We start from the raw sequence: 60,792 nt of genomic DNA on the forward strand, positions 1-60,792 counted from the left end.
GTTCACCTTATAAACACAATTTTAGAGATGTCCTGAACTACAACTCCCAGCATACTAGACTAGAGACCAGCATAGGGTCGGGTACCCACAGAATACCCCTAAAGCACATCAGGTTCCAGGAAGAAGGTCCCCGATTCCCTGTTCGTGCAGGCATTCTGCAGGTACCCAGCTAAAGTGTAACTGTGAACTCCCTCCCATCCCCAACAATTAATAATTTTTTCCCCTTAAGGTGGCCATACACATTTTTCTCTCTCTAACGACCAATTTCAATGAAATCTGACAAATCAGTCAAATTAATGTAAGATTGGTGGGCACCAAACAATTGCACACCTAGCATTTTTCATCTGACATTGGTCAGAAAATCGATCGGGCAGGTTTGAAAATTTTCGTTGTTAGCAATGAAATTTGCCTATTGTCCAGTTGTTTGCAGGACCAAGCAGGTAGTTTTCCTAGCTTCAACTAGATAATAATATTGTTTTCGTTAATGGACAAATCTTACTTTTAAATAATCATTTCAGGATAAGTTTGGTCCTACAATAATTACAAGATGACCAGCTTTACATGGTAGATCTGCAGCTTGAGTGACATCACTTCTGGTTTTGTGGGTCCCCAGGTTTGAATGAAAGTTAACCCCTCCCCGGTAGGGTCAGGTTGTGTGTAAAAGGCATAGCAGAATGGTTGGTGTGGGTCGGAGGACAGACTTGGGCATGGGCCTGCCAGACCAGAACAGAACTCATTTGCCCTACACCCTCAGCATCACAAAGATAGGCCAAAGGGATAGAAATAAAAGCACAAAGAGTATATTATGGTCACTCAGTATATGCCCAACCTGCAGCCCTCCAGCAGTTGGTAGACTGCACCTCCGTGCACCTCTATGAGAGCTGTAGCTCAAAATCACCTGGAGGTTGCAAGTTGAAAATTCCTTATTTTTGTAACTTCCTCCAGCACTGTCATGGGTTCTGGATTAGATTAAACTGTAAATGTGTCCCCAGTACTGTTCTTCAGCAGTGGACAGTTCCAGCACCACAGCGTTGGCCGTAAACGCGGAACCAAGTGCATAGTAGTATAGTTTCCGACCGGAACGCTGCACACAAACTAAGCGCTGGTGTTGCCTGGCAACAGTGAGATCTAGTACGGGCGGCCTTGGGCGGGAATATAGCAGGCACTGCGGGAGGGTGTCAGTCAGTGACAGCAGTGCGCAGCCTGGTTGCTCCTCGTACATGTCGAGGGGACAGACAGAAGGCTCCCAGGCAATGGCTTCCTCTCAGGCGGCGGGGCCTGGGCCAAGCCCGGATGCCATAGTGTCAGTCAGCGGCACGGTACAAAAGTATGTAGCCAAGAAGAAGAAGGTGCTGAACCCGGAGGAGGCCGAGCTGTACGAGCTGACACAAGCGGCGGGGATTGTTATAGACCAGGAGGTGTTTAAGTAAGTGCTACAGGGTAGGCCTCACTGCCTTTACCTGCGGATGTTTGTTCATTTATTCGCATATTCCTCCCCCCAATACACACTCAGCGAGCGGGCAATGTTTACAAATAGCTACTGATATTGGGCAAACTTGCTTTATCATTGTTATTGTATAGGCCGGGGTGTTGTCAGACCCCATATGGCCAAGGCTGGCTAAGTACCACAGTTCTTTCTATGGCACCTTAAAGCAGCCACAGTCCGACTGGCAGGTACGCAGATACACAAGAAGGCAGCAGTTTCAATGATTTACCACTGTGGAGGACCATTTGGGTTAAGTAGATTTATATTGTTAGGGTTTCCCTATAGCCAGCTTGAATCTGGGAACTGAGCTATGCCTGAATTCCATGTCGATACTGTAGTCCTTTCACTAAAGGTGCCCATACACTGTAAGATCCGCTCGCTTGGCGATGTCGCCAAGCAAGCGGATCTTCACCCGATATCCCCACCTACGGGTGGGCGATATCGGGTAGCAAGTAGCTGGAAAAAAGGAGAAAAGGCACAGGTTACATAGCAGATAACAGATAAGTTCTGTAGAATACAATAGTGTTTTATCTGTTATCTGCTATGTGCCTGTGCCTTTTCTCCTTTGAATGGCTGCCTCCATGGCTACATAGCAGCTTATTTATATAAATTATAGTAGACTTTCTGAAGTAAACACACAACTTTTACCAGTGCAGGGCAGCAGCACATTATATTTTAGTTACTTTTATACACTTTCATTTTTTGGTGTTACTGTTCCTTTAAGGCAGGAGAGCCTGTTCGGAGAATACTCCCAGCTATCTCCCCTGGTTGGAGCAAAGAAGCTGCTTTTGCTAGCTAAGATTGACTAAAAGCACTTTCTGGGAAAGTGAGATAAAGAACTAACCTGCTCTTACTATTCCTTGGGATGGGGTCCCTGCTCCCCGATCTCACTAGAGATGATGGCTTTCTCTAGGGCAGAACACTTCTGGGCCATGTGGATCCCAGGCTGCCTGGAGACTCCCCACACTGATGAACTGCTGAAGGCCAAGAAGGAAGATCCACCCCTAACCAAACACTATTAAAGTGTGTCAGGAAGTGGTAATAACCTGTGGGCCAATAAAGTGCAATATGTAAATAGGAAAAATAGATACATGGGCTTTTGCCCAGTAACAATGGAAATACGGAACTTAGGGTTTAAAGCTATAGGGATTGTTAACCTTTTAGGTCCCTACAGTGCACCATTTTTCAACATGAGCTCACAATTTTATTTTTGTGCTTGTTGCCTTTGCTTAGAAATATATATATATATATTTTTTGATGTTTTAAGATCAAGATAATAAGAACTAAAGCTGCTTACACTTTTCAACTTCTCTAACTTCCTGATTCTGCCAAGTCAGTGTCTGAGGATTAGTAGGTAATACAACAACTAACCAGGCTGAACATAAACCCCTTTTTTTAAAAGAATGAACTGCTTAATATCTAACTGACTAACAAAGGTTGCCTCTTATGGAAGGGGATTCTTGTGTAAATATACAAAGTGCATTATCTCCACTTAAACAAATTAACCGATTTACAGGTTGAGAGAAGGAGGGACCATTCAGGAAGAATAAAAAATTTTCATGAGAGCTTTACAATAACAAAAAAATGAGGAAAATATGAATTTGTTAAACAAGCAGAATACATTTTCAACATGTCCTCTTTAGTGCTACTCGACCTTAGGGGAGTTTATAGTTTGGTTTCAGGTAAAGAAATGTTAAGTAGCCCATTAAGTACTATGTGTCAGCAGATAAAGGTTACTAACTAAAGTGTTTATTAATCATGAATACAATGAGATATAAATATGCTGCTGAATGTAATTTATTTCATCAACAGAATTCTTGTGGATTTATTAAAGATGAACGTAGCCCCTCTGGCAGTATTCCAGATGCTGAAGTCAATGTGTGCTGGACATAGGATAGCCGATACAGTTTCTGCTGACAGCAGCTCTATATCATTAGCACCAGGTCATTCTGATGTTCGAGGTAAGAAATCCATTTCTCCCTATTTCAGAGTTGAAATATTTTATTCCTAAATAATTGTGACTATATATATGCTCATGTCTGGTTTCAACCATAAGTGGTAATATTTGTTATCTCAGCTGTTAACTCTTTATGCATCCTGCTGTTCTCTGTCAGTTGCATAGACATTTTGAGGTTTTTGTTTAGTAAAATACAAACATTAGCTTTCTGAACACATTCCAATTACTGGGTTAACAAACAATATAACAGCATGCATTCGGATTACAGTCCAGCTCTTAGAATTCAAAATTGTGCCACATCAGAATATTGCTTTAATTTAAAGGGTTATAGTAGCTGGGCTTGGATGTCAGTCATGTGAGTGCTGCTTATGTCACCACCACCCCAGCCACTTCTTTTTCCTAAAAATTATAGATAAAATTGTAGATTTGTAATGAGCCGTACATTTGTATCTGTAGACAATACATACCCCATGATAATCAGGAAAGTATAAAGAAAACTTTAGTGCCTTGCCGAGAAAGATGTTCTAAATATATGCTTTTAAGAAGCAGTTTATCAACAGCTGTGTATCCTTGGAGGCAGGCATTCAAGTTGCAGTTGGGCTTTTATGGCCCAGTTTTACTTAGCAGTTAACAGGCACATTTTGTAAACACAGTAGTATTTTAGCACGTTAGTATTATAGTACAGTAGTTAATCAGGGAAATAAATGGTTAAGATGTCGTTCATGGCACTCTACATAACTATACAATTAAAACCTTTCTCATAAAATAGAACATTTGTTTCCAAATGATGGGTTATTTGGAGGTGTAGGATGAACAGATACAGACCTTAAATATAAAAAAAATATATATATCTTTATTGCATTACTGGTCCTTAAACTAGGAATGCTACCCTGTACCTTTTTATGACCACTAGATGGTGTTAATTATATATGTATACACTTTAAAAGAGTATAGGGAAAATGTCTGAGAGAATATACAACCTGACAGGCACTAATTTACTAAAAGAAGGCATATTCTGCGTATTTTATAAGTTATAATTCAGAAAAATTATGTTTACAGATATACAGATATATATTGATTGTATATTGAAGTTAGAGCTTCCACGTTAATTTTTTTAAATCTGGGTAATTAATCTTTGTAATTACTGTATTCAAATTACTAATAACACTGTGATTGTGTTAGAGAAATATTGTGTTCCATAAGATTATGGCACAAATAGTTTCTTCAGTGTTTACAGTATTTGATAATGTTGCATGTGGCTCTTGTCCTGTATTTTAAAATATACTTTTAAAGAGGTAGTATCCCAGAACAATTTGTAGCACTAGACCATTCTGCATTTTTTATTTACTAAAAGGTTTTTCCATTTAGAATGACATGCAGAACTGACAAACAGGTCAGAATGAGTTGATGAGTCACAGAACTGTTTTTTAAAACTTCATCACCAAAGAAAAACTTTTAAGAAAGTCACATATCATTTGTATTTGAGAATACAATTGTATTCTCTATGTTTACAGGATAAGAGATGATACTTCCCCTTGAAGTAGACTAAAGCTGAATAAAGATGGCACTATTTTCTTAGTCTAAGGGAATAGGCATGAAAATTGGACCTCCCCCCCACTTGTTCAGTATGGATTTGGGGATTAGACCAGGGATCCCCAACTTTTTTTTTTTTTTACTCGTGAGCCACACTCATATGTAAAAAGCCTTTGGGAGCCACACAAGCATGAACAAAGTTCTTTGGGGATGCCAAATAAGGGCTGCGATTGGATATTTAGTAGCCCAATGTGTACTGCTGGCCTGCAGGAGGTTCTGCTTGGAGTACAACTGTGTCTCTGTGCTTCCAAAACTTGCCTCCGAGCCAGAAATTTAAAAATGGGCACCTACTTTGAGGCCACTGGGAGCAACATCAAAGGGGATCACTGGATTAGACTGTGCATGTGTGGCGGCTAGCATAGCAGCTCTGTACCCAACAGTTGGTTCTGCAGTTAAGTAGATGCTTGTTTGGCTGATCTTTACCCAATTGGGTATCTGTATTGTGGGCTAAACTGGTTCATTTTTGGACCCTTGGGACAGTTATCAAGGCATCCTGTAAGCCAGTGTTCCACAACCAGTGGCTCGTGAGCAACATCTTGCTCCTCAACCCCTTGGATGTTGCTCCCAGTGGCCTCCTTGAATTTCTGGTAAGGACTCAAGTTTTGGTTGCATAAAAAACAATGCTAACAATGCTAAACAGAGCCTCCTGTAGGCTGCCAGTCCAAATAGGGGCTATTAAGTAGCCAATTATAGCTCTTATTTGCACCCCCAGGAAGCTTTTTTCATGCTTGTGTTGCTCCCCAACAACTTTTTCCATTGAAATGTGGCTCATGGGTATCCCTGCTGTAAGCTAAGGAAATGCAAACTGCATACATGGACTAATACAGTTCTCTGGGGAAGCATTTTTAGAACAGTGCAATAAGTAAATTAATTAGACTTTTAAGTCAGTGGCCTGCTGATTTGGTGAACAGTGATTAAATTGGCATCTAAATCTAATAAAATGGAGCCATCTTTAGATTCCTTTTCATGCCTCTTTGTGTTGACTTGCTGTTTAATTGTTTTTATGTTTTGTTCCCATCATAAACAGCAATGTACTTTATTTCTGATGTCTGTCTCTTTAACATAGAACAACCATTTCTCTCAGTCAAGAACAGTAAAATTCCTGCACCACTATCCTTTTCCTCTTCTACCTTCCGATCACCAAGGCTAAAGGGCTCTAAGATTGTGGTCTACAGTCCAGGCGATACTTGCTCACCTATATCTCAAGGTCCCCCTGGTTCCTTCCAGCTTTCTTGCTGCCTGTTCTACCCATTTGCAGGTTGCATTTATCAGTTTATAGTCTGGGTAACACAGTCTCCAATTACACTAGGAATCTTTTTAATTAAGATTTTTGGACCCGCTAACTAAAACATCACTTAACATTGATGTTTAAAAAATAATTAATTATATAATAATTCTTATTATCATTCTTTTTTAATTAAATTACTATAAAGGACTGGGCTGTTCTCTGGTTTAGTTCTTCCAGTGTTTAGGCATTCGGAAACCTTGAGTGTAAATCTGGGTTATCATGGTTCCTGGTGTGATATGACTGTTATAGCTTGGGTGTAGATTGTTCTAATATTCATTTGCAGTGCATATACATTCCTAAATCTACAATTATTTAGTGTGTTCTACAAATGGACTCTTTGTGCTCCATGTTATTATATAGCACATTGTTGCATGCCTTAATGAATAGGAGTCATTATTTATCTTATACTCTGATTTTGGTAACATTTGAAAATCCCTTTTTGATTTGGTTCTGCTTCTAGTTTAGGTTAGTGTCAAAAAGTGTTTGGCTGTTTGCAAACTGATATATAATGGTACTGGTTGGCATGTGGGCCCATATTTGTTAGACAATAGACATCTGTACATCTTAAATTGATCATTGAGTATAAGATAAGTTGCTGTTATTGTTTTAAGCACCTTGTAGGACTTTTGTCAACTGTCGCTCTGGGTTCAGAGAAGTTGCTTGCCTAGGTAAGGTTAGTTAGAGAGCCTTTATCCCTGATACAAGCCATTCCTCACATCTACTGCAATTAGAAGTTATTTGTATACTGGATCTTAGAGGTGTGTTCCTATGTCCTACCACCAGTGGGGCCCAAAGCAATTTGACTGGAAATTAGATTTTATTTTTTTATTTTACAAAGAATAAGCATCGTTCACATCAATACATGGCCCACTGGAGCTCACAATCTATGGTCCCTATCAAAGGCACCTAGTAAGGCCCAGTTTGATCAGAATACAGTTAATACGTCTGTGTATGTATGTGTTCTTTTTTTTTATACAGCATGGGAGGAGGAAAAGTGTGCCCAGACTGGAAGTAGATACACTGAAAACCAAAAATCCTGTGTTTTCACTTATCTTTGAAGGGTCTGCCCTGCAAAAATAATGTTAGAGCCTATATGAAGACTAAAAACTTTCATGGCTGCAAATCTGTACTCTTAAACTAGAGACTGGGACCCAGAAAGGGGACGCTCTGTAAAACCCCAACCCTTTAGGCTGATTTCCCATGGGGAGATTAGTTGCCTGTGGTTAAATCTACTGCGGGTGACTAATCTCCCTGAAATGCCTTTCCACCACCATTAAAGTCAATCACCAGTGGAAAGGCAAACATGTCGCTTTGTTTTCCAGTGCAAAGTTTCCTCCTTCAGACAACTTTGCGTTACTTCGGAAAACAAAGTGACGCGTATGCCTTTCCACCGGCGATTCACTTTTTTGTGGTGGAAAGGCACTTCAGGTAGATTATTCACATGTGGTAGCTGACATTAACCACGGGCAACTAATCTCCCTATGGGACATGAGCCTAAGGGCAAGACCCCACGCAGCGACCGCGGGCAAGTAACCGCTCCAAAAAGGGTTTCCACTGGCAACTGTAGAAGTCGCCGGTGGAAAGCCCTTCACCTCGCTTCAGTTTCTGAAGTTGTGCGAAGTTTCCTCCTGCAGTCAACTTTGTCTTTCAGGAATTTAATAATTGTTTCATAAGTGCGCGTCACCTGAGAGTGATTGGAAATCCTTCTGTAGAAAGAGGTGGGTCAAATCTGTTTAACCCTTGGGCTGATGACTGGATTATAATGCAATACTATGCAGACTTTACAGGCTGATGCAGTGCATTGTACATTTTTGGACAATGAGGCTTCCAGAGGAGCACACTGAGTTTGCATAAAGAATGTATATACACCTTTGTGTTGTAACCATTGTGTTTTGTGTGTGAGCACAAAGGAAGAATTCTGGGCGTCGCTAACAGATCTGTGCAAGGTGATTTGGCTTTGCTCTGATTTTTGGCTAGCTAAATTGTACCAGAGTTATTCATTTCCCATTCCTTTCTTCAGCTGCATCATCTTGCACTGGAATTCCAGATTGCCATGGGAGATAACTATGTTTTGCCATGTTGTATTAAACCACAAATGAAGCATGATTGCTAATAGTCATTACATGTTTGTGTGCTTCCCTCTGGGTGGTGGAATAATGCTTGTAGAGCTGAAAGGAGGGGGGAAGAGCATTGTTGGTTTGCTTTGAGCTTCAGCTGGGATATATTCTGGAGCTGGCTGACTAGTTACACTGCAAATGCTCATTTCACATTGCTAATGTTCTCCACTCCTCTTTACATTAAGCTTTTCCCATTCATATTGCCTACATCCTTAAAGGCTCAGAATGATGGCCATGTTATTACCTATTGCTCAGTTAAAAATTATCATCCATGCTTTCTGTAATCCAAGCGCATATATTATTACAAGAGAACAGTTAAAGCACCGTGGAACCATGCCGATGGAAACCCCTTATTCCAAAGGGGGAATGAACATAGCTTGGCATTTCAAAGGGGACATCCACACAAAAAAATTAAGATTACATATTTTTATTTATAAATGAAAGTGTTATTCTAAGCAGTTCTCCACTATGAATAAAACATTTATTAGTAATGTTAAAGTTATTTCTAAATGTAATTACAGTTTGAATCAATGTCTCTCATGATTTCCCTCACAGCTCACGGTTTTGCAATAGACTAGGGGCAAGCACACCAACATTTCAGTAGGGAATTATATCCTTCCACTAAATTCTTTAATAGTAAGTTATATAGTACAAACAGTGTATGACACTGAAATTGCCCTGTGCTTGCCTCTATTTTGCTGCTTGTGAACTTTTGCAAAGTGGGATAGTCTGTGAGCAGCTTATAGCTCCCTACAGTAACTGCAGCAAAGTTACATGTTGGTGAGTAACATGAGTTTCCACTAAAATTAGTGCTTCTGTATCTGAAGTCAGCTCTCCTCCAGGTCCCAAAATGCGTTGCATGTTCTCTGATTAACAGACCTAAGGCTGGAGGAGAGCTGGCTTCTTATACATTGTTTCTGTAGTCTGGTAAACTGAGAAAAAAGTACAATGACATTTACCAAAAACATACATATATTTATATGTGTATATAATGAAATATTTAATTAAATTCCCCTTTACTATGCAGAAATTAATGCTCTGGGCTCAAAATAAGCTATGCTGTCTTACACCCAATTAATATATGTAAAGTAAATATAAAATATATTTCTTCTTGTCAAATAAGAGGCCTTATTGGTAAACCCTGCACAGGGGTAATTTTATCTTCACAAAACCTCTTTTTAAATAGCACACCATATAGTAGTATACTCATAGTACAACCCCCCCCCCCCCTCTCTTACTGAGCTGCTATATAAACATAAGTGGGGAGTGGAAACTAATTTGTTTATAAAATGTCAGTAAAAAAATATAGAAAGCAACTGAAGTGATTATTTGTGGTGTATTCTTTGAAAACAAATCATTTTGGAAAGGTGAACTGCCTCCAAAAAACTGAGCCAAAAATATTAATTACAGGAACATTAGCAATTGCTATTTTATCTCTTTAATTCTGTATGCTGCCATTAATTCAGTGTATTTGACTGCAGGAAGAAACAAACCGAATCCAACAACCAGTACAACTCAAGGTCCAGGAGAACGAAGCAGCAGAGAAGGCTCCAGCCAGAGAATCCCACGCCAGCCCAGTGGCAGCCGAATGCAGAAGAGCAGCAGCTCCGGGAAAAGCAGTGGAGGAAGCAGCACATAGTACATTCTGCTCGTTTCTGCTGCAGCACGGTATTAGTCCGTGCAGGACTCTGAGCCTCTGTTTCAGTTATTAGCTAATGTTCTAAACTAAGCAGATTGGTTTTTACTATGTACCATAGGTTCGAAAAATGGCTCAAGTGTTCTGCTGGACGGACAGCTAGCATATGCTTTCAGACAACTACTGGTGGGAGAAACTGATGCCTAGAGATTTGATCCAGGGTGTGTGCATCTCCCGTGAGCTCAAGATTTTTGTTATGCTTCTTTACAGTGCAATTATTTGGTGATCTCCAAATCATATTTATTACTCTGACCATACTCTTTGTTATCCAAGGCAAGGCCCATTCCTGATGCTAAAGCAACAGATTTTTGTCTAATTTGGCTCTGGGGCAACATGTTGCTCACCAAGCCCTTGGATTTTGCTCTCAGTGTCCCCAATGCAGGTTGTTATTTCGAATTCCTGACTTGGTGGCAAGTTTTGGTTGAATAAAAAGCTGATAGTGTACATAGAGGCTACCTAATAGCCAACCTTTGCCCTTATTTTTATTTCACAACTGATGGTGGCCAAAACCTGCTCCCATTTACTTGAATAAAAACCATGTGGCAGCACTGCTAATGGAACTTTTCCATCCAAAAAAGTTCTACTAAAGTACAGTATGACAAATATTGCTTTTATAAAGTCAAGTATGCAAAGAAGAAATCATTTTCTGACATTTCATACTAAGATTCTACCTTACTGTTTAAGGAAAATATGTTTATATTCTGCCTTGCAAAGATGTAAAGGCTCTAACAGGCATCCATTAATGTAACAAATACCCTCACATACAGGTACTTCAGATTTAAGTTGCAGAACAGCAATCTTACTCTCTGGACATTTTTAGTCTGTACAGGGCATTAACAGAACCATGAATGCATGGCTTCACTAGCTTATTTCTTAGTGCTTACATATTAAATTCAATCTTTGTGCAGAACTCAGTGTTTGCATCATTTTGTAGTATGAATTACATTTAGTGCAAAAGCGTTATTTTACAAAACAGGATTATAGGAAGTTTTAATGGTTCCAAAACTGTAGGGTAACAGCACACAGCTATTCTGATTGCTCTAGTCCTCTTTCATGGCAGACTGCCATCAAGTGGGTTTGCACTCAGCAATGAGAGAGTCCAATCAAATTGCTGTGACTTTTCTTTAGAGGAAAATAAAGATCATAAAGAGCTTGTGTTCTCTACTAAGGTTGTGTGATTATGTACATGCAAACGTATCTGATATTTCAAAGCCTTACTGTATATTTGGAAACAATAGGATTGATGTATATTGGTTCTGAAAAGAATATTTATTGATAATGTTGTTCTAATCTGATGAGTGATCATTACCACCTAGTTCTATAAGATAATAATAATGGAAAGGTGATGACTTCTTATTTTTGTTGCTTTGCTCTGCAGATAATTTCTGTTTTGAGTTTTCAAAACTGGTTATATTTTTGTTAAGCTGACTATAATACTACATTGCATAAATTGTGAATAATTAAAATTACTTTAACTACTGTTAAATCAATTTGTGCCAGCAGCATTTTTTTAAATAGTCACTTTCTTTGTCATTTGTGTTCTACACATCATTTAACTTAAACAATGTAATATTTCTATTTGTACAATACAGGTATGTGATCCCTTATGCAGAAACCCATTATCCAGAAAGCTCTGAATTATGAGAAGGCCATCTCAGACAGAGTTTTATTTTAAGCAAATAATTTACATTTTTCCAAAATGTATTTTCTCTGTAATAATAAAACAGAACCTTGTACAGGTATAGGACCCAGAATCCTCGGGACCAAGGGTATTCCGGATAAGGGGTCTTTCCATAATTTGGATCTCCATACCTTAAGTCTATTAAAAAATCAATAAAACATTATTTAAACCCAATAGGATTATTTTGTATCCAATGAGGATTATTTATATTTTAGTTGGGATCAATTACAAGGTACTGTTTTATTATTATAGAGAAAAAGGAAATCAGTTTTAAAATTCTCAATTATTTGATTATAATGGAGTCTATGGGAGACAGGCTTTCCGTAATTCGGCGCTTTCTGGATAATGGGTTTCCGGATAAGGGATCCCATACCTGTACTTGATGTTAACTAAGCTACATAAATCCATATTGATGGCAGAATAATTCTATTGGGTTGATTTCCTTTTTTTTTTAAACAGATTTAAGGTATGGTGATCCAAATTACAGAATGATCTGGAAAACCCCAGGTCCCGAGCATTCTGCATAACAGATTTCTACACCTGTACCATTCTTGCTAGATCTAGACAACTAGATCTAACAGTCTCTGCTTTAAACAATACACTCAACATGCTGTTTTACCTGCTCTAACTGTCTGTTTCCAACCTGAGGCACTACTCGTACACAGCAACAGGCATAATCTGAGGATGTGTGCCGCCCTGAGGTGGCCTTTACGATGCCGCCCTTCTTGTCTCCCCCCCCCCCCCCCCGACTTAACCCTTCAGCATTGGGGGGCAGCATAGTTAGTACTATAGTGATTTCTGCATCAGAAAAGACGAAATGTAAAAAAAAATTAAAATCATAATTTCGAATTACCAGGAGCAGCTTTTTGCTGTCCACGGTAGCCCACTGGGCACTGCAACTGAGATTCTTAACTTGTCTCGTGGTATCAGTGTCCCTGCACAGCATGGTTGAGTAATGTGCAGCATGAATAAATTGTATATATTGTTTCACTCAAAAAGGTATGACTAAGCAATCAGTACAGTTTGGATACATGTTTCTGACAGTTCTCCTTCAAATGCATTTCCAATCCAATATTGATTTTTCCATAACAAAAGAAATGTCATTCTAAGCAAGTTCCAATATACATTTATAACAGAATTTTAATGGTTTTAAAATTATTTGTGAATGTAATTGTCACTATAAGCAATATATATTTATCACTGTCTTGATATCTGGCTGAAAAAATATAGAAGTCCATTCTCTTCTTAGATCTGTTACTGAACTGCTTCAGATACTTTGTTTCAGACAGATACTGCTTTCAAGTGAAAATGTAATTATTTCCTTTGGCATTACGCAAAAATGTTTGATCTTTTATTATATAACATGACTTACAGTATGTACATGATGGTTTTACATATTTACAACATGAACTATAAACAGTTCAAGAATAAAAAAAATAGAATAAGTCTAGCTCTGTGAGAGAGTCAGGAATCAATGTATTACCTAAACATATGGCAGATTGTAGAAGTCACAGTGCTGGTGCTGATGTTTTTGGTTTACAGGTTATTTGCCTGACACTATGCACTCTGCTGGCAGAGAATTCACCAGACAATGAAGGGTTAAAACGAAGAGTAAAGCGCAAGCATTTATAACTCTTGTCTCTTTGTTATTCAATGCTGTGCCGGGATTGCAAACTGTTTCAGAGTTTGGTTATTTCTAATGTTATCCCCTCGCCACCAATTGCTTTGGTACAGTCCCACCCAGTACTGTGCAAGAAGCTTAACAAGAGGGGCATTATACCACGTGGTTGCTGGAGGAGCTCAGTAAAGGGCCTAATTTACACACAGATTCTAAATATGAGTGACACCAATCATATAGCTCAATGATTAAGGGTTGTTGCTACTAAAAGAAGCTAGTATGGGTCCCAGTAACTTCTGTTTATTCCACTGGCCCTTTCAAATGTGAAAGGCTTTTATAGAAAACAGCAGGACATAACTCACATAGTGACATTGCAGGGCCAAAGGAGAAAACAGCACCGCTAAAGTTTCAAACATCATTAATGTGTATTAATGATTCTCTCCCATAACTCAGTATGTACTGTTCTGTATGATCTGTTTATTTAATGGGAAACAAATCCTATAGTTTTGTCTCTGGCTGCTCCTCGTTGGCATCCATGTTGTACTTGTGCAGATCATTTTCGATTATGTATATGGAGCTGTCTCGGTTGGCTTTTTGGTTTCTCAAGTATATCACCAGCTGGTACAAAAGTGAACCTTAAATGAAAAGAAAAATGAATATATGAGCAATTAGAGGCCAGTCTTCCATGCATTTCTGCTGAAGCCAGGTCTTTGCAAGAATAGAGCAGTAGTACAGAAACCGATCATATGGTTAACTATTATGCAAGTCTGTATAAATGGTTATGGGCTTACTTCCTAGGGCAGGTATAGGGGTTATCTCGCACAAATAAGCATCTCTCCAAATCTCACCCAAACTTCAGACTGGGCCCCTCCTGCTACTTTTTCAGGCTCCACAGTTTGGGAAGCGCTGCCCCTAACAGTTCATATAAGAGAGGTCTAAATAGTTCTGTTGGGCCCTGTGCAACTCCCCCCCAAGTGAACAGGCACAATGGAAATCCACAGGGCCAGAAAATAAAAGTAAAATCTTCTTTATTAATACTGAATTAAAAAAAAAAAAAAACAACAAAAAAAACATCTCCAATGGCCATACACGTTTCTTGCCCTAGGGCACTTAGTCATGGGCTCAACTTTAATAAAGAAGATTTTTACTTTTATTCTCTTGCCCTGTGGATTTCCATTTTGCCTGGTTGTCACAAATAAGTTGTTCTCGATTACTGCTGCTTAGAACCATTTGGGACTTTCATCCAACACAGCATTATATAGCTGATTTAGAATTGCTACTTACTTAGTATAATAGCCAGAAACAGAGCTCCTATGGCTATAGCTAAAACCTCTGCGTCCGTCAGGCGAGTGGCTTGGATGCAGGCCGTCATGCTGACTTCCACGGCACGACTTGTAGTGGCAGATGTTAATGGTCGTTCTGGCTGCTGTTTGGCAGAAGGGAAATTTTGTGAAGAACTTTGTGATCTGTTGAGAAGTTCAGCCTCACTGAGCAGCTCTTTGCTTGTATTGAGTTCTGCAGTGGAATTCCCTGCTCCTTGCGTCTCCTTAGTATTCCATGTAGTATTTATGTTTGCAGCTGAGAATATATCTGGGCTTGGAGTGAACATTGATTGAGCGGCACCTGTACTAAGGGCAGAAATGGGAGAAGTCTCTGGGGCACCAGCATCAGAAGATGAATTCAGAAGTATTGTAGCTTCTGTAGGCCTGGTATCCAAGTCCCCACCCTTTGTAAGGGTGCTGTTCTTATTGGATTCCGTTGATGTTGCTGACTGGGCAACTGTTTGGCCAGAAAGTAATAAAAATATTTCTGCAGTTGCCGAGCTGACTGGTAGAAACCAAACTCCGAAGGTGCTTAGCACGGCTGCAAATACAAGAACAAAGACAACAAGACTCCATGAGACTGAAGCACACCGGGAAGCCCCATAAAATCACCTACGCTGAAAAGTGAGGATTTACTGCCTGCAGTATCTACACACACAGGACTGGCCACGTTCCATTTATATGGGACCCAAAGGAGATACCATACTCTCTGACAAACCTCTAACCAACAGTATTCTATTATTTACATCACAGTAAGTGACTTAGCAAGAAATCCTATCAAAATGGCATTTACATATTAGGAAATATAATAGTAAGATGCTCATACATCAGCTGATATAACCTAGCATGTATGTGTGCCCTTGGTTTGTGTGTGAGCACCGTATTTTATAAGAGATAGATGGAGGGACTTTTCTACTTCAAATGGCAGTGTTTCAGTATGTGATTATCCAGTGGCATGTGCTACTATTATTAATATATTTATAGGGCCCTGCAATCATCAGCAATATAGTTTCCCTTTATGTATATTCTTCAGTGGCAACTGCAACATTTATTTTGGTATGTCTTTGCATGAAATAGAAATCTGCCTGCTACCCTAACATTTCCCTACTGCATGGTACATGTTGCTGGTTTTATATTACAGGTATGGGATCTATTATCCATAAACATATTGTTCATAAAGCTCCAAATTACACAAAGGCCATCTCACATAGACTCCATTGTAATCAAATAATTTACATTTTTACAAATTATTTCCTTTAATAATAAAACAGTCTCTTGTACTTGATTCAGCTAAGATATAATCAATCCTTATCCTTGGAGGCAAAACAATTCTATTTGGTTTAATTAATGTTTAAATGTAGACTTAAGGTATGGAGATATAAATTACAGAAAGACCCTTTATCTGGAAAAACCCAGGTCCCAAGCAGTCTAGATTACAGGTCCCATACCTTTAGTTCTATGCCATTACCAGTTGTGACTGGCAACCACCCTAAGACAGCAGGCCAATCAGCTAATGCTTTAAGGCAAAGCCTCCTACTGGTGTTTTATAAGGAGCTCAGTAGATTCATAGTGATGGCCATTAGTTTGCCATTAGACATGAAAGCCCAAGTACTACCCCTGGCCATATCACAAAAGAAACATTTGAATGTTACAGAGAGAGTGGAACCTGCTACAGCGACACACAGTTGTCATCCTATCAGCAACTTTCCCCAACATATAGAGGAATAATCCAGTCACATCTTTTCCCTTGTTCATAATTCTATTTCTCTATGTACAGGTTCACATGGTGCCCTTAGGGTTTCTTTTACAAAAGAGATCTAACTATATAAAAACATAATTATGTGCCATGTACATTTGAATTGTAAGATAGAAGATTCAGAGAGATTGTCCCAAGGTGCCCCTAATGATGTGGGGACCCAGAAGTATCAGCAGTCAGCACAAATCCCTTAATAACGTTCCCTTTATAACAAATCTACTTACCATATGAAAAGCTGGGGCAGGGATGGGGTCCCACCACTTTCAGCAACGCACTTTGCTTTTCATCTTGGACTTTATCTGCCACAGTGTGTTATTCCTTCACTAATTAACTAATTAACTCTGCTCTGTGACTGTGTAATCACTAGCTTTGCCTTTTCTGCATGTTTCAGCCCCAACCCCACCCCATGAAAAAAATAAAGATACAGGGAAAAAACAGTTCTGCTTAGTTCAGCCATATCTACCTGCTGTCTAATTACAATTGGTCTAATGCGTGAAAAGGAGCTTTAGAAATTACACAATTTTTTTTCTTTCCACCTTTGTCACCTGAGGGACCTTCCCATAGGTAAAAAAATGTGCCTGAATATACATTTTCTTGCAGGGAACTCAAATGTTTTTACCCACTGTGATTTTTATTCTCTGCCACAGAGAATTTTTTAGGGACTTTTTTTTTTTTTTTTTTTGCCAGTGGGAAGCGTGATTTTCTGTACCACCAAAGGGCCCTTTGTGCCAAATGTTTTTTATGTTACCGAGACACAGATTTGAGCGCACCTAAATGTATCAGTTAATAGCTTCCATTATATTCTACATGGTTTAGTTTCAGGGTTGCATTTCATTGTATTCGTGTTTCATTGCTGCAAAGCCTGCGTGTTCTTGCGCTTGTGTGTGAATCGATGTAGATTCCTGGAACTGGCATAAGGATAATGAAAAGCCTCAGGCTCACATATTAGGGATTCCACCTGCACTGTTATCATAATATCAGTTCTCCTTTCATATCCTGTCCTTTATCCAAAGGGTTTTGGAATTTTTATTTAGTTGCTTAGTTACATAATTTTCCACTTACTGCTTTCATCTTAAACTCGCAACAGAATTGAACTCTACACACTGTCACTGTCACTAGTGGGACATATATAGGCTACTCCTATTGAACTGTGTATACAGCTAATTCTGTAACCCACCCCATAGTTAAAGACTTCTATTAATGTGCTAATAGTCAGTTTATTGGGGGTAAGTGGAGTTTGCCCTAAGTTTAAACCCTTTAGGGTTGCCACTACTGTCGGCTAAGAAAGCTGGGCAGGGGTGACGTCATGGGGGCTGGGAGGAGGCAGGTTGTGACATCATGGGCAGCCCTTCCGAAAACCGGGCTGTTCGGGTCAAAACCGGACAGGTGGCAACCCTACCTATGCTCCTTCCTGCCCCTGCTGTGTGCTGTCATTGCTTGATATGGGAGCTACATGAATTTTGCACAAGTTACGTAAACTATGTAAATGTAAAGGCCCAATAACTAGTCAATATTAGTTCACAAAAATATTAATTAAAAAAAAAAAATATGTGCTAATAAGTCAGTCTTTAAATAGGGGGGGGTGGCATTGTAGTTTATAAGTAAGTTGCATAAGTTTCTTTAAAAGTAACATACATTTTTGCATAAGTTACATAAATTGTGTAAGCTTAGGGGCCCAATGATCTTGGGGCCCAAAAAACAGTCATTCCCCTGCTGAAAAGTTAATGTACGAGACACTCATATATTTCAGTAAATAGCTCCCAATATAAATAGCTGACATTACTCTATAATAAGCAGTTCATATAAATAGTTAATAAAATAATATGTTAATAAGTCAGCGTCCCTGTGTATGTATTTATATATATATATATATATATATATATATATATATACATACATACATACATATATAACAAATTTGTGCAGTGTATCCTAAACATTATGCTGGCTGGGTTATCAGAATCATTGGGCCAAAGACCAGGTGTTAGAGTGTTGGATATAGTCCAGTCCAGTAATTCACATAGATGGTCAAATAACTAACTGACTGTTAGCAAATCAAATGATCTCTCTGGGCTAGAATGTGCAGATGGCTTCCTGAAGTGCTCATTGATGCAGTAATGGCCAGGAAGTGGTCAAAGTTCCACACCATAATGCTCTGTCTATGGTCTTTAGGCTTACAGCATTATGATTGGATCCTTTTTATCCTTTACCTACAAGGAAATCACAGAGTATGGCTTACAGGGCACCACGTTATTACTTTTACACAATAATCACACTTATAAGGAACATGTGACAGTGTATATCCATATCCACCTTACTGTCAGTCATAATAGCAGTCACCAGCCGCCTTACTGTCAGTCATAATAGCAGCCAGCAGCCACCTTACTGTCAGTCATAATAGCAGCCAGCAGCCACCTTACTGTCAGTCATAATAGCAGCCAGCAGCCACAGGACCAATCTCAGAATTCCAAAATCAATGCTTTCCACCAATTTCAATGTAATCCTGGGAGATCTGAGCAAGGGAGTTGACACATGCAAAGATTCAAGATCAATACATAAATCAGAAAACTAACTGATATTTCTGAATTAAGTTCAGTGAAATTCCTTGAACTTGTTGAAATTGAGTAAAATACCACCAGCCAATGGCATTCATTACCCCCCCCCCCCCCCCAAGGGAAGTATCACTTAGTGTTTGCACAGTTTAGGCACAAAACACAGCTCACACCCCCAGCACTGCACCATATGGGGGGAGGGACAATATTGTACTTGCCCCAAATGTCCTTTAAAGGGACAGTATCCCCCCAATTTCAGCATAAGTTTAGTAATTAGGGATTGTGCTGAACATACTTTGCCCATTGTCTAAATGCATGAAAAACTGATGAAGTTTGTTTTGCAACAGGTAGCTGGAAACAATTTCAACTGAGATGGACCCTTTAGGGCAGTGACAGATGGGCATTTTGTAGTCTGTGATTAGTCTCAGCTACAGTGGGTGACAAGAGGTCCGTAACATGCAAAACATACGCAGTGCGGCTACTTTCTGAAGTAGCGGATTTTCTTTGTAAAGAAACTTTGCCATTTTCGTGCTGTTTCCCATTAGCAATTGAGAGGAAACAAAGGACATTTTGTCACCCTCTGTAGCTGAGATTAATCAACAAAACATCCCCTCTGTCAATGTATGTATGTATAACTTTATTATACAGCTCTACAACGGTACGCAGCACTGTACAATATACACAATTACACAACGGGAGGGCATAATAAATACAATATATAAGTATAAATACACAGGGAATAAGTGCCATGTGGTATGAGACACAGTAGGAAAGAGGCCCCTGCCCCTTAGAGTTTATAATCTGAGTGGTCAGGTAACATACTGGGTTTTTGCAGGAACAGTACTGCTTGATAGGTATCTTAGGGGGTAATTATACCAAGTCTAGTAACCCATAGCAACCGTTAAGCAGGTAGCATTTATTCATCATCTGAAAGCCAGTATCTAACTGCTTGCTATGGGTTACTAGACCTGGTGAAAACATTGCATCTCTAATCATATCACTGTTACAGGATGCAGGTCCTTCCCATGGGCTGTAATGATTTTAGAGCACCCTGTTTGGTCAGTCTCTTTCAGTACATTCCAGACTGATTTCTATGACACTGGGTAGTGTATGTAACAGAACTGTGTGGAGGGGGCTGGGGGGCCTGTACGGGTGCAGCATGGGAGCCCAGCATTGAGCCTCCTTCAGCTCATCAGAGCCCACAGATATTTTTAGCATATCAGCAGCTTTCATAGCAATTCATAAAGTTCCATTATACAGTATAATCTTCCTATCGTAGTAGATTCTGGCATAGTCTACAGTATCTTTCAATGCAGGCAATGAGCCAACAAAGGAATTTCTTAGTGTTGCACATCTACCTGCCCATATTATATCTACACCTGCCCCTATTGGCCTCTTGTAATTAGATCATAACACTAAAGAAGGGTATAGGAGATGGTAAGGAAGACAAGGCCATAAAGTCCAAGGAACTGGACCATCACATCATAGCTAGGTAAAACAAAGCAAGACAAAATAGTGTAGTTTTATAATTTCCAGATTTTCAGTTTTGTGTGGCTCAAGTATGAATGATGGAGCAGAAATGCCACCTTGCTACTTATGGGCTAAGTATAGAGCTTTTGTATTTAAGCATTGCTTTATGAACTAATGCCTGAAATATTCATTTTTAGTTTCATAGGTTATAAAGAAGCTTAAATAAAGAAGTATGAACAAATAATATAGAAGGATCATCTTACATGTTTTTTGTTTCCATACGTTTGAGCTGTGTATGCAGAGGGCTTGACAATACAGAATCACATAGAAAGCTCATTTGGGATAAGGGAAAGTCCATGTTACACAGCTATGTTGGCTTATGTGGGTGTGGGAACTGCTGCACATGCTATACACAGTGGGCTCCTGCACTTACTGCACCCTTTCCCAGCTTGTGTATATAGCAGAGTGAACAACCATTAAAACCTCAACTGAAATGGCCTTCAGGTAAGCCACCCCCCTCCCCCAGCAGCCACTGTTTTGGGCTCCCCTCAACTTATCCTTATTGGCCACTCACAGCATTTCTCAGCTTATCCTTATTGGCCACTCACAGCATTCCTCAACTTATCCTTATTGGCCACTCACAGCATTCCTCAACGTATCCTTATTGGCCACTCACAGCATTCCTCAACTTATCCTTATTGGCCACTCACAGCATTCCTCAACTTATCCTTATTGGCCACTTACAGCATTCCTCAACTTATCCTTATTGGCCACTCGCAGCATTTCTCAACTTATCCTTATTGGCCACTCGCAGCATTCCTAAACTTATCCTTATTGGCCACTCACATCATTCCTCAACTTATCCTTATTGGCCACTCACAGCATTCCTCAACTTATTCTTATTGACCACAATGATCAAGCGCTTTTAAAGGTCCTCCAACATTGTAATGTTAATGCTGAATCGTCAGATAGGGGTAAAGAATTCCTTTGTTTCTACCTGCATATCTGACAATTAAGCTCTTAACCATGATCATCCAATGGTCTTGGATACAGAAACCCTATCAGGGGCTGACTGCCTCACAAACAATGACCAAAGAAATCCTTTGGGCCATGGCACATGGGGTGTATCCTTTGCCAGCAGAGAAGCACCTAAAGTTGGCCTTGCAGCCTATCATTTACTTGAATTCCCTATAAGGACAAAGAAAGGTTAATTTACAGGATGATAAGTTGTTAGAAACTCCTGGTGATTCCTATTGCTTACCTGTCAGTTCTGTCTGGCAGTTCTTTTCTTAAAAAATTGCCCTCCAAGCAGTGCCCCCAGGCTGGAGCATTTCTTGAATAAGAGCACCAATCTAGTGTAACAAGTAAGCAACTATAATCACTGGGGGCTGCCCAACAGCTTGGGAACTCCCCCCCCCCCAGGGATTTAACTTTTCCTTCTCCTTTGGGTGGCCCCTAAAGCTGATTTTAGTTCATGCCCTGGATGTGAGAGAGTGTGTAATATATATATTATATTACACATGGGGCTAGAGTAGCTGCTGGCTCGGCCCCTGCTGGCACAATCACTAGCTTATTGGCTGTTTATGGGGGTAAACCAATGGCTAAACTCTATCTAACCAAAAACTGCTCAAGCATGGTTTTGCCATTAGTCATCTGTGTTACCAGTAACTCCCACACTTTTTGTGGCAGGACATAGCTATGGGGGATACTGTGAGACCCCCGTGAGGGACAGCAGGACTGCCTTTAAAAATATTTTTATCTTCACAGAAAGTTCAAAGTATATGTGCTACAGGTATGGGATCCCTTATCCAGAAACCTATTATCCAGAAAGCTCCGAATTACGGAAAGCCTGTCTCCCATAGAGTCCATTTTAATCAAATAATTCAGAATTTTAAAACTGATTTCCTTTTTCTCTGTAATAATAAAACAGTACCTTGTACTTGATCCCAACTAAGATATAATTAATCCTTATTGGATGCAAAACAATCCTGTTGGGTTTAATGGTATTTTTATTTTTTAGTAGACTTAAGGTATGGAGATCCAAATTACGGAAAGACCCCTTATCCGGAATACCCTTGGTCCCGAGCATTCTGGATAACAGGTCCTATACCTGTAGCAACAAAGTCCGGAAAATCTAAAGCCAAAACCTCAGTCAGCCTTGTGACTTCAGGCAAGTCACTAGATTTCAAGCGGCACAAATGAGAGTGTAAGCTCTGCAGCCCACAGCTCAGCATTTCTGGGTACAGTGCTGCATAACTTTAGCAGCACAACAGAGCTAAATACACTGAGCAGTGCCCAATTAACAAACTATTTATGACAGAATGTCCCTTTTTCTGCATATTTGGAGAGAGAATATTAAAGGCAGCATCACTTCTAACATTGAAACATGGTTTGTGCTTGCAGTTTGCCCCTAAAAATGAAATCAAATAAAGGCACAACAGTGCAGTTAGCTGTATGTAGCGATGGCAAACTGACCTGCTAAGAGCAGAATTCCCAAGCCACGTTTGCTTGCCATGTTCACATTGGGTTTGGTGCCAGTGGCAGAGTCTCTGGACGGATGGGAGTCCCGTTGGCTTGTGCTGTGCTCAGATGAAAGTATGAGGAGCAGTGCTGGAATGAATGGATCTCATGGCTGGCTCCTCCCCCAATGGAGGCCGAGCTTTTGTCTTCCTCACAAGGGAATGTGCTCTCCTAGTTGGGGGTAGAGCAACGGTTTGTGTCAGATCCCCAGCTGGGTGTAAATAAACACTAAGATAATACAGACTCCTCTACCAAATGATTGGAGACATGACTTGCCCCCACATAACAGATGGCCAGGCCTGAGGCTACAAAAGAATTACCATGACTTGTAGCACTTAAAAGGAACTTAATACTGAATAACTATGGACTTTGAAAAGTATTTGTTTTTTATATATTATTCTAAATGGTTACCGCTCACCTGCTGGAGGGTAACTTTATTCAGACATTCAGCAGTAAAGCTTAGAAGATACAATACCAATGTTTTATTATAAGTTTTACTTTGCATTTCTATTGATCTGCTGTAACAGTAAATAGCACGGCAACTCCCACTCACATCTGTAAAGAAAATAAGTTTCCTATACAGAATTAGCCATGTACATCGTTTTGCTGAGCATTTATTTAAAACCAAGCAAATGTAATAATGCGCCTGATGGAGGTGCCCCGCCCTTAGACCATTGATCTAAGATATATGTGTGGCATTGGCCTGGGTAAGTCCAGATCTGAATGAGACATTGATCAAGTGGGAGCAATGATTTGTAAATAAAGGCTGAGCCAGGGAAGCAGTGTATGGGCACCTTGAGTGGCAGTGCCAGGTTCAATCCATACTGTGCATAGGAGACTAACATGCAGTGTATCCCAAGTGAGCCCTCACTTACCAAAAGAAGGGGTGCTCTGTTGCACTTCCTGGATGGAGCCCCTAGTCTTTAACATAATTTTGCTGTAGAGCTTACAATCTTCTAGCTATGTCACTGAATTGTGCCTTTCACCCCCCCTTGGTCTCTGTATAGGATCATGCTGGGGGGGGCACTTCCTGCCCATTGGCTAGCCAGTGTCTCAGCTAACATTCACTCATGTCTCCAGGTTGGATAGGGTTAAAGGTGGCCCTGCACAACATCTTCAGCCGCTATATTGGGACTTTGAAAACAAGCCAGTAGCCTTTCTGGTCATATGTAGCTATAGTGCAATTTTTGCACCACTGACAGAAACAGCAAATATGGCATGGAAGGAACATAATCTTTATGTTTTAAATGTAAATGCTCCTCACTACATTTCTTCACTGGTCTCCCTGTACGTTCCTGGTTGTCTCCTCCGCTCCTCTCAGAGCCTCCGTCTCTTTACACCATCCACACCCACTGCGCTCTCTCGTCTTACACCTTTCTATCTCGCTGCTCCTTACCTCTGGAACTCTATCCTTCAATCCCTCCGTAGGGAAAACTCACCCACTCTCTTTAAGAAAAAACTCAGCTGTTACCTTCTGGAGCTCTAACATTATTTTGCCCAGTCCTGCACTTAAGGGCAAATGCCCATACCTGATGCACTCTTACCTTCCAGTTTGTGCCTGTATGTTACCCAACCACTCAGATTGTAAGCTCTATGGGCAGGGACCTCCTTCCTACTGTGTCTCATACCACATGACCCATATTCCCTGTGCATTTATATATATTTATTGTATTTATTTATTATAACACTTGTCCTCCCTGTGTGTAATTGTGTATTCTTTAAGACTGTACAGCGCTGCGTACCCTTGTGGCGCTTTATAAATAAAGTTATACATACATACATACATACAAAGGCTAAACTGGAAGAGAGAAGCACTTTATACTGGCCATAGGCTTTGGATAGAGATTAATAGGGTGTGCTGGGTAAGTAAAGGCTCGCTGGTGGGCTCTTCTATACGCCCTTATAAAGCCTTGCCTAAAATACATGCTCAGAGCAGCTGGGGCAGGGGTGTCACCAGTGCAATAGATATGGTACATTCTGGGTGCTACAAGGGAACTAGGTGCTGTTGCTTGTCTCACACAAGTGCAATCCATTAGGCACAGCATTCAGCTCCATGCCTACTGATAGCTTGTACTGAGGCCATAAAGCCACACTGCCCAGTTATAGGCTATAGTGGCCCTTAAATCAATCCCAGTACATGTGGCACTCATACAATATGCTTGTTTCTTTAGCTTATTGAAATGTAATGAATTCAGGGCTGGGGGCAATTCAGTGTGGCTATTGCCCCCTTTCAGATGGAGAGAAATGTGTTTCCTTCCAGTTCATTATCATTAATTGAACTGCTTCTTGCACTTGTAAAGTCCTCTGGCCCCCTTGGTGCTGGAAATGCAGCTCCATTCACATACAAAGTAGCTGCTGCCAAACAGATTTGCAGTTCATGATGGGGAGCTGCAGTCTCAGCCAGACACTATTGGGCGAGCTCATTCTGCTGCTCGGATTGGGCAAGTTCTTTCTCCAGCTCTGATTGGGCAAGCTAATTCTCCAGTTCTGATTGGGCAAGCTCCTTCTCCAGCTCTGATTGGGCAAGCTAATTCTCCAGCTCTGATTGGGCAAGCTAATTCTCCAGTTCTGATTGGGCAAGCTCATTCTCCAGCTCTGATTGGGCAAGCTCATTCTCCAGTTCTGATTGGGCAAGCTCTTTCTCCAGCTCTGACTGGGCAGCACAGAGAAAACATATCTGTAATGTGTGACAGAAGGTTATTGCAGTGGAGGTGAGCTCAAAGCCCATTCATATATGAAGGGATTCCTCAGGCAGTCAAAAATAACTAATAACATCGTTTTGCAGTGGCAAACTACCATTTATTATGGTAACTCCCAGCTACCTTTGTAATGTTAGTTACCCTTTAACACTTCAACTAAAATAACATATTCAGTGTCCTAACAAGAAAAGAAGATTCACAAACTTTGAGTTGCTTTCCTATTGAATAGGGGTAATGCACAGCTTTGTGCTCTGGCCATTCCTCTGATTGGCTGCGGCTTGGGTCTGACTTGCTCACACAGGAAGAAACATTATAGGAGATACTCATATTCCTGAGAGTCACTGTTCTAATAACACACACCTATACATGAGCATGACTGATTCCCTACTTTGATCCCAAAATGATGCAGATACTGAAATGATCTTATCAGTTCTATAGGTTCACAAAATCCGAAAAAATGAAGCTAGAGAATATACACTTTACTAGCCCAGCGACCTATAGCAGCTCTTTAATAACGAAGATGTCTTCAAAAACACACAGTTCTTTATCTTTTGGCATAGTATTTGCGGCTGTTAGTGTTTATAACTCTGCTTCTTGTGATCATTTACACCCCCTGTGGTCTGAGTTGGCAATATATATATATAGGTATGGGACCTGTTATCCAGAATGCTCGATACCTGGGGTCTTTCTGTAATTTGGATCCCAGTCACTTAAATCTACTACTACTACTACAAAAAAAATTAAATTAAAAATTAAATTAAACATGAAATTATGTAACCCCAATAGGATTGTTTGTTGGGATCAAGTACAAGGTACAATTTGAATTATTTGATTAAAATGGAGTCTGAGGGCCTTCTGAGCTTTCTGGATAATGTGTTTCCAGATAACAGATCCTTAAAGTGATACTGACACGAAAAAACTACTTTTCAAAATATGAATGTACATAAAAAGCTACCTATAGGTTGTGTTGACGGTTTTTCGCTGACAGGTTTGGTTTTGTAAGTAAATGTTCCTTGAAGTTCCGAAACCTGAGTGTTTTGCCAACCTGACTGTCCCTTCTCAGCCTGTCAGTTACAGCTTCTAATGCTAACAGACAAATATGGCCGCCCCCTCATAGAGGAACACAGGGGATCAGACAGGTAATGTAAACGCATCAGGCAAATATTTTTATGGCAAAATTATAAAGTTCTTGCCAAGACAATGTTATGATAGATGTAAAAAAAAAAAGATTTACTTTCTGGTGTCAGTATCTCTTTAACTTTATCATCCTTGTAACATTACGTCAGCATCTTTATTTCATGAGTTTGGTTAATCTCTGTAGAGCACTAGAGCTCATATCTGCCCTTCATTCCTTTATTCATTCCTACCCTAAAGGTGGCCATACACCAGCAGATCCGCTCGCTTGGCGATGTCGCCAAGCGAGCGGATCTTCCCCCGATATCCCCACCTACGGGTGGGCGATATCGGGGAGCATTTAGGTAAAAAAAAAAATAATCCGATCGTTTGGCCCTGGGGCCAAACGATCGGATTATGTGGGCGGCAATGGGGCAGTCGGATCGGGGACCGCATCAACGAGCCGATGCGGTCCCCGATCCGACTGGAATTTCTAACCTGGCCGATCGAGATCTGGCCAATTTCAGGCCAGATATCGGTCGGCCAGGCCGCTCTGCCCTGCCCATACACGGGCCGATTAGCTGCCGAATCGGTCCAAGGGACCGATATCGGCAGCTATAGTCGGCCCGTGTATGGCCACCTTAAAGGAACAGTAACACCAAAAAATGAAAGAGCTTTAAAGTAATAAAAATATAATGCACTGTTGCCCTGCACTGTTAAAACTGGTGTGTTTGCTACAGTAACACTGCTATAATTTATATAATAAGCTGCTGTGTAGCCATGGGGGCAGCCATTCAAGCTGGAAAAAAGGAGAAAAGGCACAGGTTACATAGCAGATAACAGATAAGTTCTGCAGAATACAATAGTGTTTTATCTGTTATCTGCTATGTGCCTGTGCCTTTTCTCCTTTGAATGGCTGCCTCCATGGCTACATAGCAGCTTATTTATATCAATTATAGTAGACTTTCTGAAGTAAACACACAACTTTTACCAGTGCAGGGCAGCAGCACATTATATTTTAGTTACTTTTATACACTTTCATTTTTTGGTGTTACTGTTCCTTTAATTCTGAAAGCCAGGCCTGAGCAACTCTCAGCTGTCACAAAATGCATCCAACAAAGTGCTGATTTAGATATTTACTGTCACATCTTGAAGAACTGGAAGCAAATGATCAAATTGCCTGAGACTTCTCTTCACTGAGGCCTTGAGTCCCATTGCGACCAGGAGTCTACCTGACTGGAGTCTGTATTTGCTTCCTGCTGCACTCATAGGAGTTAAATAGCCGGTGATTAATCTGACCCTACCGTATGAGGGTTTTTGAATGCTTGCTCAGTCTCCTTTGCTCATGAGGATTGCTCGATGGCAGATCTCACTTTTACACACAATAATGGGCACACAGCAATACAAGGAGTTAATGATAAGAATAAAGAGTATTTATCTGGGATAACTAAGGATGCACCAGATTCAAGATCTGCTTTAATTAAAAGGAGCAACTTTTTGTTTGCAGATGATGCCATTTCCTTAATTTCAATAAGTAAATTAGGGGTATGGGTGTGGCTGGTATTTGACCGAATTTAAAAATAATGGATTGAGTGTATTCCCAGGGATAAGCAAAAGAAACATGTTGATAGTAAATCCGTATGGGGCTGATTCAGTCTATCTGTTGGCTCCTGTGTCTGCACAGACAGTAACTGTATTGGGGGGGGAGGGGTGTCTGTGTGTGTGTGTGTGTGTGTGGCCAGGCTGGCCCCGTGTGTGTTAGTGCAGACACAGCAGCTAGTGGAGGCCAGCAGATAGATGATTCTCACGCTGCCTGCCGTTATACACAGGCCAAGAATCAGTCCCATCTGGCTTTAGCTTTACAGGGATAGTTGCCAGTGTGGAGTTATGGGGCTTTTTTAGGTTCTCTCACTCACAAAAAGCTGATCTTAAAGGAACAGTAACACCAAAAATGAAAGTGTTTCAAAGTTAAAATATTAAAATATAATGTACTGTTTCCCTGCACTGATAAAACTGGTTGTTTGCTTCAGAAACACTACTATAATTTATATAAACAAGCTGCTGTAAAGCCATGGGGGTAGCTATTCAAATTAAAAAAGGCTAAATGGCATTTGTTTCATAGCAGATAACGGATAATCTCAGAAGAATACAATGGTGTTTTATCTGTTCTCTGCTATGTAACCTGTGCCTCTTCATTTTACAGCTTGCATGGCAGCCCCTGTGGCTGCAGCTCATTTTTTTTTTTTTATATATGAAAATAATCTTTCTGAAGCAAACACACCAGCTTTACCAATGCAGGGCAACAGTACATTATATTTTAATTACTTTAAAAAAATTTCATTTTTTGGTGTTACTGTTTCTGTAAGTATTTTGATGCCCAGTTATACTTCATTGCAAGTCGTTTGATGTGAGCCTTCTATGGCAAGTCTTCTGGTGGAGATAGCATTCTCTAAACCTCAATACAACAAGCTTCTTCTCTAGTCCCTGTATTTTAATTGTCCCCAGCCATAGCTCATTTTCAAAGGTCCCTATCATTTCTGGTAGGCTTTATGCAAAAATTCACTTTTGTGCCTGATTTGAAACAACTAAGCTGCCATGTCTGTGCAAGAGCTGCATTACGTGCAATTTCCTGTGCTATCTTGTCATAACTTGTGTGTCCTCTTAAGGGGACTGGCTGCACTGGCTAGGGTGGGGGGGGCTCAGCCAATTAGTGTGAGAATGGCAACATTTTTTCCACGGTACTTCCAGACCCCCAGCCTGAAGGTCAGTAAAAGTTTGTGGGGTAGACACTTATTTGTTGCCCTAAATGCTCTTGGAATTATGGCTAATAGAAAGATCTAACTGACGGGGCAGGTTCACTCAGGCACATGAGGCCACTGAGCCGAACACACGTGTGCAAAGCAGTCAGCAGCAACGCAATGGTTTCATGTGGCTTTTCATCAATGACATTTTCCACCCTTCCCCTGCGATACTGGAAAAGCCCTGATCACATGGTGACAGCTTGTGTATCTGCCTACTTAATGATAAAATGCTTCTGAAAACCATGCAAGGGAGTCACAATAATATTTTATTTGTAAAATAACTATACAGTATGTTCATAACAGGTATGAATCTTGTACAGCAGATTCAGCTTATTTAACTAGACATGGTATGTACATACACAGCAGATAGAAGTGCTTTGACTGAGAGACTATAAGGGCGACAAATCTCCCCGAAATGCCATCCCACCGGCTAGAATGTAATTCGCCGGTGGGATGGCATAAGCAGAAGTTTCCTCTCAGGGCAACTTCCGCGATTTCGGGGAAATCATGGCGCCGCGTATGCCATCCCACCGCGGATTTACATTTTCGCCGGTGGGATGGCATTTCGGGGAGATTAGTCGCCCGCAACAAGGGAGATTTGTCGCGGGCGACTAGTCTCTTCGTGTGCCAAAACCCTATGGGTGAAGACACATGGAGCTACTAGTAGCAGCTACTTGTCACTGCTACTAAAATAGACAATGCTGATCATTTACTGATAACTGTCTCTACATGTGTTTTAGCAGAGGCAATTCTCAGTATTGTCTATGGCAGGGTATTTTCTGGAGTTTAGTAGCCGTGACAAGTAGCTGCTACTAGTAGCTCTGTGTGTCTTCACCCTTAGTAATACACAGTGAATATCTGACTATTAATGATCTGCCGTCAGTGTCTATTTTGTAGCACAAAGTAATGCCTTGTCAATAAATGGACTAAAATCCCAGAATTTAATGCTTTCTAGATCAATACTGCTAGGATATATTATGTTCTAGATATAGACACAGTATAATGTAGGATGAACAGATCACTAGAAAATTCAGGGACATGTCTAAAACATCCAGCTAGCAGGGCTGAATTGACTGCAGTTTAACACAATCAGTGCTGACCTGCAATATGTATTTATTACGTTTCCCTGAATTTACAAGGGATCTGGTCATCCTAGTACAATGTATGCTGGGTACATGACCACCTTAACAGACTCAAGCAAAGAACACGTGCAGAGTTTTACTTTGGCCTTTGTATAAAAAAAAAAACATGAATTAAGATTTGTTTTGGTCACAAAATAAGCTGAGAAAGGCTGCCTCATGACCAAGACAAGTAAAGGCTGCCTATACTGTGGGCCTAGGGGGACCCATCAGTTGATGACTGCTTCAACACGCCAATGAGGTCCTTGTTCAATGGGAATTTCAAGCCTGCCTGCAGACATTTTGGCTAATTTTTGGACAGATATATAAATAAGCTGATCCCCATGTTTAGTTTTCATCTCACAGTATTTTTATACAGTTGTTGGTTCTGTGCCACTGGGACCCCTTGGCTTTTGCTCTTGGCATTGCTAAAACTTGATGTGAAAGAAGCGCCAACCAGTCTTACGAAAGGTGGCCATACACGTAGCCACCCAAGGTGGGTAATATTTCATTGGTTGGCCCTAATCAAATTAAAACAGCAGGCATAGGTGCCATCGGACTGAAGACCGTATCAACGAGTCGATACGGTCCCCGATCCAACAGAAAATCAAACCTGCCCAATCAAGATCTCGCCAATTTTAGGTTAGATAGGCCTGTCGGGGCTTCCATCGACACACTCTTAAGGTGGCCATATGAAATCTGCCAGTGGTCCAAGTATGAGGCTCTTGGGCCCACCCAACCGATATCTGGGTGAAAATCGTGCAGATGTCGGTCAGGGTCGATCAGCCTCTATGCCGGCAATGTGATCCAATCCTTTGCCTCAAAGCCTGATCAATCAGATAAATCCGATATCGCTAACCTCAAGGGGGGTATAACAGGGAAAGATCTGGGAAAGATTTGGCGACCTTGCTGATCTCTCAGTGTATGGCCAGTTTAAGGCTTATGACAGACGGGGCTTATTCTCAGTCTATGGATAAACACAGTCAAACGGAGCCATTGCATCGGCCCGGGAGCAAGTTTCTGCTTCAAAATGCAAACTCACACATTTTGAGCCCAAAATCCGCTCCATGTGCAGGGAAAGGCTGATCCTGGGACTGGGCCAGAGTGTGGCATTAGCCTCAGCTGTACTGCAATGTCGCTCTCTGAAAATGAGTTGGGACCCGGTACTTATACAAACAGCATATTTCATTTTCTAACATAAAACAGTCACATTAAGCAACAAATTCAGTGCTTTGAAATAAAAATATTACAGAGAAGAAAATGTCAGTGTAGGATTGGTTATTTCAGAGAAACAGGCAAGGGTGTGAATATATATGCAAGGCGCTATGTCTCTGTATCTGTCATGCACCTCCAACACAATAATCATTTGCAGCAACAGGACTATTAGTTAGTATTTTAGCATATGGTATAGATGCACAGAGAGTCAGGAATAGCCTTTAAACGCTCTGTTTATCCCAAACCACTGTATTGTTATCTATTATGCAAAGTACAATTGCAGCCCCCTCTGCTATAGATGAGCTGATTTATTTACCTACATTTAAGTCGCTTAAACAGACACCCCCAGCTGAACAAGTGCAGGATAACATACATACAAAGGCATTGCTATTGTTGGCAGTACTGGTGAGAGATAAATGCCATACACTAATCATTTCATGTGGCTGATCCCTGTATGTAGGTGTGGCTTCACTGATTAAGTAACAGGAGGCACATTCAAGTAGAAAGAATGCCACAGGAGGGTGGAGCTTTTTTTTTTTTTTTTTTTTAAAAAAAAAAACCAAACCTGTTGGACATGGAAGGAGTGAATACAAAACACACAAACATCAGTACATAGGAGATATGGTAAAAAAGACACAAATGCAACAATGGCAGTGTCAGCAAATAAAGGATGTTAACATACTGGATAGCTGCTTACTAAGTGCAAAGGGATAGAGGTAAGTTTTTGTATAAGCCAGCTGGTGTGCATAGAGATTGGGCATGAAAGGGGGACAGTAAAGGAAAATAAATGATGAGCCTTATTCACAGAACACAGAGAGATGATAAACTTTGGTTTGAACATTGAGTGAGGAATATAGGTGCCCATACACACACTGATATTACAAGGTTTCATATGATATTCAGTGAGTGTTTGGTGGGTTAACAAGGGGAGCGATATCGATAAAGGCCTTGGATATCGGTCATGTTGTCTATTAGTCAGGGTGAAAAGTTTGATCAAGGCATCTGAATGCTGGCAGTTGGTTAGCTCTAAATCGTCAGATGGGGTAGAATTCTATTGTTTTTACCCACATATCTGCCGATTCAGTTATTAACATTAGTGAAGTGGAAGAACAATCTTTTATGCAACTAATGTTCTCAGGAAAGATTGTTATTGTATTGTATGGCCACCTTAAGAGAGAACTGGTAGGAGGTGGGGAAATGCACTAGACCAGGGATAAAAATGGCAGCTACAGCCTGGTAAAAGTACTGGCTTTTTTTTGCAAATAAAATACTGATTATATTATCTTCTTAATGCCAAATATACACTGGAGGTTTTTTTCTGTTTTATAATTTGGTTTGTACATGAAAATATTTGTGAAGAATATCCTAAAGAACCTTTCCTCTTAGATCATTTGCTTTTCCCCCTTTTCACTCATGAAGTAAAGAGAAAGAGAAATAAAGAGAAAAGGAAGAGTTATGCCAAAGCTGCATAGGGCTCCTGTATTACTTCCCATGTACACCAGTTATGGCCCTTGTTCCAGCAACTATTAAGCATTTGGGTTTGGCTCATTCATTGCCTGGCACTATGGCTGTGGCACTGCTGCCTAAGGCTTCAGAGAACAGACCCAGAGAGGCAAACATATATGGGAAGTAGTAAAGTAGCTTTATGCACTTAAAGACCTTTTCACCATAAAGCTTGGCACTTTACTTTCCCTTTAAGAGCTTCTGCAGGCAGCTATGTGAATTCCCTAGTGTGCAGGAAAGAGAATGTAAGAAAGTGCTATAATCATAATGTAGAGTGATACAGAGTACATTCAGTAAATTAGCAGCAAAATCTGTACAAACCATGATGTGGGGAGTATTTATATCTACTGCCCAGCAAACCTAAAGGCGCTTTCACATGCAGACTGGCGGCAGTAACTGGGAATTCTGTGCTCCGATGCCTTCACTGTATATGCAGAGTAACTCACAGCAGCTTTGGACACAGCGCAGAGTCCTTTCTAAGGTACGACAAGAAGATTTACTTGCAGCGACGAGGAATGGCACGAAGTTTGGCCAAATGTCATCAGACGTCACATGTGGTCCCCAATGGTGGCTTCAGATGTCCGAGCCCAGCTCAGCACACTGCTTGTCAGAAATGTGACTGGCCAGAGATTCGATGATGTTGATAAGCAGCGGCTGGCTCAGTAATCGCAGGTTTGGCAACTTTGCAACCTTCGTGTGAGGAAGGAAAGGAGGAAATAATGAGGCACCTATAGATGGATCTAGGGCCATGTGAAACTAAAGCCACAGCATAAGCCCCTCTGTCTCCTGAAACTGGAACACGATCTAAATGATAACGAAGTCTGCTGGAACCTACATTATTATTATTAAAACATAGATGTTTACTACTATTTCTCTCTCGCCTCTCAACATAGGAGCACTCGTATTATTGTATTATTGTATTATTGTAGATCTGGATTTATAGAAATACTCAACACACATTGCATTCTAGTTTTATGCTCCACAACAACTACAGCAACCAGTATTTCCAAATCCAAACAGGAGTGGGAGGTTTTGAAATAAAATGTCCCTTCCTCTTATATAAGCTCTGTAAGAGAGCTTGCTGCTTTACTGGCTTATCTGCTGCCGCAAAAGGTGCCTATACCTGCCTTGTGCTTTTATTACCATTGGCTTCAGACATACAAAGTTTGCAGTTTAGTTACCAAAAAGCCAAAACAGAGATATCACTAACTGGTTTGGCATCAACACTGCATAATAACATTGCATAATGACCATGTATAATAACAATGCATAATGACTAAGTATAATAACAACCATGCATAATAAAACTACAATGTAATGGAAAGTGAAGTGACATTGCTGATAAATGGACATAAGATTAGGGATCATTAAGCCCCAGCCACACAGGGCTGAGTTTTGGCCTGCCAGCCTCTCCCTGAACAGAAAGTTTAAAGGAGAAGGAAAGGCAAAGTCACTTGGGGGTGCCAAAATGTTAGGCACCCCAAGTGACTTAAATCGCCTACCTTTTATCCCGGGTTGGTGCCCCTGTTCGGAGAGAACAGCACCAGCCCGGGGTACCTGCAGCACTTCCTCCTTCCTGTATCGCTCGCGCGCATGCGCAGTAGGCTAAAAGCCGAACTTTAACAGAGAAGTCGGCTTTTCACTCTACTGCGCATGCCCCTGTCGTTTAGTCCTTGCAAAACGAAGCCGGAAGGAGGAAGCGCTGCAGCTACCCCGGGCTGGTGCTGTTTTCTCCTAACAGGGGTACAAGGTAAGTACAAGGCTAACATTTTGGCACCCCCAAGTGACTTAGCCTTTGCTTCTCCTTTAATGGCCTGTTAAAGGCTGAAACAGGGAGAAAGCAAAAGACAAACCCATAAAGCAAGAAGCAGATATCTACTGACTGTGCACTAAAACTACAGTGGATAAATGTTTATTTTGTGCCATAGAATAGCTATGTAATAAGACATGTGATTTGCACATTTTTATATTGGCCAGCTGTGTTTTAGGTTCGTTCAAAGCCTGAAAAATACGGAGGCTGAAAAAGCTTCCAGCAGAGGGGCCACATCTTTGGTCCAATTAGAGAATCCAATGCTGGCCAACATGCTGGCATTAATGTTGCCTTGTCTATTTTATCCTCTTATTCTGGAAGCAGCATCATTGATACCACATGACTGATGGCTATTTCATACACGTTACAGTTGCAAATATGCCCTTTGGAAATGCCAAGAATAAAAAATGAAAACTATAAGCAGTTAGAAAGCAATTTTGCTTGAAGACTTACTTTGCAATACTTCAATAAAGTCAGCCATTAAATTGTCATGTTTATTCTTGTTTTTTAACCTGAACTACTAACTGACATGGCAAAGCCATTTTTTTGTACTTCATCAACATGGTGTGATTTTGGGAAACATATCACCAGTGTGTGTGTGTGTGCTTATAAACATATGCCCTCCAAGAAAATGTTAGGTGAGGCTAGAAACAGGTTTACAGGGTAAACTCCTCCCAAGGTGGTGGGATCACGTTGGAAGAGGCATTTAATTTGGAATATAAGCCTTCGATCTGCCCTGCACAGAGACACATACACAGAGACAGCACACTATGGCTTTATTGGTCCATATGCAAAGAATGAAGTGCACAGAGAATAATGAGTTACACAGAGATGGATGTATATTTCCACTGGTAACACAGCTAGTTTAGGAACAGGGACAGAAGTGGCACGCTGGGCAAGGACATGCTCATAGAGTACAGGTATCCTGACAATGCAGCATTGTGGGAAGGGGTATGGGAATATCAACACAAAGCACACAAGGAGAAGAGATATTTAACATAAATATACCCTACGAATAACAATGTAAAGTTGTTTAGAGTGCTCGTCTGAGCACTTTTGCAATTTAATCTTTTTTAGATATGTGTAAAAACTGCTATTATCATGTAACCAGAGTGCCACCTGCTGTTCAGCCCAGCTGGGGGCCCGGCACAAGTTAAGAAGCCTATTTTACTGAAGCAAGCGCATCAGAACTGAGCAAGGAAGTGTCAGTAAGCGCTTCCTGGGTCCCTAAAATAGGTTTTGCTGTTCCTCCCAGGCGGAACAGCAGGAGTCAGTCAGTTCACTGATAATAATAGCATATAAGAAAAGTGCAATTGCATTTGAGTTATATACAGAAGTGGGGGAAATATCCCCTTTAAGGAAAATAGTGCATGGATCACATGGAAAACCTGCTGGGAAAGAACTCTTACAAAGTTACACAGCAGACAGCTACTGTATCACATATAGATGTCATTTACGCAATTAGTCACCAATTATTTGAAATAACATACTATTAATGGGGAAACAATGCTTTATATAGCTTTTTAAAGGAATACTGCCATGGGAAAGCATCAGTTAATTGAGCTTCTCCAGCAGGATCCTGCATTGAAATACATTTTTCCAAATTTAATTTTGAAATTTCACACTCGGCTAGCCATATTCTTCATTTCCCAGGGTGCCACAGCCATGTGACCTGCGCTCTGATAAACGACAGTCACACTTTAGTGCTGAGCTGCAAGTCGGAGTGATATCACCCCCCTCCCAACAACCTATCAGCAGAATAATGGTAAGGCAGCAAGGTAGCAGCTCCCAGTAGATATCAGAATAGCAGTCAACAGTAAGGAATCCAAGTCCGGCTTGGGACTCCTCCAGTTACACGGGAGTAGGAGAAACAATAGGTTACCTGAAAGCAGTTCTAATGTGTAGCACTGGCTCTTTCTGAAAGCTCAAACTCAGGCACAATGCACTAAGATGGCTGCCTATTAGGGATGCATTGTATCCACTATTTTAGGATCTGGCCGAACCCCAAATCTTTTGTGAAAGATTTGGCCGAATTCCGAACCTAATCCCTACTGCCTACACACCTATATGACAACTACAAAAAATACATTTGTTGGTTCAAGAATAACATTTTAAATGGTAGAGTTAATAATTTGCTATGTAAAGAGTGTAATTTAGATATATAAAGTACACCATACAAATCATGACAGTATCCCTTAAAGGGTAATGACAAAAGCCAAAGTCCATTTATTACACCCACACATACACAAAGGCAGCTCAAGGCACAGTTAGCCATTTAGAAAGTGTAGTGTTTTCAGTAGTGTCATTTCTATTGTGGATCCAATATTGTAGATGGAAGGACAACACAAGGAAAGAGACCCAGAAAAGATGCCACCAACCTTGGTGAATTGATGGACGATGATGTGAAGACAGTGCTTTTTCATATCCACAGCCTGGGTCTTGTCTGCTGCTTCTAAAATCTAGAAAGGAAATCAGAAAGTGGTATTACATGTAAGGGACAAAATACAACATTTAAATACACAAAGGGTATTGGAGATCATACCATCGTAGCAGATGGATCAATTCCATTATAAATACAAATATGGCTCGGGAATCTACCTGCATTCATTTACAAACATTTACCTGAAGTACATTTTCCACGGTAACATTCATCTCCAGATTCTGCCTGCAGTATGCTTGTAATCGGTTACTGAAGAACCCATAGTAATATGGGGCAGAGAACAAGTAGCTGGACAGGCAAATTAAGAAACAAATGACAAACAAGACAAGAGGTCTGTTATGTTAAAAATGTTTTTTTGTTTTTTAAAGGGCAAGATCACCGCTATCTTACTGTAACTGATGTCTGATCTGGATTAGTTTACAGTGATGTGAAGAGCAAAATGGTTCAATAACTCTGTAGGGGCCCAGACCAAACGGTGAGGGGGGTGTTTGTGCATTACATATTGTGCAAATGAATGAAAAAGAATTCAATTTACTAGCTGTAAATAGTAAGATGAGGTACAAGTATATGGTCTAGTATGCAGAAGGGCTGGGACTTGGAATTTTTGAATAGGGGGTTTTAACTTAACCTCATTGGAACTTAAGTCTACTAAAGTTAAATAAACCCAACAGGAATGTTTTGCCACTAGCATGGATTCATGCAGTTAAGTTCCCATCAAGTTCAAGGTTCTGATTTATTATTACAGAGAAAAAGGAAACAATTTGCTAAAAATGTAATTCTGTGCTTTCTGGATAAGAGATCCCATACCTGTATTATAAACAACAGACTTTATGAGAACTATGAGACTGAAATGAGGTTGGTTCACTTTGGTTGATAAATGCTGTGTGTTTGCTACAGAAACTCTACTATATAGAGTTTATATTATTATATAAATAAGCTGCCATGTAGTCACAAGAGGAAGCTATTTAAATTGAAATAGGGCTAAATGGCACAGGTTACATAGCAGATAACAGATAAGCTCTGTAGAATACAGCAGTGTTTTAAAGAGCTTATTCATTATCTGCTATGTAACCTGTGCCTTGTCTCCTTTTTTCCAGCTTGAATGGCTGCCTCCGTGGCTATACAACAGCTTATTTATATAAACTATAGTAGTGTTTTTGAACCAAACACACAGCTTTTACCACTGCAGGGCAACAGTACATTATGTTTTAACATTCACTATTTGCTGTTACTGTTCCTTTAAGATTCTTTACAGGCAATGGTTAAAAAAACAAACAAACAGTTATCAGTCTGGTAGTATAATAAAGCAATGGTGACTGGGCCATAATGTGGCTATAGATAACCAAGGCCTTACAACTTACAACTGCCTTGTGTCAGCGATGAGTGAATAGGTAAATAGGTTCTAACTTTTGACATATTAAAAAGGATACAGGGAGTCTTCTGGGGGCATATTGACTTCTCCATAGTAAATATATCTTAGCAAGGACTCAAATGCCTGCTTGCTGGGCACCATTTCTCCAATTGAGATATTCACTTGTCCATCCTCAGGCATAAAGGAACGAAACATGGCTTCAAAGTAGCTGTACAAAGGGAAAGATTGGGAGCACAGACAGGTCTTTTCAGCCCTGTACTAAGGCAAGTTTGTGTGATGTCTACTGACGAGTTGTGTTTGTGTTGTGCAAAGAAGAACCATCCAGCCACATACACACATGTACCTCTATGTTCAGCAAGCCTTTATGTTGTATGGTTATATGATAATATCTCTGTGTGCTTGGCCTTTATGCCCAAATTGGCTACAGAACTAGTTACTGGGAAGTTAGATTGAATGACCACATGGGCTTCTGTATAACTGTAGTAAGAAGCCTCAATATATACTTAACAGAAACAAAACAATACATTGCTTTGGCAAAAAGCTTTTCTAGAGCTTAGTGTCCAATACAAAATACCTGTAATGTTATGGGAAGCAATCTGGGGAGATATTGGTTATATGATTTACCTGTATGCCTGATAGGGGTGTACAGACAGATAAATTTGACCATCCAAACACTCAGTCATGTAGTCTGCACCTTCACAGGTGAAAAAAACAGAACAAAACACCAGCTACACTAGCCCAGCCCAAATATTGTGCCATTCCTATAAAAGCAAGTAGATAGGCAGAGCTTTAGGACTCATGGAGTCCTTAGACATAATCCTAGAATCCTGTATTGTGAGCTGGACGCAGGATGTTGGGGACGCATGCGCAGTAGAGATGGTGAGGGAAAGGGTATGGGCATCCCTTTTTAAAGATGGCGGCGCCGTTCACTGAAACAAGTATGTAGTTTGTAGTAAGTGTATCTCTGTAAATCTTTCATTAGGCATGCCAGAAATACAGTGTTTTTACACAGCAATAGTAGTACTATTTAATAGTGTGCTTAATAGATTTTGACTTTCCTTGTCCTTTAACAGTCAAAGTGTTGCAGTAAGACAGGTGCCCCCAACCCTTTTTACCCCTGAGCCACATTCAATTTTAAAAAAAGTTGGGGAGCAAAGCAAGCATGAAATATGTTCCTGGGGCTGCCACATATGGGCTATGATTGGCTATTTGGTAGCCTATGTGGACTGGCAGCCTACATGAGGCTCTGTTTGGCAGTACATCTGTTTTTTATGCAACCAAAACTTGCCTCCAAGCCAGAAAATAAAAAATAACACTTCCTTTAAGGCCTTTTGGAGCAACATCCATGTTGCCCCTGCGCCAATGGATGGGGACCACTGCAGAAAGTGACAATCCATCTACACACTGCCAGATAATAAAGAGAGAACTTTTTGCCTAATACAAACTGTAAGGGGAAGATTAGTGGCGAGAGACCAGTGACATTCTGTGCACACAGTGGGGTAAGGGGTATTGAGATGTGTACCTTTAGGGATACCAATGCACAGAAAACTGCTGCATGTACTCTGCTCTCTGAACTATTCCTAGAAATATTTCCATATCATGTCTATAGAACACACACAAACACTGTGAAGAGAACATTTCAGGGAGCTTAGTGATGAGGCAGAATTGCACATTAAGTATCCTAAACAGAACAAAAACATCAGTTAGAACAAACCTGGATCGAGCAGCCAAGATGGCTTGATGTGCAGGTCTTGGGTGTCCATCTAGCAGCAAAGTGATATCACAGAAATCATTCCCTGCCCCTTCCAAATAGGCCTTCATATCCTGGACCAGAGAAGTGCCTGAAACACACATCTACATCTTAGCCCCATGCAAAGAACACATTGCAAGTTATTGTAGGGCGCATACTTCTCCATAAAGTTTATTTGGCAGAAAAGCTCCTACACATTTATAGTGTACCTTAGTGTAATTTATAACTGAAACTAATACACTGTGCCATTACATGTACAACATCTTCATTGTATGCAGTAGGCATGTATGCCATATTTAAGTCAAAGTAAAAGAAGCAAGTTATTGAAATGCTCATAATAATTACCTGTGCAGTATTATAAGATGTTACTAACCTATGTCAACTGGCTGATCAGAATGAATACGAAGAGGAGGCTGCTGCTTTCTACGGACAATCTCTACTATCAGCGAGGATGACAAGTGCTCAAACTCTTTCATCATTATTACTTGGTTGAAGTGAGACTCTTTTACCACAAAGTTCAGGCAATGTTCCTAAAATAGGAAGGAAGGTCACCAACACACTTAAAACAACATAACATCCTGTGGTTGGAGCTAGGGAGACAGAGATACAAGCATTTACGGTTTATTAAAGAAAGGTAACAAAGAGTTGGACAAGGTCTGACTCTGACTCAATACAAACGCACAGAAAAGAGAATTAGCCTATTTCTCAGCATTTCTCTCCTAGACCAATAATTACATTTCTTATAAAGGATAGCTTTCTTTCAGATACTGAAGGCTTCCCTTAATACCTTAATATAACCACCATTACATTTATCTTTAAGGCATAAAACATTCACAAAGCAGGATTAAAAAAACATTAAATTGTACAAAGCCAAAGATTACATTGTTTAGAAGTCACAAATAATTATGCATTAAGTAATAATATTTAATGCATCTGATCTCAACACCCCATTAATACACCAGCATGTTTAATATACATTGCTACCTGTGTGTGTGTGCGCCCTGCTGTTAAGACACAATTACACCTGGAGTTTCACATGCAATGGAAATCTAAGGCCTTGAGCCTTTTACCTTTAGCTCGTCCAGCTGCAGCTTATTGGCATTTTCACATACACCAAGGACATTCTGAAGATCAACAGAGGCCTCGATATACTGAACACAAAGCTGCTCGAGACGTGACAGTTTAAAGTGCAGTGCTAGTTTATAAACATCCATAATGAGAAGAACATCTTCAACATGACCTTAAAAAAGAGGGGAAAGAAATTTTATATAGTGCTAGCCAAAACAGTATATATACAGTATATTTATTTATATATATATATATATATATATATATATATATACTGTTTATTTTTATTTTTTTTAAAGGGGGGGGGGGGGGTGGAATAATCTTATAAAGCCTTACTGACTGTTCAATAAATCTTTGCAAATCTAGAGATGTAGCAATGGTGTACCTGTATTGTTATTACCGTATATAGGCAGAATGAAGGAATTGGCTAGTATCTGAAAGCTTGTGCATAGAGTTGGTATGTAGAAAATGTATATAATTTTGAATGTAATTATGATGAATTATGAATATGTGCAAAGTGAAATATAGGCACAACTCACCTTTCCTTGGGTACTTTATTTTGTCTGTGTAAAGGAACTGCATAAGTAACTCAAACGGGCGAGCTTCAGCATCTCGGATGATGACCTCTAGCATTGGCTGGGAGCGGGACAGCTTCACTTGGCTGCAGGCACTCTCTGTTTTCTGCTGGGAATTCTGCATTTCATCTTCTGGCTCCTGCTTTAATTTCTAATATAAGACCATGTTTCAGTGAAGGTTGCCTGACAATTGTATAGTGCTTATAGAGCTATGGGAAACACCAAGGTGTCTAGGGTAGTACTGAAAAGGAAAACAGAAAGAATGGACAAAAAAACTACTCACTTGTTTCTGTCTCTCCCTAGCTTGCATGATTTTCTTCCTCAGCCATTTACAGCGAGCTGTGACGATAGCAGTGTGCCCTCTCACCCGCTCCTCTTTCTATTGGGGATGAAAGAAAAATACTCAGTATATTGTACATGTGACCACTTTTATGTCATTTAGCTAAAGTCCTTATATTGAAATAGTCATATGGTATGCCATTAATTATGTTTGAAACATCAGACATATTATTGTCCAATACATTTTCAATAATTGCCTTTACTCATATGAAATAGACACAAGCCCAGCCATTAGCTGAACTTTCTGCAAGTGTTAAGGAGAAGTCCGCTGGAAGCATGGTACCATTAAAAGAAAATGTTTATAGATCTAATGCTATTTTTGTTTCATCATCTTGCAAGCTTATCATTTATGCTGGGATACGGTGTATATGAAACGGCAAAGTTCCAAACATTACATAGTGTAATTTTATGTAATGGCCTAGGGTGCTACAAGCTATGGGCTCTACAGACCTCTTTATAGGACACTGTCATCTGGCTGGGAAATAGCAAATAAATACCTATATATGGGCATGAATCATACAAGATGCCATTCATACTGAATCAGTGAGCATGCATGAATGAATTGTTTTTTTAAAGGAGAAGGAAAGGTAAAAACTATCTATGTAAACACAGCCATAAGCACTCAGAGAATGCTGCACTGAGTCCTCTATCAAAAGAAACATAGGAGTTCTTGTATCCTTTTTTTCTGTGCCAGAGTCTGTTCAGCTCTCTCCTGCTCCCCCCTCCCACAAGAATGCTAAGAACTCCCTCCACCCCTTAGGAATGTGTGATCTGAGCCAATCAGCAGGAAACTTTCTCATAGTCGTACAAACGGCGCATTTACAGGGGTCTTGGTGCAGGAGCGTGGCATTATGGGAAATTTTCTTTACAGAGCTTAGAGGTTTTTTTTTCCTATGATGCTTCTGATCATCTGAACAGGTGAAATATGGGGAGACTTAAGGGCACTATTGAGAGAACTGAAGGTATGCCTGTAGCTTGAGATTAGCCTTTCCTTCTCTTTTAAAGGAACAGTAATACCAAAAAATGAAAGTGTATAAAAGTAACTAAAATATAATGTGCTGCTGCCCTGCACTGGTAAAAGTTGTGTGTTTACTTCAGAAAGTCTACTATAATTTATATAAATAAGCTGATATGTAGCCATGGAGGCAGCCATTCTAAGGAGAAAAGGCACAGGCACATAGCAGATAACAGATAAAACACTATTATATTCTACAGAACTTATCTGTTATTTGCTATGTAACCTGTGCCTTTTCTCCTTTTTTCCAGCCTGAATGGCTGCCCCCATGGCTACACAGCAGCTTATTATATAACTTATAGTAGTGTTACTGTAGCAAATACACCAGTTTTACCAGTGCAGGGCAACAGTGCATTATATTTTTATTACTTTAAAGCTCTTTCATTTTTTTGGTGTTACTGTTCCTTTAAGAAGATCCATGTAGGGAGATCAAGGTGCAGGTACTCACTTCTCCGAGAATAAATTCAACATCACAGAACTGCTGATTCTCAAACAGTCTTCCGTAATCTTCATGTAAAGTGCACTTTGGGTAACAAGAGAACTAGGTGGGAATAAAAATGGATTAGAATGGATATTTTGCATGACTGTATTTTTTTTATTTTTAGCTTGTCCATTTCATATTCACTGACGTTAACCTCCCCAGTCCCATATAAGGCCTATAAGCATGAAAGCATAAATGATATACAGATATTATAAAAGTGTTTACCTGAAAGCGGTACATCTCTCCACTCCTGACATTATTGTCAACTGTCCCACCAAAGATGTACATGGCATCAGCAATAACAGCTGCAGCATGAAACAGACGTCCGCTAGGTAACTAAAATGCATTAAAACATTTTTTAGCATCTAGATGACATACTAACTTTTTATTGTGTTTAGCATGATAGAAATTAATAACTTTGTGACACATTTCTCTGCATTTCAACACTTATAGACATACACTAACATCATATATAACTATTATGAACACCATCATATCTACACTGAAGTATATGTTTGTCACAATGTCAGAGAGTGAAAAAGACGTAAAGCATATATCTCACTCCTCTTCTCTTACTCACCATATCTGCTTTTTTTCATTAAATCTAACAGCCAATTGTGTGCATTTTCTTTGCAGTGCTATATGCAAGCCACTGAATGGCTGAAGTGTATAAGGCAGCCATTTTGTCATGTTAGGGACAGAGTATACAACTGTAGCCTATCAATATAATGCTATAATATAATATATTATTATAGCATTATAAATATATATATAATTATATATATATATATAATATAATGTCACAAGAGTCCATGTACTGTACATCACCTCACTGTCTGGGCTGGCTTGGATCACCTCCCACGACTGAGAGTCCACATCATAACAATGCAGCTCATTAGGCAAGGTATTGTCTGCTGCACCTCCAAACACATAAAGATGACGGTCAAAAGCCACCATAGTGTGTCCATAACGTCTCTGGGGGGGTGGTGGTGACCCACGTAACAAATGCTCAGTTGGAATGCGTGTCCATCTGAAGGACAAAAATATAATCACGCATTTGTATTCATTATTGTCAGCTTTGATGATAAGTCATAAGCAAATCAAACACTACAGAATTACCTAGAGAGCCAATGTGAAGTTCAGTTTAAATTAGGACTTAGGGTTGAGATGGAAAATAAACAAGTGCGAAGTACTAACAAAAGACAAAACAAAACAAAAGCATTGCCTTACACTTTTTCTGAGAATTCAAACTGGAACAGGTTATTTGTGATCTTGGCCCCACTCTGCCCAGAAAAGACAAACATTTTGTCTCTGCACACAGCAACGGGAAAGTTGCAGCAAGATGGTGGGATTTCTCCACTTTGCTCAATCTGCAAAGAACAAAGCACATTTTAAATGCGTTCAGATAGATTTTTCTATACATTGATACTCTATCTTACTTTTCACAGACATTTTGTACCATAGGAGTGGTCAGATTTGTCAGCTTTTGGAATACCCTTCAGTCCAGTAACAGCAGTTAAATGTTTAATAGTGAAAAAGTATGCATTTATACATTTTATACTCATTTTTTGTAACATTTTTATTTAAATGAACATGCATGGTTTTAAATAGTGGTAGAGCAGAGCCCACATGGAGTCTCTAGCTAATTCGATCACATGCCTGCCATAGGCGGATAGTGATTTTTTTGTTCAGGAAGGCTAAAAATGTTAATATGCAATAACAATCACCACACTAGACTAAGGCCTCATACAGACAAATGTTTTTTACCTGTTTACCTGCACTGGATCTTTTTAGATAGTTTCATAAAAATCTATTACAGCTATGTAAAACTTTGCAAACAAATCTACAGCTCACATATAACATGTGAATATAAAGACAAGCTTTATATAAATGAATATCTATATGCTTGTTTTATTAATAAGTTATACTCCAAAACTTCTCCTGCTCTCTGCAATGCTTTCCCTCAGTCATTTCAGCTCCGTGTGGGCTAATTTTACACTAGGAAGGAAGACAGGGAAAAGAAACAGAGTATGACCGGGGACTAAGTAAGATTGAACTTGGCCTAAAGGTGGAGTATATTGAGGCTTGTTATTGCCGTACTCTTGCACCCCCTTCACATCTCAACCCTCCTTTCCGCACAGAGCCCTGCTAATGCCATGCTGATGTAAGATTTTAATCTGCAACCTTCCTCACATCCCTTGTACAGCATTATATTGCAGACAAGTTTAGGTAAATTAACAAAGGACTTATAAGCCTCCCCAAGCCTACATTAAAATCCATCTATTTTTCAGATAAAAAGAAAAAAAAAGTGTGGGTTAGTACAAAGGTTAAAGGAAAAGTAACACTAAACTTTTTTGAGTAAAAAAGCTATTCTACCCTGCACCAATAACTGACCTATCCTGCAAACCACAATTGATCGAGCCTAGCCTGACTCCTTCCTAGGGCTAGGCTCGATCAATCGATCGTCGCATAGTGGATGCTGCTCCTTCCTTCGCCGTATCGCCATATTTCAATTGACAGGAAGCCAAGTTTTAGCAGGTATTTTTTATTTAACCATTCGAAATACTAAGTGGTTTGCAGGATAGAGCAGTTATTGGTGCAGGGTAGAATAGCTTTTTTACTTAAAATTTTTTTAGTGTTACTTTTCCTTTAAAGAGGGACCATTGAAAGAGGAGACAAATATTACATAGGAATTTCATGAAACAGCATTAAAAAAAAGTCAAGGATAAATGAAGTCTGAGCTTTATCATGTAGTGCCAGGGGGTGGCAGCCTGGCTGCAGTTAGGACATGACTGACCAAGGCTTGGGATTGTTTACAGAGACTGGGGAATGTTTTTTCCGGGAGATAGGTTCGGAAGATTCTTCTGGAGTGGCAAGGGGCCGAGCAGGCTCAGTGCGTGAGATATTTTGTCGCAAAAAGGGTTGTAGCTGAGGAAAGTCCATAAAGTTTATATTTCTATCCAGCAACTGGAAACACTGTACAGTATATTGTATAAGAATGTTGTTATCCTGTTAGAGGGTAGAAAGCCACAAAAAACACTTTACTGATGTTTATACAGAGTAGGTCCTAAAGCCTTACAGAACTGTGCAGGGGGTCTCCACTGACACAAATGAGCTCCCTATATAAATTCTATTTCAGCTTCTAAAGCAAACACATGGTTTTTACAAGTGCTCTGCACTCAAAAGCATAAATATTATCATTTGTTTTGACGCTGGCCCTTATATTCTGGTTTATACCAAACTGCTAGATGTAGCTGGCTAGAAACAGAAAACCAAAACTAATAACTGAGTGAATTATCTATAGACACTATTTACTAAAAAGAAACATAGTGAAGGTATTTCCCCTTTATAGCAAAGCAGTACAATGAATTCAACTGAACTTTATTTTACTGGGTAATAAATTATTTAAGTAATTATCCAACACCTTCTATTTAAGTGTCTTCTTTCTCAGGACCATTTGGAGTTGTAAGTAAACATTACCTCCTTTTCTATTTACTATGGATCTAAAAGGCTTAAACTTGCTGAGTTCATGTAGAAGTCAATGGCAAAGGTCCCTTTCCTTGAAGTTCTCTCTTTTGTTTTGAAACTTTAGAGATTTTGTTGGGTTTTGTCCAAAAACTTTTTTTTGTTGCAGTAACAATTTGAAAAAGTTGTGTTTTTTTTTGACAAATTTTTTTTAGCCAAATTTGAAAATAAAAAAAATGAGAAATTATGGAGTGTTAGTAAATCTGCCCCTTAGCGTGACACTATGTACTGTCTAGTTCTTGCTAGTGTGTAGTGTTCTGTAGTGTGTTATGTACCTACAGGAAACAATTCAACTACAGCAATCGCTTGGTGACTGAAGAAGCAAGCAGGTCATATAAAATGGTGGTATTCATCTGGATTAGCATTTACCTTTAATTGCTGAAGGCTTCACACAGAGAAATTGCACTATTATTTAAGAAATGCTCATGATAAATCTAAATGAATTACTTCTTAGCAGCGAACCTTCAACTCACCTCCTCCCAACAGGTGAGATCCCGGTCCTGTAACCCAATGGTCCACATATCATTTAACCTTAACAAAAATATACAAATCATTACTGTTAGTTGTTCAAAACCTCTGTATTTATAAGTGATAAAGTGTACAGAATAAAATTCTTGGGAAAAGCATAATACCAATGGGTCTATTTCTGCATTTTGAGGACCTATTTTAAATCATCATCATCACTTTTCAATATTACTTGCTGTTTTTGTCCCTTTAATTATTAAATGCAATCCAAGAAGCTGTTCTTCTTGGATAATTAAAATTGATAATGAGGAAATGACACTTGGTTGAGAATCTGGAGTACCTGGAGGAAACCCACTGCAAATTACATTTGCCAATCTCAAGTCTGAATATGCAAATCAGGATTCGGATTCAGTTCGCTACTAGGAAAAATCTTGTGAACGTTTTGGTATTTAGTGCAACTATATATGGCTTCAGTGCATCCCTAGCGGTATTGTAGTGTGACCTGCATACAGAATTTAATTTGTAACAAAACAAACCTTTCTCTAGTGCCTGTAAATGCTTAATAAAAATGTACATATAAGTATAGTACAAATAAATAACTCAATAAGGGGAATGTAACAGAAAAAACGGTTGCAATGGAACAACATTTTAGCTTTGTTTGCGAATCCTTTGCATTCCTTGCGACAGGTTTGCGATTGTGCAAGTGCACAGTGTATGTAATAAAAAATTAACCTATTTTCGCATTTAGATTTATACCATCTTGAAGCAGATATTAATATCGCAATGTAATAAATGTTTTGTGAACAGTGTTACATTGTGAGCAGCACTAAACATTTGCAAAAATTACAAATTACCGCATGCTTGTGATTTTTATTACATTCCCCCCCAATGAATTATACCTTGCATTTCCATCATATCCTGCAAATATCCAGAGTTTATCACTATATACGGTGGCACCATGGGCAGATCGAGCCACTGGCAATCTGAAAAGAGATCCAATAGATTAGGCATCTCTAGACATCCCTGGCATAAAATCATGCAATAGACATAACATCCAAAACTGAACCTATTTTATGTTGTGATGAATGCATCTGCTACCCACTTGTTTACATGCTTTTCTTCATCTATATACAGGGCCAATAAAAATGTGATAAAAAATGGCTGGCTTCTTATTTACAAGTTACATGTGTGTATGTATAACTATATTTATAAAGCACTACTAGGACATACAGCTTTTAGATGCCAGAGTTTTACATTACAGCTTTTACATTTTTTTTTCTTAATGAATATTGAGAATTGTAATTTTTTTTTTTTTATAAACCATTATTCAAATTTTGTGGTAATTAGCAAAAAAAAAAAAAAATATGAGTCATAGAAAAAAAATCAAAATTGATAAACAACAACCAAAGTGCCACATGGTAAAAGACACAGTAGGAAGAAGGTCCCTGTCCTGTAGATCTTACAATCTATGTGGGTAAATAATATACAGGCACAAATAGGAGGGAAAATTTAATATAATTTTAATTTCATGGAAATAAGGAACATTCTAAATCAATTACCCATTCTAATTCAATTACAAGTCACCAGAATACAATGAGAGGACAACTGTCACAGAAACAACTTCTCTGTTGTGAATGCCTTGATGGATAGGCATCTGGGACTACTTGCCAAACTGCAGATAGGACCTTTCCCTTCCAAGGGTGGTGGTTAATGAATAATACAATTTTGATTACTGCATATCTCCCTGAGTGACAGAGGGAAACCAAAATGCCTGTGAGCCATGGCTCTTGATTCCAGTGAATGCAGCAGACAATTCAAGAGAAATAGGAAACAAAATGCATTACATGTGTTTGTGTACTGAATAGAAATAATTGGTGTACATTCAAATGACAAACATCAACAATGAAGGTAATGTCTTAAATTCTCAATACAGTACTGCAATGTGTGCCCACTAATAGCCTCTAGGATATCAAGTACCAGTGACAACTGCATTGCATAATGGGTAAAGTAGCCAATCACTTTGATCAGTCAGCGATGGCAATGCAACATTCATTTTTGTTATCTCTTCTTTTCAGCAATTTAGTGGGGAAAGCAGCTTTGGAGATAAAAACACACAAGTGATACATACCTCCCTTCAATTTTCCACTCTGTCCATAATCCAGTTGCAAACTTGTACTCAAAAAGATCATTTTTATTCTTGAGGTTAGAGTTAGAATAAATATCTCCAGTATAACCACCTAAAAAGAGATTGAGTGAGCTCAATGGTCAAAAGATTATACTTGAGAAAGATTAAAATCAAGTTATACTTTAGGAAAAGGCAAGAATGACAAAGGGCAAGAGTTATAAAAGGCAACATATCTGACAGAAGACAATTTTTTTTATATAAAAAAAATTTACTATACCAGAATAAAATGTTTACAGATTCACTCAGTTACTTGACACCCAGGACTCATTCACACAAGCAACTGATATAGAAAATAACATTATAGAGAGGCCAATGCCAGACAGAAGAAAAGCATGTGGGTTTGTACTCATGAACACCTCATTCTGGAGGCCTAGTATGACTTGGAAGGGTCACTACATACACAATCAGTAGTGGGGATTCCTATGACAGTTGTATGCGATTTCTGTATGGTATACCTCTGTACAGGCTATGAACGTTCAGCAATTTACAAACCTTGTCATACTCCCTGCTAGCCAATAAAAAAGAAATTAATAAACATTATAGAAATGTATGTATTCGCCACAATTTCCACTAACTAGACATAAATGGAAAATAAAAATATTAGTACTTTAAGAATGACTAGGAAAAAAAACTCATCTTTTTATTGGACATATAGCCAAGTATAACTAACTAAAAACTTGCAGTACAGGTATGGGGCTTGTTATCCAGAATACTCCGGACCTGGGGTTTTCCAGATAAAGGACTTTCCGTAATTTGGATCTCCATAAATTAAGTCTGCTAAAAATCATTTAAATATTGAATAAACTCAATAGGGTTGTTTTGCCTCAAATAAGGGTGAATTATATCTTAGTTGGGATTAAGTACAAGCTACTGTTTTATTATTACAGAGAAAAAGGGAATCATTTTTAAAAATTAAAATTATTTGCTTATAATGGAATTTATGGGAGAAGGCCTCTCTTGGATGTTTCCGGATAAGGGATCCCATACCTGTACAGTCTTTTCTGACTAATTGGTATGACTATTTGATATTTGGAGGGAGCCCTGAACAAGTGTTTAGGCTCAAATTCTCATGCTGCACCACAGATGAGAGGAAAAAGCAGAAAACCATGCTGGATAATAAATATTTAGGAGGACTATATGGAGTTTACCTTAGCTACCTGATGGGCATAGACTTGTAACCAACATTTGGAAATGTATGCGTAAGAATAAATTACTGGCAAAAGATCAGGATAATGCACTGAACATATCAGACTGACTGATTCACTGACTGGTCAACCCGTGTTTTACGAGGGGTATCATTGTTGCATAAGTCTTAGCACTGGTAATCCAAATGCAAATGATTAGAAAATACAAGAAATATTAAAAGAATTTAAGAAGTAAAGCAGAAAACTGAAAATACCTAGCTAGCAACATATGATTTCAAACATATGATTTTAAATGCTAGCAATACAGTATAATAATATAAAGAAAGAAGATCATACAAACACAACCATGAGTGAGTCACTTACCAAACACAAACATACTGCTCCCATAGACCACAGCAGAATGGTGGTATCGGGGTGCTGGAGGGCTCCCTGTGGTAAAAGCTCTAAAAAAAAGTAAACACATCATCAGTTGAATACTGGTGGTTATTTATCGTGTGGCTAATTAGCATTTCTCATAGCTTATTATAATTTGTTCAGAGATGGGTGAAGACTGATTTATCAGAGCAGTGATCCCCAACTAATGGCTCGCGAGCAACGTGCTTACCAACCCCTCGGATGTTGATCCCAGTGCCCAAAAAACAGGTGCTTATTTTTGAATTTGGCTTGAAGGCAAGTTTTAGATATATAAAAACCATGTGTACTGCCAAACAGTACACATGGTACAGCCTCCTGTATGCTGCCAGTCTATATAAGACCTACCAATAGCCAATCACTGTGAACTTTTTGTATGCCTGTGTGCTGCTCTCCAACTCTTTTTTATATCTGAATGTGGCTCACGTGTAAAAAAGGTTGGGGATCCCTGTACTAGAGGACAGTGATTTTTAGTTGCAGTCAGTATTCCAGTTCCAGGTAATTAGGACCATTTTGACTGCCAATTATCAGCTACCAAGGACAGTGTGCCAAAGGTTATCATCTTTTTATGTGATTTAACATTTGATAATGCTCACCTTTAGCTGATAATTAGGTTACCCTAGATAACAGTGCAAACAGCTTCCAAAATTAAATGTCTCTCACCTTTTTTCCATTCTTTTTAACTATAACTTAAGCTGGCCATACACGTGGCGATCTAACGATGTTTCGATGGTCGCACGAAACATCGTCAGATCCGCCACACACAGTCAGGGCTGAAACAGCAGATAAGGAGGTAGAAACAATAGGATTTCTACCTCCTTCTGCCGATTCAGCCCTGACGGCAGATTTTGGTCAGGCGCCTTCTATGGCGACTCGCCGACATGCCATACACGCACCGAATATCGTACGAAACGAGGTTTCGTACGATAGTATCGGTGCGTGTATGGCCAGCTTAAGAGTTAACCGGCATTCTTATATTATAGGGGAGCTACTGCAGACACCAAAATTATCAACAAAGAGAATTATCCAATATAAGAAGATTTTCTTCTATGGAGTCATCAGGAATACTAAGTCATTTATGGAATCATGACTACATATATATTTTGTGTGTATTGCAGCTCTGTCGCAGTTTTATGTAGTAGTGTTAATGGCAGATAAGTGCCATGTAACAACTGCCTCCCCTTGATTGATAGAGCCCTGTACTATCATAGTCCAGTTCTCGTTACGGCAATGGCACACAGAGATTTGCCACCAGTGCAATTTCCAGTTCAGCAGAGACACTATATGGCTGCAAGGTTGCAAGCAAGCAGCATGGCATGCTAGCCAAGTTGTCTACTCATTTAGAGAAGTTGCTTACATGCATGCTGTGAGCTGGTTCTGTAAAATCTGTGAGAGTTAGCCAGATAGCCCATACAGCTTATTCTAAAGAACATCAAGCAGGGGCTGAACTGCCGACTGGCTTATTTATACAGTGATAGAATACTTGCAGAGGGGCTGTGCGAAAAAAACGAGCAATGTATATTACATAATAGTTGTTCTATAAGCATATTCCTTCTAGCACTAATTTTAAACTAATACATTTATGGTTCCTTCAGCCTTTTGGTTTGAACAACCATAAAGGAAACCCACGTATGTTAAGGAACTCAGGCAGTCTTTTGGCTAAAAATACCTTGTTAGTTTTTTTTCCCCAAGCAGGCTTGCTTAAATAATAAGTTTAGCTTTTAGGTGCCGAAAACCACGGGCAATCTTAAATGTGCCCCTTTTTAGGTATAGCTTATAAGGCCCTAACTTAATTTAAAATATACAACCAACAAAAATGTATACAAAAAAATGAATGTACCTCTTCCCCAATTACAAGTGGCACAAGCTTAACTGAAGCATCTAGCACAAACTGCCATTCAAATGAAAAATGTTCTGCCTAAAACACATGTGCCAGATGCATCAGTAATGTCTGTTATATAAACATTTAGGAAAGGTATATGAATATGAGTATATGAAACTCTTACTGATAATGGTTTATCTAGAATAAGCTATAATATTGTTTAGAGAGAAAGCAGAATTCAAAATGAGAAATCGATATCCTACTTGCAGTCAGTGTTCCCTTTAAGCTGTGTTGTCGTGCGCACACACAAATCTTTAGGCCAGAAAATGTGGTGGGAAAGATCACAATTCTGTATTTTTTCCTGACCTGAGCACACTGTTCTTGTGTGCACAAAATAATTGTTTTGTGCACATAGCCTAGAAGGAACTAGAGGGAACACTGCTTGCAATCCTCAAGTCTTCTAAACTAAAGCTCAAATGGCAATGCTCAATAAAAGCTGGAGGGCAGCTGTCACAGCATCCCTTCATTTAATGAAATAATAGAATAGTGATATAGAATAAAATACCTGCACCAGGAACAATCCTTCACATCAAATCTCAAAAGGTCATTTAACATATTCTTTCTGTGAAGAGAAAGTAATATAGATTATTAGATCAATATACAAAAAACACAAGAGCGCTAGTAACCTGCACCTGACCCTAACCCTCAAAATACCTAAAAAGTTGGATACTATTAGATTTCACCACCAACACTCTGGGTCAAATCTGTATGATCTTTTCATTTGGCCACCAGGTCAATGATTTGATCACAATAGAGTCCTATGCAGGGCTGTATTTACCATATATGCACTTGAGGGCCTGTGCCTGGGGTGGCAACTTTAGAGGGGTGGTCCTTGGATAGCTATATGGTAATTTTTTTTTTTTTTTGGTGAAAAAAAGCCCTTTCCACTGCCTATGGATCCTTTCCTATTTAATCCAGTGGCAGAGGTGTGGGGTAGGGGGGAACCTGTCCGGCGCCGCAGGCAGTTGTGACGTCATGTGCAGCATTTTGCGCAATGACGTCACTTCTGCCGACGAGAGCAGCAGAGGTCTGGTACCTAGGGCAGCACTGGACCAAAATACAGTCTTGGTCCTACACAGACCCACCAGGAAAGGACTGCGTTAACATGGTGATGTGGTCCTCCTCCAACAGGAAAGATCTGCTCAATAGATATTTTTAGCCACATACCAGTTGTAAGTCTCTCAGAAGGGCCCCATACATGGGCCAATAACCTGCCAACTTTGTCCTTCCAAGCTTTCATTCAGTATTAAATGCATCAAAAGAACAATCAATCAACACGGCGACTAACACAAACCTTCTATTCAGAAGAAATTCGTAAATCAATAGTCATAGAATGAATACCCCAAGTCTGAACTTATTACAAATCATAGCATCAATCTGCAAACCCTCACAGAAATCATAATCAACTCTTACACTGCAGGATAAATGCTTAATAATTGATTAGATAATGCAATACTACAGTAATGGCTGCAAATGGAACTGTATTGATCCAACACATACATTTCTCAGTTGGTGGCTTTGCACAGATCTCCAATAACAGAGCAGACTGCATTACTTCAGGAAATACATTAAGTGATATTAGTGTCAAATGAGAAAAGTCCAAAGCAGGTGATTTGGTAAGGGACACCCCTTCCCTTTTACAACACTTCCCAAATTTTGAGATTGGGGAGAATTTAGGATATTTTTGTGTTTTATTAAGATTTACAATGAATTTTTTCTAAGGTCATGGAAGAAAATAAAGTATGTGATTGAAGGCAGTTATTAAAAAAATTATATATGTCTAATTTAGATTTCAGGCCAGATGTCGGTCGGGGAGGCCCATCATTCGTACCAATACACGGCAGATAAGCTGCTGAATCTGTTTAAAGGACCAATATCGGCAGCTAAAATTGGCCCTTGTATGGCCACCTTTACAGTCATTAGTAATTATTTGACTTCTTCATACAGTAACCATACTAGTTTTCTTACTTACTTCTTAAGTTCCCCTTAGCCATGTGACTAGTGCTCTGATAAGTTTCAGTCACTCATTACTGCTGCGGGAAGTGTGTTCAATAGGATGGTATGTCTAACATAAGAAACTAGACGAACCAGACTAATTTGTATTTTTGTATGTATCAACATGTATTTTATATTTTTCACAGTGTTACATACCCATTATCTCCACCAAAAACATAGATAGCATCCTTATACGCTACAACTGTGTGTTTACTGCGCCTGTAAAACAAAGAGATCTTTTGATTTGGTATTATTACTGAAAAACACAATGCCATGTAGTAAAAGATATGCACTTCAAGGACAGTAATTATCCTACAAGGGGCACATTTACTAACCCACGAATCCGAATTGGAAAAATTCCGATTGGAAAATGAACATTTTGCGACTTTTTCGTATTTTTTGCGATTTTTTCTGCGCCTTTACGACTTTTCGGAAATTGTCGCGACTTTTTCGTTACCAATACGATTTGCACGTATTACGATGCGCTCGTATCTTGTCGCGACTTTTTCGTATTGAGCGCTCGTAAGCGGCGGGCGAAACTTTCAGACTTAGCATGATTTTGGAAGCCTCCCATAGGACTCAATGGCACCCTGCAGCTCCAACCTGGCCCAAGAAAAGTCACCATACTGAAGCTTGAATGAATCCGAATCTTTCGTACTCGGCGCGAAGGCTACGAAAAAGTCGCGACTTTTCGCGCAAGTAGTAACGCTACGAAAAAATCGCTAAATTTTGCACAACATTCGGAATGGCAACAAAAAAGTTGCGAAAGTTTCCGAAAAATCGCCAAATACCGATCATTACGAAAAAAACGCAATCGGACGCATTCGTCCCGTTCGTGGGTAAGTAAATGTGCCCCTAATTGTTTAAGAAAAAGAGCCTACATAACTGTTTTAGAGAAAATTTACTATACTAGTATGAAAGGTTTTACTTATACTGTATCACAATGAAATGTTTATATGCTTGTTGCATTTATATGCAGACGAGAATCAGACCCCAATTTGAACTACCCTGTATAGTTAGAGCTAGAACCTATACGTACAAATCTGGCCACTGGCTGTCACTGCACCTCAGGACACTGAGTTCCCTAAGGAACCAGCAAGTGTTGTCTGGGAAGCACCTGCTACAGCAGTTCTTTGCATGCCCATATAGGTGTAGTTATAGGGTAGCTCAGAAGGGATGTTATTAGAGCAACAGAATGTGTGAGATGAAGATGAACTACCATCATTACAGTTTTAAAAAGTTGATGTTCAGTTGCAGTTCCCAAGCCCACTCACCTGGCTCCTACAAACTCGTCACAGGGAAGAAGCCTCCTCCAGCGGTGCACACTCTCAAATGGGCCGAAATTCAGGGTCAGGTACTCAACACTGTCAGAACAGCTGTGGTCAAAATCTACACTGGGTGCCACCTTGGACTTGCACGCCATGGAGACGCACTTGTTTTGGCACAGAGCACAGCTCTAGGTATGTCAGTGCCTTCAGCTAGGGTACTGGCAGCTTCTTTCTCAATTGCGCTTCTTTATAACAGAGGTTAAATCCTGCAGCCCGGGGCCAGCCAAGATATTATGTGCTTGCTTTAGTCGGTGAAACTAACAAATTCACAAACTGCAGGTCCATTTACAGAACGGTAGCCAGACTTCTCTGAGACAAGGGCTGAACCAAGCTGTAGACTAGAAACAGGAAATAGAAAAATGTAATGGATCGGCTAGTAAAAGTGCACAGCTCTATCATCACAGCTGCTTGTGTATAACTGCACAGTGCAGTGCAGCGATGGTGACATCTAGTGCCTAAATAGAATAGAGCAAAATATTGCATACCTACCAACATTTTTGAAAAAGATAAAGAGGGACACAATGATATGCCATGCATAGAACAGCCAATGGCACTTGGGTAGCAGGGGGGTTGCAAAATAGGAATCTCCCCTAATGGGCATCACCCTGTTATATCTGGTTGAATTTCTTGGAAATTTCTGGAGACCCTTATAATGCTCAGAATACCAGCACATCAGCTTTAGACAAATTGCCTGCTGCTTACATCAAAGCTGAAGATTTTATACCCTGATACAAACATAATTTTATATTTACATCAACATATTTTTATTACATACATTAGCTAAACAGCTCATTGGAAAATGATTAAGCTATGCAAGTACCATTTTTTATAACTGGTTAATACACATGTGGAATCAATAGTTGGAAGGCTAAACCCGTAGTTCAGGAGCTAGTATCTAACACTTCTGTTTTCACTCTTGCTTATAAGACAAGGCACTTTAAATATGCAGGCCTTTAGCGGATATGTCCCACTGATCTTTTGTCTATTACAACAACTGGGACTTTCCAGACAGGTGAATGATGTTCTATAGTCAGCATAACTTCTTACTTACTATCAGTAAGTATTTCAACTTTGCTAAAGCCTTAGGATATATATATTTCTGCTTGACCTGTTTCTGAGGCCTACTGAGTAAATCTGTGCTCTAACAACCCCTTAGCACTGTGCCCCAGTAGCCAAATATTGTGCAGTTCCTACACACACACCTCTAATACACAATGTTTTAGAGGGGCATTGTGGCACTGCTACTGTCTGTGCTGTAATGTATTAGAGGGGCATTGTGGCACTGCTACTGTCTGTGCTGTAATGTATTAGAGGGGCATTGTGGCATGGCTACTGTCTGTGCTGTAATGTATTAGAGGGGCATTGTGGCACTGCTACTGTCTGTGCTGTAATGTATTAGAGGGGCATTGTGGCATGGCTACTGTCTGTGCTGTAATGTATTAGATGGGCATTGTGGCATGGCTACTGTCTGTGCTGTAATGTATTAGAGGGGCATTGTGGCACTGCTACTGTCTGTGCTGTAATGTATTAGAGGGGCATTGTGGCACTGCTACTGTCTGTGCTGTAATGTATTAGAGGGGCATTGTGGCATGGCTACTGTCTGTGCTGTAATGTATTAGAGGGGCATTGTGGCACGGCTACTGTCTGTGCTGTAATGTATTAGAGGGGCATTGTGGCACGGCTACTGTCTGTGCTGTAATGTATTAGAGGGGCATTGTGGCACGGCTACTGTCTGTGCTGTAATGTATTAGAGGGGCATTGTGGCACTGCTACTGTCTGTGCTGTAATGTATTAGAGGGGCATTGTGGCACGGCTACTGTCTGTGCTGTAATGTATTAGAGGGGCATTGTGGCACTGCTACTGTCTGTGCTGTAATGTATTAGAGGGGCATTGTGGCACGGCTACTGTCTGTGCTGTAATGTATTAGAGGGGCATTGTGGCACTGCTACTGTCTGTGCTGTAATGTATTAGAGGGGCATTGTGGCACTGCTACTGTCTGTGCTATAATGTATTAGAGGGGCATTGTGGCATGGCTACTGTCTGTGCTATAATGTATTAGAGGGGCATTGTGGCATGGCTACTGTCTGTGCTATAATGTATTAGAGGGGCATTGTGGCACTGCTACTGTCTGTGCTATAATGTATTAGAGCAGGGATCCCCAACCTTTTTTTTACCTGTGAGCAACATTTCAATGAAAAAAGGGTGGGGAGCAACACAAGCACAAAATCAATGACCAATAAGGACTTAGATTGGTCAATTAGTAGCCCAATGTGGACTGGCAGACTACTAGAGGTACTGTTTAGCAGTACAGATGGCCTTTATGCCTCCGAAACATGCCTCCAAATAGGAAATTCAAAAATGGGCACCAACTTTGAGGCCACTGGGAGCAACATCAAAGGGGTTGGGGAGCAACATGTTGCTCAGGAGCCACTGGTTGGGGATCACTGTATTAGAGGAATAAAGCAATGCACAGTAATACAAATGATATTAAACGTTATCTCAGTATGGACACAGAATAAGATTGTATACAATAACAATATACTACAATCCATAAGAGAGTGTGTGTCTCTGTGAGCCTGTGTGGCACTGAGGTCACTAGCCAAGCCTGTGTTTCCATAGCCCCAGTCAGGGTTGCCACCTTTTCCGGGAAAAAAATACTGGCCTTCCTATATCTTTATAATATATATATTTTATTAATTACATTAGCTTAAAGCCTCAGTGTTAGCAGGGGGCAGCCCTAGCCCAGCCCAGACTCCCCATTCACAGTACCTGGGTCTCGCTCTCTCTACTTCCCTTCCGCTTTGCAAATTGTAGGGGGCGGGGCTTGAGCAGGCTGAGGGACAAACAGAAATAACCCTGGATCACCCACAGAGAGGCAGTGCTGCCTATGGCATCGACTCTTTGTTTTCCAGGGTTTTCAGCTAATGGCCTCTCCTTTTGGTGGATGAATGGAATTGTAGTTCTTTAGCAGCACAGCGCAGTGGCTTTGCTTTACTTCCTCTGTGCAAATTGTAGGGGGCGGGGATTGAGAAGGCTGAGGGACAAACAGAAATTACCCTGGATCAGGCACAGAGTGCTGCCTATAGTTATTTTTTTGTTTCCCAGGGTTATGCAGCTAGGGGCCTCTCCTTTTGCTGGATGAATTGAATTGTAGTTCTTTAGCAGCACAGTCCCAATATAAATTAGGAGTTCTTTATTAACATGGAGAGCAAGTGCTAGAGCTAAGGGGAGCAAGAGCACCAAGAGGAGGTGCAGCATGAGGAGGTGCAGCATGAGGAGGTGCAGCATGAGGAGGTGCAGCATGAGGAGGTGCAGCTGGCCCTGAGCTCACTGCCTGCCTTTCCTTCTGTTGCTCCATAACGTGCAGTTGCACCTGTGAATGATACACAAGGCAGGGGCAGGGGCAGGAGGGGAGGCAGGCTTGCCATAGCCAATCCTACATAACTCCCAGCTGTTCTGCTTTTTGTGGGACACTAATAACTCAGCCACTGTCCCTCTAGG

General features: G+C 39.9%; 3 protein-coding genes across 3 annotated transcripts; 1 reads left to right on the forward strand and 2 right to left on the reverse strand.

Moving 5' to 3' along the window:
* Positions 1-1,186: 1,186 nt before the first annotated feature.
* Positions 1,187-11,623, forward strand: mzt2b (mitotic spindle organizing protein 2B). The gene is given in 3 exon segments (NM_001045607.1): positions 1,187-1,426; positions 3,299-3,447; positions 9,923-11,623. Coding segments are annotated over 3 exon segments (513 nt in total). The 5' UTR covers positions 1,187-1,220; the 3' UTR covers positions 10,081-11,623.
* Positions 11,624-12,940: 1,317 nt separating this feature from the next.
* On the reverse strand, positions 12,941-23,236 carry LOC116407528. The gene is made up of 3 exons (XM_031892921.1): positions 23,012-23,236; positions 14,721-15,299; positions 12,941-14,071 (listed from the first exon to the last, which is right to left on the reverse strand). Exons 1-3 carry the CDS (start codon positions 23,049-23,051, stop codon positions 13,935-13,937), a joined length of 756 nt encoding a protein of 251 aa, XP_031748781.1. The 5' UTR covers positions 23,052-23,236; the 3' UTR covers positions 12,941-13,934.
* Positions 23,237-33,677: 10,441 nt separating this feature from the next.
* Positions 33,678-60,242, reverse strand: lztr1 (leucine-zipper-like transcription regulator 1). The gene is made up of 21 exons (NM_001128036.1): positions 60,061-60,242; positions 57,238-57,629; positions 56,120-56,182; positions 54,474-54,530; positions 52,039-52,118; positions 50,474-50,582; positions 49,245-49,328; positions 48,354-48,411; positions 45,586-45,725; positions 45,184-45,385; positions 44,581-44,691; positions 44,323-44,415; positions 42,804-42,899; positions 42,485-42,671; positions 41,948-42,117; positions 41,251-41,407; positions 40,842-40,968; positions 39,186-39,335; positions 37,938-38,043; positions 37,694-37,774; positions 33,678-34,195 (listed from the first exon to the last, which is right to left on the reverse strand). The coding sequence occupies exons 2-21, from the start codon at positions 57,384-57,386 to the stop codon at positions 34,079-34,081; spliced, it is 2,337 nt and encodes a 778-aa protein (NP_001121508.1). The 5' UTR covers positions 57,387-57,629; positions 60,061-60,242; the 3' UTR covers positions 33,678-34,078.
* Between the last annotated feature and the right edge of the window lie 550 nt (positions 60,243-60,792).

The sequence above is a fragment of the Xenopus tropicalis genome, chromosome 1 (assembly GCF_000004195.4).
Source record: "Xenopus tropicalis strain Nigerian chromosome 1, UCB_Xtro_10.0, whole genome shotgun sequence".
Lineage (NCBI taxonomy): Eukaryota > Metazoa > Chordata > Amphibia > Anura > Pipidae > Xenopus > Xenopus tropicalis.

Bases quoted from the DNA above. Each gene is read 5' to 3' on its own strand.
- LOC116407528 (XM_031892921.1), bottom strand. From the start codon at position 23,051: ATGGCAAGCAAACGTGGCTTGGGAATTCTGCTCTTAGCAG. The intron at 15,300-23,011 runs GTCAGTTTGCCA...TTGTATTTGCAG, and splicing joins GGGAATTCTGCTCTTAGCAG to CCGTGCTAAGCACCTTCGGA. The intron at 14,072-14,720 runs GTAAGTAGCAAT...TTTTCATTTAAG, and splicing joins GTTTCTGGCTATTATACTAA to GTTCACTTTTGTACCAGCTG.
- lztr1 (NM_001128036.1), bottom strand. From the start codon at position 57,386: ATGGCGTGCAAGTCCAAGGTGGCACCCAGTGTAGATTTTGACCACAGC. The intron at 44,692-45,183 runs GTGATGTACAGT...AATGCATTTTAG, and splicing joins AAGCCAGCCCAGACAGTGAG to TTACCTAGCGGACGTCTGTT. The intron at 44,416-44,580 runs GTAAACACTTTT...ATTCCCACCTAG, and splicing joins GAGAGATGTACCGCTTTCAG to TTCTCTTGTTACCCAAAGTG.